The 72,089-nt window shown below is 43.6% G+C and overlaps 1 long non-coding RNA gene across 1 annotated transcript; it reads left to right on the plus strand.

Moving 5' to 3' along the window:
- The first annotated feature begins 23,841 nt into the window (after positions 1 to 23,841).
- LOC138746351 (uncharacterized) lies at positions 23,842 to 54,055 on the plus strand. The gene is made up of 3 exons (XR_011346889.1): positions 23,842 to 24,073; positions 24,779 to 24,877; positions 53,921 to 54,055. It is a non-coding gene; the product is annotated as an uncharacterized lncRNA (long non-coding RNA).
- The last annotated feature ends 18,034 nt before the right edge of the window (positions 54,056 to 72,089 follow it).

Raw genomic sequence — 72,089 nt, forward strand, 5'->3', positions numbered from 1 at the left:
TATCAACTAACTTCACATCTATCATCATATTAGTCACATAAACCGCCATCTTAAAACAAAATTCCAACCTCATTAAACATTGTACAATTCAAATTTGGTACTCTTCCACCATTTTTCCATTTTAACCTTGAATAATTATCCAATAAAAGCTCCAATACCACATTTAAATATCCCCAATCATTACGTTAAAATTCAGATATCCAAATAATAAAAACACATCTACAATGAAATCTATATCTTCAACAAATGGAGCATAAACCACAAACAAAATTCAAGCCTCATTAAGAATTGTACAATTCAATTTATAACTTTCACCATTATTCCCTTCGTTCTATAACTAAAATAGCAAAATAATATACACCAGAATTACCACTCCTTTCACCTTAAAGTTAAAAGAAAAAATATTAAAAAAAACTTATCCATCCCATTCACATTTAAATTTCAAATATTCCTTATCTACTGAATAAACTTTACAAAAAAAACCACATGAATTTTTAGTTTTTTAAACAATCAAATACTTTCTTATGCTTTTTTTTTTTAAACACAAAAGAAAACCCTTAACTCTTTAATCTAATAATACAAAAAAAGGAAAAAAAAACAGGTAGGAGGTTAAAAATACCCCCTGCCGTCTAAACCGCGCAATGCGGTAACTCCCAAAAAAAATGGGTGTGAGATAACTCACACGTAGCAGATGACTTTCAGGAAATAGTGCCCATCCAGTTCTCTCCCCCAATTCTCACTTCATCTTAAACTAACATCATCATTATTTAATATTCCTTTTTTAAAAAAAAACATTAAAAAAAAGAACAACTCTTCTTTTAATCAGCTCCAACTGCCGAGTCACCATTACAACCATTCCTTCTTGGAGCACGGCTCTTTTCTTCCATCTCTTGTCTCCTTAGAGTTCGCGGCGGACTACGTCTCTGTTGAAACCGAGTAATTGGCAGCTCTTGAGCAAATGCTATAGCTTCCTTTGGAGAATCAAAGAACTTTGGTTGGCAACCATCTTGAAAAACCTTCAAAACAGCTGGATATCTAAAGGTTGCCTTATAACCTTTCTTCCACAACAACACTTTAGCAGGATTGAATTCCCGTCATTGGAACATAACTTCTTGACTCAAATCCGCATTGAAGAAAACTCGATTATTTTGAATCATCAAGGGTGATTTTCTCTGTTGTGCATTTCTAATAGCCACTCGTAAAATTATTTCTCTGTCGTAATAATTCAAGCAACGAACCAAAACAGGTCTTGGACTTTGACCTGAAATAGGTCTTCTACGCAAGGCTCTGTGAGCATGTTCCAGTATTATACCTTCCAGGAAATGTTCTTGACCCAGCACCTGCGGAATCCATTCAGTAAAAAATTTTCTTGGGTCTGGTCCCTCCATTCCTTCCGGCAAACCAATAATCTTTATATTGTTCCGTCTGGATTGGTTTTCCAAATAATCAATCTTTTTCACCAAATTTTTATTTTGAGTTTGTAAGTCTTTGACCATTTTGGTCACATCTGAAACATGATCTCGTATTTCGTCTCTATCTTCTTCACACAAATTAAATTTATCTCTCACTTCAAGCTTAAAAGCTCCAAACTCATCCATCTGTTGAGAATGTATTTTCACCAGAGTATTAAACCTAGTACCAAGTTCAGTCATAATCTTGGATAATCCCTGCGTTGTATAAGATCATTTAGATTCAAGATTCACAAGAATCTTTTCAATTGGAAGAGATTCTGGCTCAATAGATCCCTGCTTCTTCTGCATAACCAAAGGTTCTTATGTTGCGTCCTTCATTCTGGTTGCCTTCCTTGTAGTATAGCTGCATGTGGAAACCCCAGCCACAGCCTCTCCAGCAATGACTGGAGGACGCTGGCCGGGGTTTTCCCCAGTCCAGAATGTATTAATTTCTCCCAGTACATCAAGTTGCATAGGTTCTTTTTATCTCAAAAGGTGCAGTTTGCAGCGCCACCGCTACAGTTGACAGATGCCTTTCCCCAGCCGGTGTTTCAGCTGGTAATACTTCAGCTGATGATACTACAAGCGGTTCATTCATAACATTGCCGTCAGATGCTACTACGCATGTGCAAACCTGAGTAACTTTGTTCTAAAGTCTGTTTGGCGCCCTCTTTAGGGGTATCTACCGATGTAACATAGAGCTCTGCATCCGAACACTGTACCTCTCTCCTCGGATCCATTTCACGCTGAGTCCCGGTGTCTTTTCTACAGGTAGGCTCCAAAACTTGAACTTTTGGAAAATGTAGTTTTCTGATGAGCTGTTGTCGTTTTTTTTGCTCTTTTTCACCAATTGTACCATCAGAAGTTAAATTAACAACACTGAAGTTATCTAAACTTTTAAAGAATTTTAACGGGCATTTCTAGACAAAACATTAAGATAGAGTCAGGAGAGAACTGGAAGGCACGTCTGATCCTTACGCCATCTTGCCACGCCCCCCGTGGCCCACATCATGCGGAGAAAGGTAAAGACATTACCTGGGAGAATGAGGATTTGGAGGCATTCCAGAAGGCCAAGGACGCACTGGCCAACACAACTATTGTGGTACACGCCAGGCCAGAGACACCCACCACTCTCTCAGTAGATGCTTCCAGCACAGCAGTAGGGGGTGCACTGGAGCAATTCATCAAAGGGGAATGGCAGCCTCTGTCCTTCTTTAGCAGATACCTCTGGCCTACTGAACTCAAATACAGCGTCTTTGACTGAGAGCAATTGGTGCTGTATCTGGCAGTCAGGCACTTAAGGTATTTTTGGAAGGTAGACAATTCAGTGTCTTCATGGACCAGAAGCCATTAACTTTTGCCTTCCATAAAGTGTTGGACCTGTGGTCGGCCAAGCAGCAGCGACTCCTCTCCTATGAGTCTGAGTTCACTACAGACATTCAACATATCATGGGTGACGCACTGCCCCATCCCCGCAATCAAATCTATCAAGGCCCTGTCCCAGTGAATAGACTACTTAGCCCTCGGCAGGGGATAGCAGGACGACCCTGAGATCCTTGCAAGCAGGACAGCAGTGTCCAGGCTCAGGCTGGTGGATGTTAACATCGACCCTGGTAAGTAGACGCTCCTCTGCGACATTCCAATGGCAAACCCCACCTCATCGTGCCGACAGCATGGAGATGGCAGTTTTATGATGAGGTGCACAACCTGACGCACCCGGCCATCAGTACTGTCAAAATGGTGGTCAATCGGTTGGTCTTGCTGAGCCTCCAGAAACAGGTTGTCAGTGGGCCAAGGCCTGCACACTCTGCCAGATGACCAAAATGCAGACATACGTGAAGGCACCACCCCAGACATTCGAGCCAGCACCACATAGGTTCAGCCACATCTACAATGACATTGTAGGGTCACTACTGGCCTCCCACGGGATGAGTTACCTTCTCACCATGATTGCCTGCTCCATGAGGTTCCCCGAGGCGGGGGGGAGGGGAGGGGAGGGGGGGAGGGGAGGGGAGGGGGGGAGGGGAGGGGAGGGTGGGGGAGGAGAGGGGGGGGAGGGGAGGGAGAGGGGGGGAGAGGGCGGGGGGAGGGAACCGCCTGTTTGCCCCAGGTACCCAAGTCCCCTCTCTGTGTGTGTTGGCTTCCACCTGCCCTCCACCCCCACAATTTAATGGTCCCATTTCTGACCTTCTCTTCCTCATCTTTCCTTGATGAAGGGAGAAACCCATAATGTGTTTGATGTCTCTTTCTCTTTGCTCTATGTCTGTTTGACCTGCTGACTCTCTCTAACGCGGTGGCTTTACCCCCTCATCTTTCGCTGGTTGAACCCAATGGAGCTGGAAGAGCTCAATTTGTGAAGGGTTGTATCTGGATTTGAGTCGTTTGACACCATGTCGATTTCTTTAAATTGTGGAAAAGCAACTGAAGGATTTCAAAACCTCGTCATCGGTCCTCTTTCAAACTCGTCTGAATTTCTTGGATGAAAAATCATTGCTTTGAAACTTACTCTGTGAGAGATTATTTTCCTCTCTTGCAGGGAGATTTCAGAATCTGTTCCACATGATAAATCTGTTTTCTTTTCAAAGAGACAGTGGAGTGGCTATTTTATTCCACCAAGATTTCATCAACTCAGTCAAGGGCTGAACTAAGTCTCCATTTAAAAATGGTTATGTTGCAAATGCAAGATTACTTTGGCTTTATTCATCAAAAGTGGCCATTTCCATGGTCACAACGAGGCTGCTCTCTTGATCTCAAAGAGACGGTTAGAAATGGTCTTCCTCCTTCAAAATCCACTTGTTACTCCTGGTGAAAGGAGAAGACGATGTAACTGTACCTTCTCTGACGACTGTATCTTCAATCCTCTCTTCCCCACAGCATGGACAACATCTTCTGCCTCTCATTTGTAATGTTTCTCCATAATGGCTCATCCCATGACACGTGCCATCATTTCTGCCTTTGAAGTCCATTCAACCTCTTCAAAAGTATGAATCATGAGCCAATGGACTCCAGCCTGTCTGTGCAGGTACTTGAATCAAGAACTCGCTTATTCGAACAGCTGCCATCTCTCAGCACTCTATTGACTTAGTTTCAATTTTAAGAACACAGATAATCAACAGATGGTCTCTCGATTTGATCAGCTGTCTTTCCTGACGACACAAATTCTTCCGTTTTTAATAAAGCAAACACTCCAGTATCTCAAGGACCATCATGAAGGTTTTCCTCTTTCGGTTTCAGATGCAGAATGAGCAGACGTTTCATCTCTGTACATGGCTTGCCTTCTGGCATCTCAAAGGATTGTGAGCGGACCCTGAATCCAACCCACAAAATAACTTGATAATATATATAAACTATTGTAACTTTAAAGATTAATATTTGCACAAAATGGTCCATGATAATTCACAGGACAATGGCATCTTCAAACAATAATTTTCATTGGTAAAGATTAATAACAACACTTTTTACTTCACTCTAACTCCACTCTGCACAAATATGTGTGTGTGTGTGTGTGTGTGTGTGTGTGTGTGTGTATTAAAACCAAAACCATTCCAATTCAGGCAATGTCCATCCTTTTTTCTTCCTACAGTCGACAATCATCTCCTTGGTTTTGGTGGCATTGAGTGCGAGGTTGTTGTTGGTCCATGATTGAACCCCGCTTTCAATCTCCCTCCTGAATGCTGACTCGTTGCCATTCCTCATGCAGCTCATGACTGTGCTATCGTCAGAGAATTTGTAGATGATGTCGTCATACCAAGCCATGCAGCTGTAGATGTAAAGCAAGTCGAGCAGGGGTGAAATATGCAACCCTCTGGAGTTTGGGAGCTAATGGAGATTTTGGAAGAGTTGTTCTTGCCAATCCACACTAATTGGGGTCTGGAGATGAAGAAATTCTGGATCCAATTGCACAGTATGTTATGGAGTCCCAGGACTTTGGAGTTTGCTCATCAGCTTTGATGGGAGAATGGTATAGAATGCCAGACTCTAGTCAATAAAGAGCATTCTGATGGATTCACCTTTGTCTTCTGGGTGTTTCAGGGTTTTGGCAGAGCCAGTGAAGATGGCATCTGCCATAGGTCTGGTAAATTGGAATCGATCCATGTCGCCCCTTGGACAGGAGTTGATGTACTTCAACACCATCCCCTCAATCCACCTCATCACTGGATGTGAGTGTCACTCATTAATCATCATTTAGGCAGGTTACCCCACTCTTTGGAACTGGTATGTTTGATGCCGATTTGAAACAGGTGGGTGCCACTCCCTGTCGGAGTGAGATGTTGAAGATATCCATGGCCAGTTGGTCAACACAGGTTATCAGTCCTCTGCTGGGTTCTCCATCCAGGCTTGATCCTTTCCTTTGATTCACTATCCTGATGGCAACCCATGTTGTCATCTTTGGTTACTGATAGCAGCAGATCATCAAGAGATGTAGTGGGGGAGGGGGGATTTGTGATGGTTCTTCCCTGTACTAGTGGTCATATCAGGTGTAGAAGGCATTGAGTTCATGTGGAGTGAGGCTTTGCCGCCTCCCACTGCACCAGATTTGTTTTTGCAGCACTTTATGACATTTAGGCCCCTGTCACAGCTGATGGGTATCCTTTGTTGTTTCCATTCTCATGCTGAATCTCCACCACCTGCGAGATGGCTTTCCATGGTTCGTATTGGCTCCTTGTGTATCTGTATCTCCAAACTCAAATGCCTGTGATCTGGCTCTCAGCAGTTTCCAGATATTGTTGTTCATCCAGGATTTCTGGTTGAGAAAATCCCCTGAACAATTTGGTGGGGACACCCTCGTCCACAGCTGTTTTGATAAAGTTTTCAATGGTCCTGGTGCAGCCATTCAGTTCCTCAGCTGAGTTCTTAAACACCATTCAATACACACGACTTGAGGCAGTCCTGAAGCTGTCTTCACCTCACGCGACCACCTTCTGGTTGTCCTGGTCTCGTAAGTGTTATGATCAATTTTAGGCCCCATTTCTAAGAGAGGATGTGATGGCCCAGAGGTGGTTTACAAGAATGATCCTGGGGATGAGAGGAATAATGTTTGAGAAGCATTTGATGGCTCTGGGCCTGAACTTGCTCGAGTTTAGAAGGATGAGGCAGGACCTCATTGAAATCTTACGAATAGTGAAAGGGCTTGATAGAGAGGATTTTGCCAGTAGTGGGAGAGTTTAGGACCAGTGGGCACAACCTCAGAATAAAAGGATGTCTGCTTAGAACGGAGATGGAGAAACCTTTTCATCGAGAGAAGTGATTTTCAAACTCCCCCCACCCCCCTTCCCCGCTCATATTTTACTTAATCCCTATGCCAGAAGTGCTCTGTTAGTAAAGGATTATTTAAAGTGGGATGTGAGTAGAAAGAAAGTTTGAAAACCACTTTTTTAATCGTATCTCATTGATTTGTTCTGTGCGTGGTTTCATAACTCCAGAGGAAATAGACCAATGACAATTTTTCTCAAGCAAAATATTTCCTTCACAATTGGGTCTCCAGCAGTCTTTCTCAGCCTTTTTTTCCATTCTTATTCCACTTTAAGCAATCTCTTACTCATTTTTCGACACTCCAAGGAATAAATTCCCAGCCTGTTCAACCTTTCCCATAGCTCAACTCCTGAAGACCTGGCAGCTTCCTAGTAAATCTTCTCTGCACTCTTTCAATCTTACTAATACCCTTCCTGTAGCTAGGCGACCAGAACTGCACACAATACTCCAAATGTGGCCTCACCAACATCTTATACAACCTCACCATAACTTCCCAACTCCTATTTTCAGTATGTTAATTAATAAAGGCCAAGATGACAAAAGATGTCTTTAGAACCCTGTCTTCCTTCCGAGCAGACGACGCCGCCGCCAACATCCCGCCTCCTCACAGCAAGAGCCAATCAGCCCATGAATTCGCCCATCAATCCAACCTGACTTCAGCGTCCAATCCAATAGCGGACACACCGAATCAACCCATTGGCTTGCGCAACTGAAGCAACCAATCAGCGAGCGAGCAAACACACAGGCGCACCCAATCAGCATCGCAATACAGAAAACAGAGGCAGTGGAGGGAGCAGGAGACCCTTCAGCCCTTCCACATCCAACTAGCCCAACAACTCAATCAAATCCTTGGGTTTCATAAGATCTCTTTGTCCTGGCTCCAGGATTCCTCTGATCTCAAGAAACACATTGTACCCCAACTGCAAGGGAGACTATTTATTATCAAACTTTCCTTCATATTTATTACCATTTTCAGGGAGTTATGTAACTCTGCTTTATCCCTTGCTGCCGATTTCTTTAACTTCACTGTTCAATTTCGTAATGTTGGCTTCTGAACTATTTTATTGTGCCCCTTGATCTAGAGAATTCTGACAGAGCAAAACGATTTTGTTTTCTTTTATCAGGTCAAATTTTGTCACATTGATCCAAAAACAAGTATTTTCACCATTCCTTCATTTCAGATTCTCTGCAGCTGTCGTATTGAACCTCACAGTGACGACATCGTGTTTGTCTTGTTTATCCTTTACCCCTCCATCCAGACAGATGTGCTGATCAACGAGTCGACTCCACTCATCCAGCACCACTGCCATTTCTGCAGCTTGGGCTTTTCATCCCACGTATTCAGTTTGTTATTTCCCCTCTTCTTTTTCTCAGCAAAGAGAATCAGGTTTATTTGATCATCTTTCTGAATCCCAGTGAAAGGTTATCGACCTGAAGGTTTTAACTCCAATTATTTTTCCAGTAGATGACCTGCTGAGTATTTCCAGCATTCAGTTTTTATTTTATTGCCTTTGTGTATTACTGAGTGCTTTGAATAGGAGAAGAAATGTGGGTTGGGTTAAGTGGAGATGTCTCGATCATGGAGTGGGTTGAGAAAAATAGACATAAAAGGGAAGGGTGCATGGAAATAGTTAATTCATCTTTTGAAATTGTTTTTTGAGCTATGATTGTTTTCTGATGTACGCGCAGTGTTCAGAATTAAAAATTTATTGTGATGAATATGTCACAATATTTGTCGTTTTGTAGCAGCAATATAGGGGCAAATATTGTTCTAAATTACATTTTAAAAAAAGAAATCCATTTGTGCAAAATGAAGAATAAGTGAGGGAGTATCTGTGGCTCCTTGTCCATTCAGAAATCTGATGGCAGAAGGGGAGAAGCTGCGTTTGTACCATTGGGTGTTCATCTTGAGGCTCCTGGACCTGTTTCCCTAGTGATAGCAGGGTGAAGAATGCCTGGCCTGGGTGGTGAGGGTCCTTGAGGATAGAGGTTGTTTTCTTGAGACTCCACCTCTTGGAGAAGTCCTTAATACATGGGCAAAGGATGAATGGGGAAAAGTTTAGGGGAAACAGGAGCGGGAACTTCTCCACGCAAGGTGGTGGGAGAGTGGAACAAGCTGCCAGCTGCATGAGGAAATGTGAGCTCAATGTTAGCATTGAAGAATTTGGGATACAAGGGGGATGGAGGGCGATGGACTGGATGCTTGTCAATGGGACGAGGCAGAATAAGAGTTTGGCACAGACTAGAAAAGCTTAAGGGCCTGTATCGGTGCTGTAATGTTCTGTGAATCTATGGAGTGATGCACTTGGTCGTACATCTGCAACCCGACAAAACTACCATGGTGCCTGCACAAAAACACACAATGTGCAGCATGTAATGACCACATGAATAATCTAAATAAATATATGTAGTGGGCCAAGAGGGCGCACAGCCCACATTGTGAACCGTCGCTGACACAGTTCTCCGACGTCGTGCAAAACCATAAAACAGACAGCTGGGTACTCACCCATTTAATGGATCACACGCACATGGTGCTGCATGCCGAGGAATGGCATGTTGATCTGTGGAGTTTCCTGCAGGTAGGTACAGGACATTCACAGGGCTTAATTTAAACCTGCTGGTCCCATGGATCGATAGCAAACTCTTAATGATGTCTCACCATGTCTCATGGAGCCAGGCACATTTAACCATTTAACAGTTTACAGCATGGAAACAGGCCATATCGGCCCTTTGAGTTCGCGCCGGTTCACTTGAACAACTCACTAGTTCCCCCCCACCACTCTCCGTCCATATCCCTCCAACCCTCTCGTATCCATGTACATATGGATGAAGGCCAGTTTGCCATGTGCCTTCTTAACCACCCTGTCTACCTGGGAATCCACCTTCAATGAACTCTGTACCATAACTCCAAGATCCCTCTGTTCCTCTGCATTCCTCAACGCCCTCCCCTAAACTGCATATGTCTTATTTTGGTTATTTTTTTCCGGAATGCAGCAGCTCACACTTGTCGACATTAAATTTCATCTGCCATCTTTCAGTCCACTTTTCCAAACAAACCAAATCCTGTAATCCAAGAAAACCTTCCTCACTATCCATCTCTCCCCCTATTTTTGTATCATCTGCATATTTGCTTACCCAATTAACCATCCCCTCATCCAAATCATGAATATAAATGATAAACAACGAGACCCAGCACCGATCCCTGAGGCACACCTCTCATCACAGGCTTCCATCCTGACTCTCTGCTGTCTATCTTACAGCCACCTCTCAACCCATCTCACTATCTCTGTATTAATCCCTAGTGACTGAACCTTTCTAACTAACCTTGCATGCGGAACTTTATCAAAAGCCTAACTAAGATCCAAAGAGATCACGTCAACCACCCTACCTTCATCCATTTTTCTTGTCACCTCTTCGAAAAACTCAAGGTTTGTCAAACGTGAATTTCCTTTCACAAACGCATGCTGGGTGCTATCCAGATATTTGTACATACTATCTCGAAGAAAACCCTTGAACTTTTGGTCTTGCCTTTCAGCCAGACTGGAACATAATGATCCTGTACTCTCAAAATCTCACCTTTTAATACCCTCCAATTTTCCTCTACATCCTTTCCGGCAAAAAGATCAGCCCACACAACTCTCTGCAAATCTCATTTCTTCAAATGCGGCCTTCCCCCACTCGAAGACCTTTGACTTTGAACCTGACCTATCCCCTTCTATAATTAAACTAAAGCTAATGGACCCATGATCTCTAAGCCATCCTGCCCTCCCACTGACTGTGTTTCCCAATCGATGTTAGGAAAATTGAAATCCCCAACCCACACCACCCTATTCCTACTGCAGATGTCAGCTAATTCCTTGCACATTTTCTCTTCAAGTTCTCCCTTCCCATTTGCCAGACTATAATGTACCCCTATAATAGTAACCTCACCCTTCTTATTTTTTAGTTTTGCCCACACTGCCTTCCTCGATGAGACCTCCAGTCTCTTGCCTGAGCACCGCGGTAATATCTTCCCTGACAAGTAATGCGGAATATAAAAGAAGTCTGTAAAGTTTGAATAAAGCAGTCTTGTGTTGATTAACGTGGGTATGTATATGACTTTAGTAGGTGTACTGAAGTTTCCGCCAGAAATGGTGACCCCCCGAATGCAAGATTCAGCCGAAGCTTGAATCTCCAGTGATCATGGACACAACGACTGCAGCAGCTGCCACCACGGCTGCAGTTAAACCAGGTTCTGCCTATTTCTCATGGAATTGACTAGACATGAGCTTTTAAATATGGAGGGCCTGAGTGACAGGGATCCATCTGATCTAATGAATGAGATGCTCATATTAGCAGATGGCCTTTCTTATTGTTTACTTTTTGAGATTCTATTCCTGTCCAAACTCCCGGGTCGTGTCGCAATACCAATCGTTAACATGGATTTCTGCCATCTCCATGATGTAGCGTGGGAGGCTGACAGGCTTGATCATACTGCAATGCAAGCATCTGCTCACAAACAGCCGCTTTGATCAGTAGATCCATCTCCTGTGTCCTACAAGCCTCCTATTTCTACAGTTCAGTTAAAGAAGGATGAATGCATGGACAGGCGGTGAGAATGGTGTTTTTACCATCGCCAATGGGGTAAAAAGCCCATAAATGTGTCCCGCCATTTATCTATTAGAGGAAAAAGGCAGGGAATTTAAAAAACGGCTGCCAGTTGGGGCCTTGGCAGCTGGCACAAGTACCGACTGGCCTATTGTATCTTCAAGACGACGCTGGTAAGTACAAATATCCTGCCAACCGGGGGGCGTGGCAAGATGGCGTTAGGAACAGACATGCCTTCCAGTCCTCTCCTGACTCTGATTTATTGTTTTGTTTCTAAGTGCCTGTTAAAATTCTTTAAAAAGTTTTAAAATAGTAAGAGATGTTGAATTAATATCTAATGGTACATTTGTTAAAAAAAAAGTAAAAGAAAACACCAACAGATTGTTAAAAAATTACATTTCCCAAAATTATCTGAGCCTACCTGTTTACAAGAAGCCATGACTCAGCGTGGAATGGATCCAGGAGAAGAAATGCAGGATTCAGCACTGGAGCTCCGCTCTGTACCGGTAGGGCTCTCTAAAGATGGCAATCGGCAGCCTTTAGAACAAAGGGCTGGCCGGGTGCGTGTATTTCAGACAACGGCCGCTGTGAGTGCTGTCACCGAGAAATTGACAGCTGAATCAGCTGGGGCGCTGCCAGCTGGAGAGTTAAAGAGCCGACCTCCGATTGATATAGCGGTGACGCTGCGAAATGCACCACCAGTCATGACATTTTCCCCAGGTATGGATATAATGGAGGCTTTTGATGACATATGGCTTAAGGATAAGGATAACCCTGATTATCAGCCTCCTGATATTGCTGAGGGGGCTGTGGCAGGAGTTTCTACACGGAGCCATACTGCAAGAAAGGCTGCTAAACCAAGGGAAGGGACAGAAGATCCTTTGGTTTCTCAGAAACAGCAGGATCCTACCATGTCTGAATCTACTTTTGCTGATATGATTGTTAAGAATCTTGAATTTAAGATGTATTCTTCAATGAAACAGCTCGGTAGCTCTATGACCCAGGTCTATTCTAAGCTTAATGAATTGGTGAATATCAATACTCAACTACGGAGCATTTAAACTTGAAACCACTGAAAGACTTGATATGTGTGATCAAGGTTTAGTTGATGTACAAGACCAACTGCAAGATGTAAACAAAACAATTGAAACATTGCAGATTCAGAATAAAAATCTAGCAAAAAAAGTTGATTATTTGGAGAACCAATCTAGACGGAACAATGTAAAAATTGTTGGTTTGCCAGAAGATATAGAAGGGCCAGATCTAAGAAAATTCTTTACCAAATGGATTCCATGAGAGTTAGGGCAAGATAAGTTCCCTTAAGGTTTAATATTGGAACGTGCTCACAGAGCTTTAAGAAGGAAACCTTTTTCAGGGCAGAATCTGAGACCTGTTCTGGTCCATTGTTTAAATTATTGTGATAGAGAGACAATTTTATGTGCGGCTATTAGAAACGCTCAGCAAAATAGATCTCCTTTGATGGTTCGGAATAATCGTGTTTTTTTTTATCCGGATGCGAGTCAAGAAATTATGTTTCAATGACATGAATTTAATTCTGTGAAAGAGTTGTTGTGGAAAAAAGGATACAAGGCAACTTTTAGGTACCCTGCGGCATTGAAGATTTTTCAGGATGGATATCAGCCAAAGTTTTTTGATAATCCTAAAGAAGCTATGGACTTTGCTCAATCTTTACCGATCACACAATTTCAAGAACGACGTAGTCCTCCTCGGTCTCCAAAGAGAGTGGAGATACAAGATGGGAATCAGATTCCAAGAAGAAATGGAAACAATGGTGGTCGAAGTGATAAAATTGATTAAAAAAATAATACACCTTTTTTTTAATTTTTTTTTAGATCTTAGTCATTAATGATAGTTTAATATGAAATGGGAGTTGGGAGAGGGAACAGGGTGGGCACTATTTTCCAGAAGTCATCAGCTACTTGTGAGTTATCTCACACCCAGTGCTTTGTGGGAGTTACCGCATTGTGCAGTTTAAACAGGAGGGGGTAGTAGTAACCTCCTGCCTGTTTTTTTTTTCTTAATTTTTGGGTTAAGGAGTGAAGTTTTTTTTATTACTTTTTTTAAATAATTTTTTTTCTTTTTTTTTATTTGTTTTTGATTGTAGTTTTACGAGGGAATAAGAGGAAGGGTTTTTTTTCTTTTGGGGGTTTCTTTTCTTCTTTTTTTTCTTTCTTTTCTTTTTGTTCTTTCTTTTATTGTCTTGTGTTGAGTTGTTGTAAGGAATGTCTAAATTGAAGTTTGCTTCTTTTAATGTCCTGGGTTTAAATAATCCCATTAAACGTAAGAAAGTACTTGCTTACTTAAGAAAATTAAAAGTTGATGTGGCTTTCTTACAGGAAACTCATTTGACAGATAAGGAACATTTGAAACTCAAACGTGAATGGGTTGGACAAGTTTTTTTATTCTTCATTTAATTCAAAAGCAAAAGGAGTGGCAATTTTGGTGCACAAGAATTTACCATTTCAGTTACAAAATGAAGAGAAAAATGGTGGAAGATTATTAAAATTAAACTGTACAATTTTTAATGAAACTTGGATTTTGCTTGATATTTATGCTCCAAATGTTGAGGATACAGCTTTTGTTGTCGATATGTCTTTATTACTTGGACAATCAAATTCTAATGTGATGAATGGGGGAGATTTGAATGTGGTATTGGAGCCTTTATTGGACAAGTATCCAAGAGTAATTAAGAAATCGAAGATGGCAGTTCAAGTAACTAATATGATGTCAGATTTGAATTTAGTTGATATTTGGCGAAGATTTAATCCTACAGAGAAAGATTTTTCTTTTTATTCGTCACGACATAATTCTTTTTCTAGAATTGATTATTTTTTAATTTCAGCACATTTGCAGGATAGGGTTACATCTGTGGATTATAAGGCAAGACTGGTTTCGGACCATTCATTATTATTAGAATATCAGAGTTCACAGGATGTTCAGAGAGCTCCAAGATGGAGATTCAATATGATGTTACTGCAAAAAACGGAATTTATTAGTTATTTAAAACAACAAATTGAGGTATTTATTAGTAATAATACTAATTCTGTTTCCAGTCAATTTGTTTTATGGGATGCAATGAAAGCTTTTTTTCCGAGGTCAAATTATTAGTTATGCTTCTAAAGTAAAGAAAGAGAGAATTTAAGAGATTGAAGATTTAGAGAAAAAGATAACTGTTACTGAAAAAGAATTTTTTAAAAATGCTACTGAAATGCAAAAGAATCAGTTAACTAATTTAACATTTAAATATAATGAATTACAAACTTATCAGTTTGAATGTTTAATGAACCGAACTAAAGATAAATTTTAAGAATGGGGTGAGAAAACTCATAAAGTTCTGTCATGGCAGTTAAAAAAGGAACAATTATCTAGAATTATAGCAGTAATTAGAAAGAAATCAGGTATTACTTTTAGTCAAAAGGAAATTAATGAGGAATTTTGTAATTTTTATAAAAAATTATATATTTCGGAATGTAAAGATGTAACTGAGGATGCTATAGATTCTTTTTTGAAAAATATTAAATTTCCACAATTGAATCAAGAAGATAGACAGGAGTTAGATAAATCCTTTACAGAAAAGGAAATAGAAACGGCGATAAGAGATATGCCAAATGGAAAGGCACTGGTGAAGATGGGTTTTCTATAGAGTTTTATAAAACTTTTTATGCTGATATATTTCCTATATATAAGAATGTTTTACAACAAATTTATGACACTTTTCGATTACCCGAGTCTTGTTCCAATGCAATAATTACAGTTATACCAAAAAAAGATAAAGTTCCTTTATAGGTTTCTTCTTATAGACCAATATTGTTGTTAAATGTAGATTATAAAATTGTAGCAAAACCTATGGCTAATCGATTAGCTCAATATTTGCCTAAAATAATACATAGTGATCAAACGGGATTTATAAAAAATAGATATGCATCAGATAATATTTTGCATTTAATAACTTTGATAAATAAATCTAAATCTCAGATGAATTATCCAATAGTGGTTTCGCTGGATGCAGAAAAGGCTTTTGATAGAGTGGAATGGAAGTTTTGTTTAAAGTACTTGAGAAATTTTGTTTTGGTTCTTCATTTATTGGATTGATAAAAGCTTTATATAATAGTCCGAAGGCCAGAATTGGTGTCAATGGGCAGATTTCAGAATCTTTTAATTTAATAATGTCTCCCAGACAAGGATGCCCATTGTCACCTGCTTTATTTGCTATAGTTATTGAGCCTTTGGCACAATTAATACGTCAAAATGAAAATGTTAAAGGCATGAGAGTTCTGAATGAGGAATATAAGATTAATCTATTTGCTGATGATGTTTTATTATATTTGGTGGATCCGGATATTTCTTTACCAGCAATTCAAGAAGGTTTAGAAATTTATGGTCAATTATCTGGTTATAAAGTAAATTGGACCAAAAGTGAAATTTTAACAATTTGTAAAAATGATTATTCAATGTATAAAAGTATTACAAATTTGAAGTGCGTTACACAAATTAAATATTTAGGAATTAATGTTAATACGGAATTTCAAGATTTATATTCAATTAATTATCTTCCTTTAATAAAAAGGATTAAATTAGATTTGACTAGGTGGAAGGATTTGCCTTTGAGTCTATTAGGGAGCATTAATACTATAAAAATGAATATTTTTCCCTGAATACAATATTTGTTTCAATCAATTCCTTATTTTTTAACGATCTATATAAAGCAATTAGAGACTTTTTATGGAAGGGAAAATTTCCGAGGGTAGCGATGAGAAAGCTGATGTGGGATTTTCAATTTGGAGGTTTAAGATTACCGAATTTTCAACATTATTATGAAGCAGCTCAATTTAAATTTCTTAGTGCATTAATGAATATGGATGATCCGCCCAGTTGGGCAAAGATAGAAATGGCGGTTAATTCAGAAAAATTTTCTCATGAGTTTTTGTTTCGATGGAATAAAAATTTATTACGAACTTATGATGTCCCAATATTGAAGCATTTATTACATTTATGGAGAAGTAAACTTAATAAATTGGGGCTCAAAAATAAATGGTCTGGACGATTGCCATTATATAACAATCAACTTGTTCCTTTTACAGTCTCCAATATTACTTTGAAACAATGGGAAAGGAAGGGAATAAAAAATTTATCCGATTGTTTTTCTGAGGGATTTTTTTGTTCTTTTGATGAATTACAAAGGAAATTCGGTATTAGTGGAAACTCTGTATTTGTGTATTATCAATTAAGATCTTTTGTAAAACAGAAATGTGGTCAACATATGATTTTATCGCCTGATTCTGATTTTGAGGAATATGTACTTTCAATACCACAAAAGGGATATATATCTGATTTGTATTGTATTTTACAAGAAATTGATAGTAAAAAAGATTGGGATAAGGATAAGTTGAAATGGGAAAAAGATTTAGGTTTCATAATAGCTGAAGAAGCTTGGATGGAAATTTGTCAGAATACTATTAGGAAATTTGTTAATGCTAGATTAGCAATGATTAATTACAATTTTATACATCAGTTATATTTAACACTGGAAAAACTCAAAAAGTTTGGTCTTAGTATGCAAAAAAGTATTAGCCATCTGGTCACAACGGAAACAGCAATCCGACTTACTAAGACCAAACTTTTTGAGTTTTTCCGGTGTTAAATATAACAGTGAGTAATAGCCAGGGCAGAGGTGTGTGGGATGGGCCACGCCTGCATCACATGCAGCAGTACCGAGAGCACCTTGCACCTGATGACCAGGTTCTTCCCCATCACTGAGAGGGAATGTCATTCCCACAGACCCAATTTCTGGTGAACCTTTACAATCGGCTCTGACCAATTCTTGTTGCAAGCCTCGGCCCCTCCAAGCCAGTTCCCCGACACATTCAGGTAGTCAGATCTGACTGTGAAGAGGACAGTGGACTGATTTACCAAAGTGTATTGCCTCGCGTTTGTTCCAGTTTACCCTGGAAAATAGCATTGTATACTTCTGGGCCCAGCCACTTCCAGACTTGTGTACAACTCAGCCGTTCTCCCAGAACTGGGGGTCTCTGTGCTAGTCCCTGTGTCCTGGAGTTGGGAGTCTCTGCAATGTTCCCCATCTCACAGAGCTGGGGGTCTCTACATTGCGCCCTGTCTCCTGATATTGGTGCTTTTTTCTCCACCAGTCCCACAACACAACCCTGACCCCTGGACGGAATGTTGAAGTACAGAGGGATCAGTGAAAATATGGATAGTTTTGCCAGGGTGGGGTCCATCCAGGAGCCTGATAACAGCAGGGAACCCGTGGAAGGGGGATGGAGGGCATTCGATGGTGCACCAACAGGACACTGCTGAGGGTGCGGATTCCCTCGGGCTCTCGAGGGTAGAAGGCGCTGGTTATTCCAATATTTTAGGTGAGGCAGTGTCCAAATTAGAGCTGGCACAGGTCATCAAGGGTCGACATAACAGGTGCCTGGAACTGTCATGAGGATACTAAGGACTGGTAGAGGTAGGTAAGGAGGGGGTAGTTGTGTACCGACCAGAGATAGCTGAGTGAGAGGTCACATGGATGGGACTTCGAGACAAGGAGCCTCTGATTGTCCAGGGATGGGGCCTGTAAATAGACCCGCAGACATCCAGCACACAGCATCTTTGACCCACTACCATCAGGAATGAGATATGGAGGAACAAAATCAGGCTATCAGATAGGGAAATAACTTCTTCCCACAGGCCGTGAGATTGACAATGTAATGTGAGTTGAATGGGTCTGTGGAATGAAAAGGTTGAGAGGGATATGGACTGTTTGCAAGCAGCTTGGCCATCAGAAAAGATGGGCTGAAAGGACTGTTTCGGAGTTGTCTATCTGGACCAGTCTTGAATTGAATCTTTAAAAAATTCATGACAGGATGGAGTATCATTTTAGATGGAAATTTTAGATTGACACATGCAGCCCGGGAACAGGCCCTTTCAGCCTATGAGCCACAACCACTCAATTACACCAATGACCTACAACCCCCGGTACGTTTTAAATGGTGGAAGGACCAGGAGCAACTGGTGGAAATGCACGCAGACACAGGAAGAATGTACAACTCCCCAGAGACAGTGTCAAATTTGAACCCGGCTCGCTGGCCCCTTAACAGCGTTGTTCTAACCGCGACGCTAACCTTGCCACTCTCAATGATTCCCAGGGTTCTTCCTCCTTCTTTCCATGAGCTGTGATTGCTTCCAAATCCAGTGCCCTTGTTTCCCTGAGGTTCTAACCCCTCCCCAGTGACTCTGTCCCCATTGCCTCTCACTGGCCGGATGATCATCACTCTCTTTCCTGGCTCTCACCCAAACTTTCTCATCCCAATTCCACCAACTACAACTCCCTTGTCATGTTCCACCCACTTACCCACAGGACCCAGTGTAATGAGGTGGGAGCAGGCCCAGGCTGTAGTCACATAGCTTATCGAAGGACAAGTGAGAGCAGGAGTCCTGAGGCAAGAGGTGAAGAGCAATGTGTACTGTAGCAGCCAGCTGTACAGGGGCACAGTCTCCAGGGTGTGGGGAGAGCGAGAGGACTGGCTCAGATGGGACAGATGTCCCAGTGCAAAGGGTCAGGGAACTCAGCAGCTCAGTGAAGGTCTGGGATGCTGCCACCGGCAAGGAGATTGGACCACTGCACTCTCCACATCTCCACCGTCTTGGGGTCCTAGGAGTAGCACAGGTTCCAAGGCCTGTCGGTGGGGGAAGGGGGATGTTCAGGAACTGGGGTGAGGCAGTTCTGATGCATGATCGATTTGAGATGGGCCAATTGAGAGTATCGGTGCAGTGGGAGGACAGACATGATGGGGAATGGGCCTTTTGGACAGGCCCAGGGGAGGGCTGCGGCTTCAGGACGAGTTTTGTGGGGAGGCGGGAGCTTTGGGGACCAGCCAGTGAGGGACAATGGCTTTGGGAATGGACCAGGCAGGGGTCAGGGGCTTTGGGGAGGGACAAGTGGGGAACAGCGTTTGTTGGAGGACCTGTTGAACAAAAGAATTAGTGACAGACCATGTTGGGAATGGTATTGTGGACAGACTCGACAGGAGATTGGATTTTGTATGTACCCGTTGGTGATGCGATTGGGAACGGATCCAATGGGGATGGTATTGGGGACTGATCCGGCGGTGGACAGAATTGGGGATGGAACCAGTGGGAGAAGAGATTAGGGATGGATGCAGTGGGGGAATGGATTGGGGACGGACTTGTCGGCTGAAGGGAATTTGGTGGACCCAGCAGGGACAGGATTGGGGATGGACCCGGCAGGGAACTGTATTTGGGACAGATCCGGCTGGGGACGGTATTGGGGTTGGACCCAGTGCAGACGTGATTGGGGATGGTCCTGGCGAGGGATAATATTGAGGATCGACCTGGTGGAGGAAAGTTTTGGAGATGGACCCGGTGGGGGATGGACCCGGCAGGGGACTGCATTGACTCCGTCTTCAATGCCTGACACAATCTTTACTGGATGATCACAGCCGGCTGATCACCACTCTCTTTCCCAGGTTTCAACCAAACTTTCTTATCCCAATTCCATGACCGACAACCCCCTCGTCATGCCACACACCCACAGGGCCAAGGGTAATGAGGAGGGGGAAGCTCCTGGCTGTGGTCACACAGCTCATTGAAGGACAAGTGGGAGCAGGAGTCCTGGGACAAGAGGTGAAGGGCAGTGTGTACTATAGCAGCCAACTGAACTGGGCCACATTCTCCAGGGTGGGGGGAGAGGACTGGCTCAGATGGGTCAATTGACCCAGTGCCAAGGGTCAGGGGATTCCCCAACTTGGTGAACGTATGGAATGCTGCCACCAGGAAGGAGATGGACCACTGCCCTCCCCACATCTCCACTGTCTGGGTGTCCCAGGAGCAGCTCATATTCCAAGGCCTGTGGGTGGGGAAGGGGGAGGTTCAAGAACTGGGGTGGGGTAGTTGTGATGGGTGATCGATTGGAGAGGGTCCCAGTGAGGGAACGGGTCTGGTGGGAGGACAGACCTGATGGGGAATGGGCCTTTGGTTGCAGGCCATTTGGGGTGGGGCTGCGGGGACGGGCTGGGCATGTTGGGGGACAGTGGCTTGTTTAAGCCACTGGTGGGAGACAGGGGCTCTGTGGACAGTCCAAGCAATGGGCGGAGCATTGGGGACGGGCCCAGTGGGGGACAGAGGCTTTGGGGACGGGACTGGTGGGGGATAGGGACTTTATTGACAGGCCCGGTGGTGAATAGGGTTTTGGGGACGATCTCAGCAGGGGGAGGGATTTGGGGACAATCTCAGCAGGGGGAGGGGTTTGGGGACGGGCCTGGTAGGAGATGGGGGATTTGGGGATGGGCCTGGTGGGTGACAGGGGACAGTATTGGGGATGGAGCCAGAGGAAGGAGACCACCCCTGGAGCTCCAGTTCGCCATCGGGTCACTCACCTTGGCCCATGGACCTGCTTTGATCTGCGGGAACCTGAATTCGATGCAGTTGAGGTTCATCTCCCGGATCTGCTCCCTGGCTGACAAATCACCTTCACCTCTGGCTCGGGGTGGGGGCAGCAGGAGGGTGACAAGGGGAGGGGATTCAGTGTATGCCTACCAGGTCAGGGACATAGGACGAGCCCAAGAACTGGGGTGGTGGTGAAGGCTGAAACCTTTGGGGCATTTAAGAGTCTCTGAGTCACATGGATGAAAGACGAATGGAGGGTTATGAGGGAGGAAGGGGTTAGTTATTTTTATTTTGGTTGGAATACATTGGTCGGCATAACATCGAGGGCCGAAGTGCTTGTACTGTACTCTCGTGTTCTATGTTAAACCTGTCGGTCTTTCAGCAAGAGGAGATGTTGGGGAGGGTACGCTGCCGACTGGCACATTCCAGGCTACAGAAGTACATGCTGAGGGATGGATGGAGGCTTGGCACAGCCAAAACGAAGGCACTATGGGGATGGATCATAACTCTCTCATTACCGGGTATTGAGAGGCTGAGACCAAGGGGAACTCCTCCAACAGCAGAGGGGGGCACTAACCACACGGTATCAAAGTGGTGGCAATGAAGGTAAACAGAGACGTATGCAGCAATGTGCAGTGAAGGGAATATCTGGATACAACAGGAGGAGGAGAAAAGACTTGGAACGGTCTTCCTCTTTGGAAATAATTTGTGAATAAAGTCAATTTTGCTGAGTGGTGGGGGGTGGGTGGTGGTAGTGGGATGAGAAAAGCCCTACTCAGTCAACTTTACTTCATGAGATACTTTCTCCGATCCAGGAAATCTCTTCTGCACCCACTCCAAAGTACAAGGTCAAATTTATTACCCTTAGATAGCACAAGAACGACCTGATGAAACAGCGTTCTTGGGATAAACACACGCAAACACACAACCAAGCCCTCATACAACAGACAAATGATACATGTGGAGCACGTCCAGAAAAATAACTCAATATTGTTGAATAAATAGCAGAGTTGAGGAGTATTTGTATGAGCAGCTCATCAATCATTCCACATTCTCCCTGCTTTGAGGAAGAGGCTGTTCCTGGGCCTGGTGTTACCGGCTCTGAAAGTCCTGGATCTCTTTCCCGACGGGAATAGCTGGATGATGCTGTTGGCCGGGTGAAGGGGTCCTCGATGATTTTGTCAATGATCGTAGTGGATCACATTGATATTTGGGGTGGTGGGGGGCAGGAGGGTGTCCCCAGTGTTGCTCTAGGCCACTTTACGTCCCGTGGAATGACCTCTGATAATTTAAAAAAATAATTTATAAATCCACAAAGAATTCACACAATTAATAATAATACAAATCAAATATAAATACATGTTAAAAGAAAGAATAAAGAAATTCCGCCCCGCCCCCCATAAACCACCCCATCCCCCCTCTATCCCCGTGCGAAAGGAAAAAAGAAGCAAAATGAGGACAAGGGACCCCCCAAACAGGAGCGCTGATTACTTTAATGTTCCTTTTCATAAACTGAGGCCTTAAGGAGAAAGGGAATGTCAGAGTTTCATTTAAATATTCATACCCACCCTTTGTAAATATGGGCTCCATATTCTTCCACAATATATGGTTGTTACGGCTCACAAACACGGTGACTGAGCAGATCCCTCGAGAACCATCAACCTTCATCCCAGGTGACATCCTGCACGGCGGGAAGCAATGAGCAATGGCAGGAACACCCACCAATCCGAGGCTGGCTCTGCCGTCTCAAAAGACCTGTCCTCAGCAGTGGGAGAGCATATAAGCAGAGCTGCCAGTTCAACAAACCAGTCTTCGACTTCGACTTCTTGGGTGTGTATCGTTCATTCCACACTTCACGGTAAGTGTGCTGGATATTGGTGCGAAGCAAGAGACTTTAACCATCGACCACCTCAAGCCAGCAAATTGGTCTCCACTCAGCCCCCACGACGCAGATATAGGCGACGAAAAGCAGCGAACAGAATCACTGGTTCTGGGGAGGTGGGGGATCATGCTAACTGGGATCCTCCCTGTACACAAGATGACTGACGAACCTGATGACCACGCAGAATCAACAGGGACCAACAATTTTCGACTTAGGGGACAACCCACACAACAGTAACCAACAAGGACAGGAATACTGACTAATTGGAGGCCGGCGCTGATATGACACAATTCCAGTCGACAGCAGCGGGGAGAGAATAGAAGTAGAGCTGTCAGTGTAATAAAGGAGTCTTTAACTTTGATTTCTTGAGTGTGTGTCCTTCTTTCCACCCTTCACAGTAGCGCGCACACTCCAATTTCACATCGAATGGTCTTGCTCATCTTACATCGGGAATCATGTGTCCAGTTTCCTTATCTGAAGAATGAGAAGTGCACAAATATTATCAGATTTGTTTCTGGGATGTTTTAACCGGGTGATAGAAGGAAAGTTTGAATATGGATCTCTTTCTCATTGGAAAAAAGGAAGATGGCATTACAACATTATGAGGGGACACAGCAGCACGGATCGAGAGAGGATCATGCAAAGGAGCCGAACACCAAGTGTCACAATTTCCCAATAACCGATCAGCTGCTTGGACTTTAATGTCTTCAATGAAAATGTAATATCCTTGGAATTCTCTACCCTGTTGAAGGTTCATTTAAAATTGGGATCCATGGGATGAGTTTACTGTCATACAAATTCATAGAGGGATCAGATCCATCGAACTGAGATGCAGATAGTTTGAAAAAAGTAACAGACATTAAATTGGAAGCGGTAATAAATTTGAAGGAAAGATTGAGAATAAATAGTCTCCCTTGTATTTCTTCAGATCAGAGGAATCCTGGAGCCAGGACAAAGTGATCTTATGAAATCTAAGGATTTGATTGTTGTTGGGGTAGTTGGAAATGGAAGGGCCGAAGGGGCTCCTGCTCCTTCGACTGCCTGTCTTCTGTCTTGCGAAGCTGATTGGGTGCACCTGTGTGTTCGCTCGCTCAGATGCACCTGTGTGTTCGCTTGCTTCAGATGCGCCATCCAATGGGATGATTCGGAGGGGCTGCTATTTGATTGGACGCTGAAGTCGGGTTGGATTGATGGGCAGGTTCGCGGGCTGATTGGCTCGTGCAGTGGGGAGGCGGGACGTTGGCGTCGTCGTCGTCAGCTCGGGATCCATCGCGTCGCCGCGGGCGCTAAAGAGAAGAAGTTGGCGACGGCGCCGGGATCATCGTCAGCCGCGCGGTCCAGGGAAAACGGGCGACCAGCAGCCCACTGGGCCCCACCTGGGAGTGGCCGGTACCGGCGAGGTGTTTGAGTGGAGCCGAGGAGTCGGTGCGAGGCCTGATGGCGTCGACAGGGCGAGGCCGGAGGCCGCGAGGTAACTTGCAGAGGGAGGGGGCGGGGGCAGGAGCTTGGCAAGTCTGGTTGGCGCATGCGTGGTGAGTTCGCGCATGTGCGACTGATTTGGATGTGCCGACAGGGCAACAAAGCGAACCCAACTGACGACTGGCGCATGCGCACAGATATTAAGATGGCTGCCCCCAGCCGAAGGACCCCGAGGCGCTGAGTCAATCCGCACATTTTCGGTTTTACGTGCCCTGTGTCTCTGTTCGCGTTTGTCAAATCATTTGATTTTAAAAATAGGCTCTAAGACTTCAGGTGTCCTCGCACGGGGGCAAAACTCCGACTTGCGTCCATTGTGGGATCTGACTCCATTACGGTCGCAAGTCGAGGAGGACCTGTCGGGGTCATTGGGTCGCTAAGGAAGGGATGGAAAACCAATCCATTTTTCTTTGCTTCCCAATGCTCATAGAATGTGTCTGATTCCATCCGTTTTTCCTGTTGTAGCATCACATTCTTCATCAAGTTAGATGTTATTTTTTAAAGTTGTGTCACTTGAACAATAATGCTCCAATCCTTCTGATCCTGACGTACCATTTGTCTAAAATGTAATGATTCACAGTTACTTGTCTGAATGCCTTGAAAAATATAGGGACTTTGGTGTTAACAATACAGAGTAAAGATTTCACCAATCCTTTTGAATTTATGATCTTTGGGATTTCTGGTCATGTTTTCTGCTTAGGTTGGTGTATCTTGCAGACCTGTTTGGTTGCAGCAAGTAAGAAGTTATCGATTTGCAGCGTCCGCTGCAGCAGCGCTACCAAATAAAGAGACACCCAAGGTGAGTGTAAAACAAAGACTGGCTTTACTGTTTTAAATTCCCCACCTCTGCTCGCTTGCCCGACTACTTCTGGTGATGTACCCCTGACTTCCAGCAGTGACATTGTTGCATCACTCTCTGGCCGGCTGGCAGCTACGCAGAAGTGTAGGGCTCCTAAGCCCATACCTGGTGCTAGGCGTGGGCTCCTTCTTGGTAGTGAAGGGGAGTCCGTGCCATCTTGGACTCTCCAAGTGTTGATGTGATTTGGCTTTTTTTCCTCACTTGGTACGCTACAATCTCAATGTTTTAAAGGGGGAAATTCTTTCAATGTTTCATTCACCTTTATTACAGAATTCTTCCTAGATTATATGTGTAACATTGAATGTTATGGGTTTTCATCAACAGGGATCATGATTTTACTCATAATTTTTTTACTAATGCCCCATGGGAATCGAAATAAAAATGAAGTAATATAATTAGGAAGGTTTGTTGACTCTTTTTTAAGCAGTATGTCAGGATGATTTTCATCTTGCTTGCTTAATTAAAAAGTGATTCGTCAGTTCTTAATGGCAACTGCCATATTGGCATTGCAAGGAGAGATGGGAAATGGATCAGGTCCTTGGTGGTCCCAGGAAGACAATGCAGAAAGATGTCACTGGGCTGAATGTGGTTTAGGGAGAGAGAGGGTATTCATTTTTAGGAAACGTATGTGGCCAGCCACCTATCAATATTTTCCACAAATAGAAACTCCTGCTGGTAGAAGCCATTTCCTACTTTAAACAGGCCCAATGTCATTATCCAAGCAGATATTGTTATGAGCCCAAAGGATCCCAAAACCCAGCAGCAAGAGACATTCAGCAAGACAAGTGGTTTTTAAAACCAAATTTATTTTAATCAAATTTAAACCTGAAAATAGAATGAAAATTTAACTTAACTCTATTCTTAACTAACCCAAATTAACCCCTTTCTAATTCTAAGCGAACATGTTTGTAATGTGTATAAATTTAAGAAAAGTTCTTTGGTTCACAGTTCAATCTCACTTCTCCTTCTTCCAAGTTTTCTGGTGCAGGTAATTCTTCTGCTGTGCACAGAATTGAATGTGTCTAAATTTCACAAGGTTTTGGTGCTCGAAAGGTAAATGTTTACTGCTCAGGATTGTTCTTGTAGGGTTTTTAGAGAGAGATTTGTTGTTCCAGGATTTCCACAACTGAAGAACCACCATTAGTCACCTCAATGTCTCACTGATGAACCTTGCCCCGTGAGGGTTTTCCAGATGGTAACTTCTTTCTCAAAGCTACTACAGAGTTCCATTTCTCTTATTCGAAACAACAGGAGTTCTTTCTTCTGCTCAAGTTGCTGTTAGATAAACAAAACCTAGGAAGAACTTTCCTGTAAGCACCCTGCAGAAATGTACTTGTAGTCATCGTGGCTCCATTTCCAAACAATGGTCATTCATTTTATGACATCAGTTTGATTAACAGCTACTTGTGAATGTGAATAACATTCTCCAGAGATCTTCAATATTTCTTCAGTCTTTCAAATAAGATGTTTTAAAATGTATGTGTGTATGTGTATGCAACCTACTCGAAATCTTACCAAAATTCCAAATATTACCAAATTCTCCAAATATATTTATCTATTACAATATCACGAAAGGAGCATTTAAGAGACCCTGAGACAGGCATACAGGGAAAGAAAAACAGGGTTGTAGCGGACGCATAGCACGGTATTACGAACCACCACCATCAGGTCCCAGACTTACCTGACACATCACGGGCTAACAGCGCTGGGCACCAAAGTACAGTGAGTGGATAAGATGAAGCCCCTGCTGAAAGGCATGGGGCGCTATTGGCTCGTAGCGTTAACCAGCTGATCTTGTGGACCAGAATGTTTTCACTAATATTCTCATTGACAGGCAGGGAATAAAAGGTCTGTGTATGTCTGCAATAAACCAGTCTTGAGTTGACTACCTTTGTGTGTGTTTGCCTTTATTGAATAGCATCTACCGCAGTAGCTGCTACAGGGTATTATTTTTTTATTAGAAATATCAAGATCAACACATCGTGGGCCAAAGGGCTTGTACCGTGCTGTAATATTCTGTTATTTCTGTTATTGCTTGACTTTGAATATCTGTTGTAAGCTCTGTGAGACTTCAATAATGTAGCAAATGTGCACAGCAACATTGCAGTCTGGAGTTTGTATATCCTGGTTGACTTGAGCTTTTCTCTTTTTTACACAATGCTTTATAGTTCTGGTCAGTAAGAAAAGAAATATTGTGCATGTTGAATATGTCATTATGTCTGCAAGTAACACTGGAAAAGAGTCAGTAACACCAAGGTAAATAGCACCCTGTAGTGGTTGGTGCAATTTTCTGATGGGCACAACTTATCAATCAGTGGCTACAGTGATGTGAAAATGTTTGTAAATTATTTTGTATATGAACCAAGCCATGAAAGACCCCAACAATGAAGACGCTGTTTACATCCGGTACCGCACGGATGGCAGTCTCTTCAATCTGAGGCGCCTGCAAGCTCACACCAAGACACAAGAGAAACTTGTCCGTGAACTACTCTTTGCAGATGATGCCGCTTTAGTTGCCCATTCAGAGCCAGCTCTTCAGCGCTTGACGTCCTGCTTTGCGGAAACTGCCAAAATGTTTGGCCTGGAAGTCAGCCTGAAGAAAACTGAGGTCCTCCATCAGCCAGCTCCCCACCATGACTACCAGCCCCCCCACATCTCCATCGGGCACACAAAACTCAAAACGGTCAACCAGTTTACCTATCTCGGCTGCACCATTTCATCAGATGCAAGGATCGACAATGAGATAGACAACAGACTCGCCAAGGCAAATAGCGCCTTTGGAAGACTACACAAAAGAGTCTGGAAAAACAACCAACTGAAAAACCTCACAAAGATAAGCGTATACAGAGCCGTTGTCATACCCACACTCCTGTTCGGCTCCGAATCATGGGTCCTCTACCGGCACCACCTACGGCTCCTAGAACGCTTCCACCAGCGTTGTCTCCGCTCCATCCTCAACATCCATTGGAGCGCTCACACCCCTAACGTCGAGGTACTCGAGATGGCAGAGGTCGACAGCATCGAGTCCACGCTGCTGAAGATCCAGCTGCGCTGGATGGGTCACGTCTCCAGAATGGAGGACCATCGCCTTCCCAAGATCGTATTATATGGCGAGCTCTCCACTGGCCACCAAGACAGAGGTGCACCAAAGAAAAGGTACAAGGACTGCCTAAAGAAATCTCTTGGTGCCTGCCACATTGACCACCGCCAGTGGGCTGATAACGCCTCAAACCGTGCATCTTGGCGCCTCACAGTTTGGCGGGCAGCAGCCTCCTTTGAAGAAGACCGCAGAGCCCACCTCACTGAAAAAAGGCAAAGGAGGAAAAACCCAACACCCAACCCCAACCAACCAATTTTCCCTTGCAACCGCTGCAATCGTGTCTGCCTGTCCCGCATCGGACTGGTCAGCCACAAACGAGCCTGCAGCTGACGTGGACTTTTTTACCCCCTCCATAAATCTTCGTCCGCGAAGCCAAGCCAAAGAAGATTTATACGTGGAAAAATTAGCTGTTGTTTGTCCCAATTTCAGGTAGGTGTAGTTGCAAAGTGGGTAAGGATAGAAAATAGTTGGGGATCAACAACTGAGGCTTGCATTTGATGGTGTGAAAGTAGAAATGGAAACTCAGAATAAGACTAATCTGATTAAGCAAGCCACTGGCTCTTATATTTCCACCAGAAGTGAATCTCAAATTGAATTTTGAGTCATTTACACTGGTTAACTTCAAAGTCTGTTGATTGTAAGACTAAATTAAGAGCCCTTTTGCCTCTGGCTGTACTGAAAGATTGTTTTGTTTATTACATAAATCTTTCTGAGAGGGAGAATAGACTGAAGCTGCTTTCCTCCTCGTTGGTGATGAATCTTGCAGTAAGATCTTTCAAATAATTACAGACTCCTAATTCCTCCCCATCCTCGGGCATTTTCTCCTGCAATCTACATCAGTTAACACCATCCAGGGATTCTCATGCAGGGTAAAGTTTCGAAGCAACCTACTCCAACCATGTCCGTGCCCTCTGTGGCAGGAAACCCAATGCAGAGTAAATGACAGATTGGCTGAGCACCTCCACTTTGATCACAATGGCCATCTTGGCTCATGGTCACAAGCTGTATTAAGTTCCATTCCATTCCCATACTGACCTTTGTCTTCTGCCTCCTCCATTGTCTGGGTGAGGTCAAATACAGAGGAACCATCTCTTATTGCATTTGTGAATCGATGGTATGAATATGGAATTTTCCAAGTTCATGTAACCTGCCCACCCACCCCCCCCCCCATGTTTTTCTCTCTGACCTGTTGATCCACCCAGTTCCCCTCATATTATCCCTTCCAAACCAGATGACTTATTAATGTGGGCAGAGAAATGGCAGATGGAGTTTAATCTGGACAAGTGTCTTGCACTTTGAGAGGACTTGTAGTAGTGTTGCAATGAGGGATCTTGGGGTGCAAGCGCGAGCTCCTTGAAAGTGGCAATGTGGATAGTTTTCTCTGGAGCTTTGGAGGCTGAGAGATGACCTGGTTGAAATGTATCTAATTATTATAGTCCTGGAGAAGGTCGATGTCTTCTCCCCCCCCCCCCTGTAGGAAATGTAAAAATACTACGATGCTTATATTGAACATGAGAGGGGAAAAGGAGAGAAGCGAGGCAGGTTTTTGCACAGTGTGCTGGGGGTCTGGCCCACGCTGCCAGGATAGTGGTGAAATCGCCACGATTTAAGAGGCATTTGGTTGGGCACATGAACAAGAGGGAATGGGTGATGTGTTTGGACCATGTGCTGACAGATGGGATTAATTTAATGAGTATCATGGTCACCACAGACATTGTTCACCAAATGGCCTATTCCTGGGCTGCTCTGTTGGGTGATGATTCATCTCTTTTCAAGGATTGTTGCCAATGGGCAGTAAACTTTTCACAGAGGTCTATCTCCAGTGAATGTATTTAGAACATTTCCATGAGTTAATTCCCTGTAGAAACACCAGTTTATCATTCAAGCTGTGTAGCCATAGCAATAATGCAAAATTTGAAGGCCATCGTTACTGAATCCACTTTAATCAGCCTTCACCTTGTACAATGTTCAGTTGAGACAAGAAAATCAAAATGCAACTTTTAACCTTTAGGAAAGATGAGTAATCCTCTGTACCACAGAATTATTGCTGAAAAAATATTTGGAAAATTTTGTGAATTCAACTTGCAAAGAGGTGATGAAGAGGAACCACAACAAGATTTAAAAATATTAAACCCAGAACATTTATTGGAAGATGTTCATCACAATAAATATGTTCAGGTTCAGTAATGATCGATTCTGGAATGGCATGTGGCAGTAATAAAAGGAATGCAGGATAGATATATTCCAAGTAAAAAGAAATTAATGATTTGGATTGTGGTTTAAATGGTTTTGTGGCCAAATTTGCGGAGGTCACCAAGATAGGGGACAGAGTAGGAAGTGTAGAAACCGTAAAGTTGCAGAAGGATATAAACAGATTAGGAAACTGGGCAAAATGATGGCAGATGAGATTTAACACCGAGAAATGTACAGTTGTACATTTTGGCAGTGGAAATAAACAGGAAGCATACTATTTGGATGGGATGAAAATTCAGACCTTGGATGTGCAAAGAGACCTGGGTGTCCTTGAGCAAGGAAACCTAAAAGTTAATGACCAGGTGAAATTGGTAGTGAAGAATTCAGTGGAGTACAGGAAATTAAAGAAGTTATCTCATGGAGGCATTTTGTATATTGAAAGGTTTAGATAGGGTGGATGCGGGTAAGATGGTTCCCTTGTTGGGTGAATCGAGGACAAGAAAATTAGAGGTTATCTATATAAAACAGAGATCAGGAAGAACTTCTTTAGCCAGAGGGTCATGGATCTGAGGAACCGCTGCCTCATACAGCAGTGGAAGCCAGATCACTGGGCATATTTAAAACAAGAAATAGACAAGTATCTCGTTGGTAAGGGCATTAAGGGATATGGGAAAAGTCCAGAAATTGGAAGGAGTGCAGAGTGGTTTCGTGTCGGTTTATGGAGCAGACTCGATGGGACTTGTGGCCTGGTTCTGTCCTTTGCCTTGAGATCTTGTTCTCATTTGAGAGAGTTTATTGAAGGCAACTGAGAAAAATGGAATAATTCTTGGCAGTTGTTAGAGTAGGTTATTAGTTTGACATCTCTATGTAAAACTCCAAAACTATCTGTCACTTTGGAGTGGTGCCTGTCCCTCCAACCCATGAGGAATATAGACTTTCTAATATGTCATGTGTTCTTTCAGTGACAAATGATTCTCTTATTCAAACATGGCCAGAGGTCACTCGCATTTCATTTCAGCTTCACAATCGTTTTGGGCGGATTTTCAGTTGTAAATGTGGCAAATTCCTTTTTGGGAGTGGATTTCTTGTCACATTTTTCAGTGATGTATTTGGAAAAAAAATGCTGTTGTGTGGACTGCAGCTCTTGAATGCAAGTGAGCTGCATTTGTTGTCCTTCCAATGCCATCTGCTGTTTGACAAGCCTTCAATCTGGCTCCTGCCCTTTCCAAGCCTTGCTCAAGTGTTTTCCTCGCCTCGTGACCCCATCGTAATGGTGTGCAGACATGCAATAAGCCATGGTATAAAGGCAGGGTCTATGTGAATGCCACAGCACCTACTGCTGAATGACTCAAAGGCTCTGATGTATGCTTCAAAAAGACATTATCTTTGGGAGACCATGCTGTTTATGCTTTCCATGATGTGAACACTGTTCTTACAAATGTCACTAAGGTTGTACATCAAATGCGCAAGACCTTGCTCTCTTATCACAGATGCATCTGTCAGTGCTGTGGGGAGCAGTGTTCGAACAACGAGTCTGTGGGCAATTAGAACCCCTGGCATTTTTTTTTTCAGCCAAGCGGTCACCAGCTCAGGCAAAGTATCGTACAATTGGGCAAGAACTCTTAGCTATCTATCTGGCAGTGAAACATTTCAGCATTTAAAAAAATATTTATAGTTTGTATGCAGTTCAATATAATAATAGAATCATATCCAAATGATACTTACAATTATCAAAATAGAATAAAAAATAAATTTTGTACTGCACATAAAAGTGAGAAGAGATAAAAGTATAAAAGAAAAAAATGCAGATCTAGGTGCGAAGCTCCTGTGATAACTATTCCTTCCCAAAAGGAAAGGCAGGATATTAATAAAATATTAGAATTAGACCAACATGATAAGGTTCAACCATTAAGATTAATGAAAAGTGGTGGTGGGGTGGAGAAGTGAATACATTAGATATATAAACCTATTTTTAAATATGGTTTCCATATTTTGAATTATGTAACATACCCAGTTCTAATATTATTAGTCACCTTTGCTAAGGGAATACAATTTTGCATTTCCCCATGATCAATTTTAAGATGGGATTCAGATTTCCATGGAATTGTTATACATCTCCAGGCCATTTCCAATGCAATTTATAAAAATAATTAATGTTTTTTTTTAAGAACTTGAATTCAGCTTCCAAATCATATACATTTCCCAAAAGTAAAAGCTCAGGTGTTAATGATAAACATTATTATAATTTGTTCCAAAAACTTGGCCACATCTTTCCAAAATGATGTCACCTTGAGACATCTCCAGAGACAATGTATAAATGTACCAATTTCTGTGCCACATCTAAAACATTAATTTGAAAAATTAGGAATAAATTAATTGATGTTGCATTAAATATAATTGATGAATAAATTTGTAATTAACTAATCTATCGAAAACATTAATTACTGTCCCAACAAATGTCAGACAAGCAAAAAGGGTCAATTTCAGTTCCCAAATCCAATTCCCATCTTTCTTTTGATTTATTCAAGTCTGGGTTTGGAGATTCCTCTTGAAATAGAAGATACAATTTTGAAATAAATTTCTTTGTCGTTCTCTCATGAATCCCAATTTCCAATTCGATATTTCAGCTTTTTATTGGAAGGTCATTCTTTGACCATTTGTACAGACCACCAGCCTCTTCTGCATACTGCAAGTAGAAGCACACATCTCTACTTGCCCAGAGAGATTCAGCACTCGGACTTCATCCTACAATTTTCATCAGACACACAGCATATCTGATGAAAAGTGAATGCTGTGGCTGGTGCTCTATTCAGGCACGACATTACATACAACTACTGCCATCGATTTCAGTGCCATGGCTCATGCACGGCACATTGATCCTGATTTCATCCGGTGAAACCAGATCAACTCTGGTCTCCATCTTCAAGATGTGACGCTGGATGAATCGGGTGAAAAGTTGGTCTGTGATGTTTTTCCCCCAACAGGAAGGACTCGGCCGTTTGTGTGGTGGCTATGAGGCAGGAGATTTTCTCTTCACAATCTATCTCTTCCTGGTAGAAGAACATCAATCAAACTGGTTAAGGAACATTTTACCTGGCTTTATGTTAAACAGAATGTTGGATTATCGGCAAGGACTCGCTTGCTGGGTCAACACCCTAAAGTCTCCAGGCACATGAAATTCAAGCTGAGGGATTTTGTTGTTTTGGATTCCCATTTCCAGCACGTGCACCTTGTGGCTTGCAAGGTCCACTTCCGCCATCTCGGCAATGTACAAATCTGCTCACGTGTGAGGACTGGACTACCAGGTGGCAGGATGAAATTCCTAACATTGGCATCTCTGCAGAGACAAATGCCTGTGCTTTTGTGGATTCCATCTTTTGGTGTTCTGGGCACTATTACAACAGATTGAGGGTCACAGTTCGAGTTGGTATTGGTCCGAGCTCTCACTGATCCTCTTGGCACAACCTGAATTACTGCTGAGCATTTCAGGCGAACAGCTTCTTTGAGCGTTTCCATTGACAATCGAAAGCAGGTGGTGATGCATCTCCATGGAGCGAACGTTTGGCCATGGTTCTCCTTTGCGTGCCTACTGCTGTTAGGGCAGATCATGGATGTTTAGTGGTAGAGCTTGTCTATGGGTGTATGCTGACCTTGCCAGATGAGTTTGTGAATCTGAGTCCAGGCACAGTGCTCCATGAACAGGTCAGTTATCTTGATTGTCTTCGAGAAAATGATGTGGCAGAGAATGATTCCAACTGAAACGGTATCTTCTTACGAACCAAAGTATCAACACCTCGAGCTTTCGAATTAAATGGAGATGAAAAACATGTCCGACCCAATCTCTTTTCAATTTCATATGTTCTTTCTCAGACAAATGAGTTTGTTGCAAAAAAGCAAGATCAACCTTCATTTTCTTTAATATTTCCTTCCTTTCAATCGGATTATTAAGTCATTTAACATTAAAGATCACAAAATTTAAATGAGCCATAACTTAATTTCCTCCTGAGACTGACACTTCTAACAGCAATTACAACTATATATATAAAAAAATACCAACACCCCCCCCCCACCTTTGAAACAATAAGAAAACACTATAAAAACATAAGAGTTCAAGAGTCAGACCCCCCCTCTGTGAACCAGGTGCAGTTAATTCCACAAGTGGCAGATGACTTTAGAAGTAGCAGAGATGACCATCAGCCCCCAACCGAACATTAAAACCCATCAGTCATCCCAGTGATAACACCCACATTGAGCTTGAGCTTCATCTTCAACATAACATAACATAACAATTACAGCATGGAAACAGGCCATTAGGCCCTTCTAGTCCGCACCGAACCAAACACCCCTTTCTAATCCCACCTCCCTGCACAATGCCCATAACCCTCCATCTTCCTCTCATCCATATACCTGTCCAACCTTTTCTTAAATAATACAATTGACTCCGCCGCCACTATTTCTCCCGGAAGATCATTCCACACAGCTACCACTCTCTGAGTAAAGAAGTTCCCCCTCATGTTACCTCTAAACCTCTGTCCCTTAATTCTTAACTCATGTCCTCTTGTTTTAATCTTTCCTCCTCTTAACGGAAATAGTCTATCCACATCCATTCTGTCTATCCCTTTCATAATCTTAAATACTTCTATCAAATCCCCTCTCAACCTTCTATGCTCCAAAGAATAAAGACCCAATCTCTCCCCATACTCCAGATGCTTAAACCCAGGCAACATTGTTGTAAACCTTCTCTGCACTCTCTCCACTCTGTTTATATCCTTCCTATAATTAGGCGACCAGAACTGCACACAGAACTCCAAATTAGGCCGCACCAACGTCTTATACAATCTCAACATCACCTCCCAACTCCTATATTCCATGCAATGATTGATAAAGGCCAGCATACTAAAAGCCTTCTTCACCACCCTATTCACGTGAGTTTCTACCTTCAGGGAACGATGTACTGTCACTCCTAAATCTTTCTGCTCTTCTGTATTCCTCAATGCTCTCCCATTTACCACATATGTCCTATTCTGATTCTTCTTACCAAAATGAAGCACCTCACACTTATCAGGATTAAATTCCATCTGCCATTTTTCAGCCCACTTTTCTAAGCAGCCCAAATCCCTCTGCACTCCTTGAAAACCTTCTTCATTATCCACTATTCCACCTATCTTAGTATCGTCTGCATATTTACTAATCCAATTCACCACCCCATCATCTAGATCATTAATGTATATAACGAACAACAATGGGCCCAATACAGATCCTTGAGGCACACCACTGGTCACCGGCCTCCAACCTGACAGACAATTATCCACTACCACTCTCTGGCCTCTCCCTTTCAGCCAATGTTCAATCCATTTGACTATCTCAAAATTTATACCTAAAGACTGCACCTTCCTAACTAACCTTCCATGTGGTACCTTATCGAAGGCCTTACTGAAGTCCATATAGACAACATCCACTGCGCTACCCTCATCCACATTCCTAGTCACCTCTTCAAAAAATTCAATCAGATTGGTCAAACATGACCTTCCTCCCACAAATCCATGTTGAGTGCTCCTGATGAGACCCTGTCTATCCAGATGTTTATAAGTATTATCTCTAAGAATTTTCTCCATTAATTTACCTACCACAGACGTCAAACTTACAGGCCGATAGTTGCCAGGCTTCCTCCTTGAACCCTTTTTAAATAACGGAACCACATGCGCAATGCGCCAATCCTCCGGCACTATCGCCATATCTAATGACATTTGAAAAATTACCGCCAGAGCCTCTGCTATTTCCTCCTTCACTTCTCTCAATGTCCTGGGGAAGATCCCATCTGGTCCCGGAGACTTATCCACCTTTATATTCTTCAAAAGCCTTAAAACTACACCTTTTGTAATCTCTATATTCCCCATATTTACCCAATTTGCTTTTTTTATCCCACATCTCCCAATATCCTTCTCCTTAGTGAATACCGAAGAAAAGAAACTGTTCAATATCTCCCCCATTTCTCTAGGTTCCACACACAGTTTTCCACTCTGATTTTCTAAGGGACCAACTTTGTCTCTAGCTTTCCTCTTACCATTAACATATTTGTAGAACTCTTTTGGATTAGTTTTCACCCTGCTTGCCATAGTTTTCTCGTACCTTCTTTTAGCTTTCCTAATTCCTCTCTTAAGATTCCTCTTACATTCAATGTATCTTTCAAACATCACTCACCGATTCTGATTCCAATTCTTTTCCCCGTTCCCTTCCCAATCTTAACCTCAGGCATTTTCCCCATCGATTCCTTCAAATCAGGGAAGGAATTCACAAAAGTTAATGCACCATAAGGACTCTCAAAACATTGAGACTGATCTGGCCCATAAATCACCTTAAATACCGATGGATACCGAAAGTAAACTTATACCCTTTCTTCCACAGCTCTGCTTTGACCAGATTAAACTCTTTCCATCACTTAATAATCTCCTGACTTAAATCAGCATAAAATAAAACTCTATTTCCTTGATACATCGTAGGGCTTTGATCAAGGCGAGCTTTCTGAACCACAAGCCGCAAATTCATTTCTCTATCCTGATATTGCAAACATCTTAAAAGAACCGCTCTTGATATTTAACCTGGAAAAGGTTTTCTCCTTAAAGGCCTCTGAGCCCGATCTAAAAAAATTCAACTCCCAATATCTCTGGAATCCTTTTCCAAAAATAATTTTACAAGATCTGAACCTTCAATATCTTCCGGCAGACCAACTCTCTTAATGTTATTACGACAACTTTGATTTTCCAACGAATCAATGTTTATAACAAATCTCTCTTCTGGACATCCCAGCCTGGAAATAAATCCTCAATATGATCCATTCTCTCCGCATAATGGTCCTCACAGTCAATAAAAACTTCTATTCTCTTAAATTGAACTTGTCCAGTGTCTACTGCTGTTAAGCTCTTATTAATATCAACTTGAATAAATGTAATTTCTTCACACATACCAGCCATTTATTTCCTCCATAACAGCAAATTGATCATTTAAAGTTTCAAAACCTTAGTTCACAGAAGACATCATCTTTTCATTTGGTTGGATCAGTTCTATAGGCATGAGGTTGACTTCCATCCCTGTTACAGGGGCCTTGAAGTCTGGGGAAGGTGTCTGTGGTGAAACAACAGCTTTCATTGGAGAAGGAGATGTTCTTCAAGCCTTAGGCCTCCCTTCATTGAGTCCAACTGCAGCAAGTAGTCATTCTTGCTCTTCTTCTTCTTGAACCTCTGAGTTGTCCTCCTCCACCTCTTCCCTTCCACCTCATACCTGGCAGTCGGACTGTGGATCGGATCCAGAATTTCCTGCAAGTGAGAGCATCTCCAGATGTGCCGCTGCATACAGGCAGACCCCTTCCCGGAAACGTGCTTGCATTCGGGCACTCACCCCCCCCCCCACACTCTCCTTCGTCAAGCCCGGCTGGTGTCGAATTCCATGCTTGCACTCCTCCTGGCCCAGCCAAAGATCTTGGCGCTATCTTGCATCTCCGGATGTGCAGAGAATGCAGACGTTTATTCCAGCTGGTCCTGACTTACATGTTGAGGCTTCGGATCCATGTCTAACTGATCCCGAGGTCCCTTCTGGGAGGTTGGCCTTGCTTCTTCTGCACTTTTCACAGGTTGAAAAACTAGGTTTTTTCTAAGTTGCTTGTTTTGATATGGTGTTGTATGTACTGACCAGTACAGGCATGGGCTGATCCACCCCCACCCCCTGATGTCATCCTCTCCTGGACTCCTCCCCTGTGACCCAGGCCATGAAGGTCGACCCACATCTTCCATCCCTTCACTTCCCTCACTTGGACCCAGGTGCCTGCACTGTTGTGTTTAATAAAGCCTATCGTTCCCCTCAGTCTTTGTCTCTGTGATTATTGGGCCTTTGTCTCTGTGATTATTGGGCCACCTGGTCGTGCCCAACACTGTTTTTTCCCTTTCTTCATTTCCAGAATCCTACTGTAGTAAATTACTGTTCAAAACATTGATAAAGTCAAAGAAGTCACTACAGTTCGAGTATTGAACAGTTCAGTCAGGGAAAGATGTCTTCTCATGTCTTTTTCCTACGCCATCTTGCCACAACCACACTCCCTCCCCCCTCTCAGTTGACTCCTTGAACACCATCCAGTCCACGGACTCTAGGCAGTCCTGCAGCTGTCTTCCCTCACGTGACCACCTTCTGGTTGTCCTGATCTCGTAAGTGTTGTGAGCAATTTTAGGCCCCATTTCTAAGAGAGGATGTGATGGCCCAGAGGTGGTTTACAAGAATGATTCTGGGGATGAGAAGAATAATGTTTGAGGAGCATTTGATGGTTCTGGGCCTGGACTCACCCGAGTTTAGAAGAATGAGGCAGGACCTCATTGAAATCCGATGAATAGTGAAAGGGCTGGATAGAAAGAATTTTGCCAGTAGTGGGAGAGTTTAGGACCAGTGGGCACAACCTCAGAATAAAAGGATATCTGCTCAAAATGGAGATGGAGAAACCTTTTCATCTCAAGTAGTGATTTTCAAACTCCTCCTCCACACCCCCACCCCCACCCCCCGGATCATATTCCACTTAATCCCTGTGCCAGAAGTGCTCTGTTAGTAAGGGATTACTTAATGTGGTATATGATTGGAAAGAAAAAGTTTGAAAACCACTGTTTTAATCGTACATCATTGACTTGTTCTGTGCGTGGTTTCATAACTCCAGAGGAAATGGGCCAATGACAATTTTTCTCAAGGAAAATTTTTCCGACACAATTGGGTCGACAGCAAACTTTCTCAGCCTTTTTTCTCATTCATGTGCCATTTTAAGCAATCTCTTACTCTTTTTCGACATTCCAATTAATAAAGTCCCAAACTGTTCAACCTTTCCCTCAGCTCAACTCCTGAAGACCTGGCAGTGTCTAAGTAAATCTTCTCTGCACTCTTTCAATCTTACTAATACCCTTCCTGTAGCTAGGTGACCAGAACTGCACACAATACTCCAAATTTGACCTCACCATCATCTTATACAACCTCACCATAACTTCCCAACTCCTATTTTCTTTTTGTTAATTAATGAAGGCCAAGATGACAAAAGCTGGCTTTAGATCCCTGTCATCCTGTGACACCACTTTCATGGAATTATGCAACTGTGTTTTATCTCTTGCTGCCGATTTCCATAACTTGGCTGTTCAATTTCATAATGTTGGCTTCTGGACTATTTTATTGTGCCCCTTGATCTAGAGCGTTCTGGCAGAACAAAGCAATTTTGTTTTCTTTTGTCAGGTCAAATTTTGTCACATTGATCCAAAAACAAATATTTTCACCGTTCCTTCATTTCAGATTCTCTGCAGCTGTCGTATTGAACCTCACAGTGTTGGCATCATGTTTGTCTTGTTTATCCTTTCCCCCTCCATCCAGACAGATGTGGTGATCAATGAGTCGACTCCACTCATCCAGCACCACTGCCATTTCTGCTGCTCGGGCTTTTCATCCCACGTATTCAGTTTGTTATTTCTCCTCTTCTTTTTCTCAGCAAAGAGAATCAAGTTTGTTTGAATATCTTTCAGAATCCCAGTGAAAGGTTATCGACCTGAATGTTTTAACTCCGATTATTTTTCCAGTAGATGACCTGCTGAGTATTTCCAGCATTGAGATTTTATTTTACTTTCTTGGTGTATTACTGAGTGCTTTGAATGGGAGAAGAAATGTGGGTTGGGTTAAGTTGAGATGTCTCAATCATGGAGTGAATTTAGAAAAATAGATGTAAAAGTGGAGGGGGCATGGAAATTGTTCATTAATCTTTTCAAATTGATTTTGGAGCTATGATTGTTTTCTGATGTATGCACAGTGTTCAGAATTAAATTTTTTTGTGATGAACATGTCTCAAAATTTGTCATATTGTGGCAACAAAACAGGTGCAAATATTGTTCTAAATTACATTTTAAAAAAAGAAATTCATTTGTGCAAAATGAAGAGTAAGTGAGAGTGACTGTGTTTCCTTGTCCATTCGGAAATCTGATGGCAGTGGGGGAGAAGCTATGTTTGTACCTTTGGGTGTTCATCTTCAGGCTCCTGGACCTGTTTTCCTGGTGATCACAGTGTGAAGAAGGCCTGGTCTGGGTGGTGAGGGTCCCTGAGGATAGAGGTTGTTTTCTTGAGACTCCGCCTCTCGGAGAAGTCCTTGATACATGGGCCAGAAAGCGCGGGATACTCACATGGCTTAATTTAAACCTGCTGGCAGCAAACTCTTAATGATGTCCCACCTTGTCCCGTGGAGCCCGGCACACTATACCCATATGACAGTTTACAGCACGGTAGCAGGCCATATCGGCCCTTCGAGTCCGTGCCAGTTCACATGAACAACTCCACTAGTTTCCCCCTCCCACACTCTGCCCATATCCCTCCAACCCCTTCATATACATGTACACATCCAACCTTCTCTTAAGTCACAGAATGGACACTGCTGCAATTATCTCTTCTGGAAGATCATTCCATTCTGCCACCACTCTCTGAGTGAAGAAGCATCCTCCAACATTTCTCCTAAAGCTTTACCCCTTACCCTTAACTCATGCCCTCTTGTTCCAACCTCCCCTGCCCTCAGGGGAAAGACTCTACTCATATCTAGTCTATCTATTCCCTTCAAAATTTTAAATACCTCTATCATAACCCCCTTCAACCATCTACATTCTAATGAATAAAGTCGCAATCTCCTTAATCCTTCTCTGTGCTCTTGATGTTGTTAGTCAGGCAACATTTTTGTAAATCTTCTCTGCACCCTTTCCACCTTATCTATATCCTTCCAATAAATGGAGATCAGAACTGAACACAATTCTCCAAACTTGGCCTCACCAATGCCTTAAACAGCTATACTCTAGACTATGCTAGGATTTATGAAGGCCAGCATGCCCTGTCTACATGGGAATCCAACCTCAGTGAACCATGTACCATAACTCCAAGATCCCCCTGTTCCTCTTCATTCCCCTTAACTGTATTTGTCAACATTAAAATCCATCTGGCATCTTTCAGTCTACTATTCCAAACAAACCAAGAAAACCTTCCTCACTATTTTCGTATCTTCTGCATATTTTCTCACCCAATTAACCACCCCCGCATCCAAATCATGAATATAAATGATAAACAACAGGGGACTCAGCACCGATCCCTGAGGCACACTGCTCGTCACAGGCTTCCATCCTGACAGACAGTTGTCCACCATGACTTTCTGCTGTCTGTTTCACAGCCACCTCTGAACCCATCTCACTATCTATTAATCCCTAGTGACTGAACCTTCCTAACTAACTTTACATGCGGAACATTATCAAAAGCCTTACTAAAATTCAAATAGATCTCATCACCTGATCTACTTTTCTCATCAAAAAATTCAACAAGATTCATCGAACATGATTTTCCCTTCACAAACCCATGCTGGGTGCCCCTGATCCCTCCCTGCCTATCCAGATATTTGTACATACTATCTCGAAGAATACCCTCCATAACTTTTGCCACCACCAAACTCAAACTTATTGGCCGATAATTATTTGGCCTACACCTTGAGCTCTTTTTTAAAACAGCGGAACTACATTTGCAACCCTCCAATCCCGCAACACCACACCCACTTCCAGTGATCTTTGTAAAATCACCATCAGAGCCCCGGCTGTTTGCTCCCTGACCTCCTTTAACGTCCTGAGAAAAGTACCATTAGGACCAGGAGACTTATCCACCTCCATTGACCCTGGAAGATCCAAAACCCTCTCTTTAATAATCCTTATCCTTTCCATAACTAAAGCATTCATCTCATTTATCTCACATAGTCCAGTGTTCCTTTCCCTCGTGAATAGAGAAGAGAAAAAAAATTGTTCAATATCTTCCCCATCTCATACAGCTCTTGACATACACATCGCCCACCGTTATCATTTTCCAGTGGACCTACTCTATCCTTCAACCTCCTTTTACTGTTCATGTATCTGTAAAAACCCTCATGATTCACGTTCACCTTATTAGCTATTGACACCTTATACCATCTTTTTGCCTTTCTAATTTCCCTTTTGAGGTTCTTTCTGCAATCTAAGTAAGGATCAATCTTTTGTTTCTTATATTTAGCATGGGCCTCCCTCTTATCCTGAACCGTTCCTAATTTTTCTAGAAAACCACGGCTTCCTTGGAGTCTTGCCTTTCGGCCGATCTGGAACATGAAGATCCCTTACTCTCAAAATCTCACTTTTAAATACCCTCCAATTTTCTTCTAGATCATTTTCGACTAAAAGATCAGCCCACACAACTCTCTGCAAATCTCTTCTCATTTCTTCAAATCTGGCCTACCCCCACTCGAAGATCTTCAACTTTGAACCCGACCTATCCCCTTCCATAATTAAGCTAAATCTAAAGGACCCATGATCACTGGATCTGAAGTTCTCCCTAACACTCACCTCCGCCACCTGCCCCATTTCATTCTCTTCCCACAGATCGAACACTGACCCCATCTCGTGGACATCTCCACATGCTGCTGCAAAATGCAGTCCTGAACACGTTATCTAAACTCTAAGCCATCCTGACCTCTCACTGACTCTGTTTCCCAATCGATGTTAGGACTTCACTTGCCTCCTTTCTGGACCCATCAACCTTGCGTATAACTTAATCAGGCTGAAACCTAGTTTTGTGTTGTGGCATAATGGCAGAGGACATGACATTCTGGTACATAGTAGGTGCATTGGACGCTGCTACAGGATCTCAAGTAAGAGAATTTGTTGCCAATCCCCTGGTGGAAAACCAGTACACCAGGTTTAGCCAATTTCTCCTGGACACACTGGAATTGATTAGACATGAGCGCAGCTTGCGGCTTTTAAATATGGAGGGCTCGGGTGAGAGGAATCTATCCGACCTAATGAATGAGATGGTTGCATTAGCAGATGGTCATTCTCATTGTATACTTTTTGAGACTCAATTCCTGTCCAAACTCCTAGGTCGTGTCGCAATACCAATCATTAACATGGATTTCCATGTAGCGCGGGAGGCTGATAGGCTCCATTATACTCCAATGCAAGAGTCTGCTCACGTCCAGACTGTTTTTGCAGCAGATCTATATCCCATTTCCTATGAGCCTCCTGTATCTACAGTTCAGTCAAAGAAGGATGAACACACTGATGGGCGGCGAGAATGCTGTTTTTACCATCGCCAATGGGGATAAAAGCCCATAAATGTGTCCTGCATGTACCTATTACAGAAAAAAGGTAGGAAATGAAAAACCCGGCTACCATTAATGGCCTCGGCATCTGGCACAAGTACGGGCCCATTGTGTCTTCAAGACGACACTGGTAAGCACAAGTTTCGTGTAGACACGAGTGCTGAGGTCCGTTAGCTCCCACCCAACCTATTTTGAAATAAAAAACCACATAAATAACAACACCTGGCTCTTCAAACAGCAAATGGGATGAAAATTGCCTGCTTTGGCACACGACGAGTCACGATTTGGATAGGAGGTGTGACATTCCATTGGAATTGTGTATTGGCTTCCATTACACAGCCCATTATGGGTGCAGATTTTTTAAGGTCCCGTGACTTTCTAGTAGATGTGAGGTGGAGGAAATTGGTTCATGTACGACTTTTCAAACATACCCACTGGTCTGCAGCAAAGGGAGTGTTTCCCATCTCGGGGTCCAGACCCTGCACAAAGATGCACATGCTGCTCTCCTCAATGAATTTCCCTGTACTCTCTCACCAAATTCCAATCCCTCCTAAATGGCCCAGGGTGTATCCCATTACAGAGACACTTCAGGCCTGCCGACTTACACCAGGACTCGTTCTCTTCCATCTGATAAACTGCGCAGGCTTTTTGAATTTCATAGGATGCCACTTGGGTTGAAGAATGCCGTTCAAACCTGCCAGCAGCTGATAGGCACTTTGGGCAGAGATTTAGAGTTCCCTTACATCTACTTGGATAATGTCCTCATAGCCAGTCAGGATATCACCAACTGCATTTACTCCGCCTGTTCCAAGGGCTGGGGGAATTTGGTCTTCCCATCAACCCTAGCAAATGTCAATTTGGCAAATCCACCATCAGCTTCCTGGGACACAAGATCACAGCCAACGGTGTCTTTCCCTTATCCAGCAAGGTAAAGGCAGTCCCTGCTTTTCCAACACCTACCACGGATCAGGGCCTGCAGAAATTCTTGGGCAGGAAAAACTTCCATCACCGGTTCATTCCAACAGCTGCTGACATTCTTTGTCCACAGTTTCCGATCCTCACCACAAAGCACAGGGACGTTCCCTGGACAACAGAGGTTGAATTTGTGATGCTCAAGATGCTTTAGTCAATGCAGCAATGCTCCCCCATCCTAACCCCGACACTTCCTTGACATTTAGTTCTGATGCCTCGAGTACGGCCCTGGGTGTGGTTGTTGAGCAGTACGTTGATGGCCATTGCCAACCCCTCGCATTCTTTAGCTGACATCTATAGCCATTGGAGATGAAATACAGTGCATTGTATCAAGCGACACGGCACTTCCGATTTGTTTTGGAGGGTCAGTATTTCACTGTGTTCACAGACCACCAGCCACTCGTTTTTGCCTTCATCAAAATAACGGATCCATGGTCGGCAAGACAGCAGGGTCACTGTCATACAATTCAGAATTTACCATGGATGTGCACTATATTTCTGGTAAAAACAATGGCGTCACGAATATGCTGATCAGACTGACTATATCATATTCAGGGTGACATTGATATTCCGGAATTAGCCAGTGTCCAGGCAATGGACCCCGATGTTCAGGCATACAGTACGGCCATGACCAACCTGGACATACAGCAGGTGGCAGCACAACTGGGCTGCCAACCTTACTTTGTGACATGTCTTTGGGCTACACTAGACCAGTGATTCCGCCATCTTGGAGGCAATGCCTTTTTGACCAGATACACAGCTTGTCTCATCTGTCCATCAGAACATCTGTCAAGCTCACGTCAAATAAATATGTATGGCATGGTCTGAAAAAAGGCATTGCGCAATGTGTCTGCACATGTTCCTCCTGCCAGACTGCCAAAATTCAGTGCCACACTAAGGCACCTCTTCAACCTTTCCTGGCGGTACACAGGTTGTTGTAACACGTGCAAGTGAACCTGCTCGGACCATTGCCAGTATCTCAAAACATGAGATAGATTCTAACAGTCATAGAACGTTTCACGCGCTGGCCAGAGGCCATCCCATTGCCATCCAGTGACACTGAGACAAGGGCCAGAACATTCATCATCAATTGGATGGCTAGGTTTGGTTTCCCGACCCACAATTACTTCAGTCCGTGGAACACAATTCACCCACAGTCCAACGGCCTTGTGGAACGTTTCCACCGGCAACTGAAGGCCCGATTCTCCGGTCTCAATTAGGTCGAAGAGTTGCCCTGGGTTCTATTGGGAGTGCACCCGGCTCCAAAGGAAGACATGTCTGCATTGTCTGAAGAGTTGGTTTATGGTATGGTCCTTACAGTTTCTTGGGACATTCATTTCACAACCAACTCTGATCTGAACGTTCTTCAGCAGCTTCAACGTGGTGTTGTGATCACCTTTTCATACCCACTGGCATGGAACCTCTAAAAAGAATGTGCCCCCATCACTCCTGGACACTGATTTTGTTTTTGTGTGCAGACAGGTTCCACGAGTGCCGTTACGACCGTATGAGGGCCATTGTTGTGTGGTGAAGAAGGATGGGGTTGTGTATGCTTTGGACATTGGGGGACATTGTAGCTGTTTCATGTGGACAGACTCAAGCCTGCCCATGTGGATCCCACTTCATCCATTCAGTGCCCCCTGCGCAGATGGCGAGGGCATCCACCTAAGGTGCATGCAGCTGGTGCTTTAGTTTCTGGTGACGGTTCGGGGGGGGGGTCGGGTAGCAGCTGTGTAATGGGCTGAGTGGGCATGGTTCTTTGGCGGGCACGTGAAATCATAAGACAAACAGGTGTCCATTTAATTGACCATACTCGCGTGGTGCTGTGTGCCGAGGAACAACACGTTGATCTGTGGACTCTCCTGACAGAAGGCTCGGGACACTCACAGGGTTTAATATAAACCTGCGGTCCCGTGGATTGGCAGCAAACACATAATGATATCCCATGGAGCCCGGGACACGCTGTAAATAAAATAAGTCTGTAAAGTCTGAATAAAGCAGTCTTGTGTTGACTAACCTGGTGTGTGTGTGTGTGTGTGTGTGTGTTGCTTTAGTAGCTCTATCGAAGTAGTGTGCATTGGATGGAAATGGTCTTTTTACAATTCCTTGAGCCCTATTTGAACAACACTCCCAGTAAATGTCACCTACAGGAGAAAGGGAGACCTCAGTGATACTCACAACTCTTTGCATCATTCCTGTCTGATGCTTACCAACTACTAGACCATCGAATGATGCAGCCAGACAGGAGACTCAACTGCACTCCTGTAAAATCTCAGGAATAGAGCTGTTGGCCTTGACCTCCTCAGTCTCCTTGGGAAGTGTAGGCACTTCCTGACCAATAAGGAGGTGTGATTGTTTTGTGTATTAATACGTGTGCTGTATGGATGGAAATTTTATGTGATTGTATTGTCTATTCTTGCTCTTTAACAATCTTTAGTGGATAGAAGTAGTCATTGTACTTTAGGATGTACAATCATGTACAGATTGACCTTAAATAGCCACTTGGCCCAGATGTCTATTCAGTCCAAGAATACTTTCGATCACAGGCAGATTTTGAACAATAACACCATTCATTTCGCAACAAATGCCACTTAATTTTGCCAGTTGTTCAATGGCAAGATATATGGGGAAAACAGCACTGTCAACTTTTCGACCTTAAAGGACTAATTATATTCAAATGGGCAGTAGATCAATAGAATGAAACAATGAAATCAGACAGAGGTGAGTGGCTGCTTTAATTAGAAACATTCGTGTTCATGCTATAGAGTTTAAGGCTGCCCAGGAGGAATATAACGTGTTTTCTTTCAGTTTGTGTGCCCTCAACCTGGCGAAGGATGGGGCCAATAGACATGTTGCTGGAAGGGTTAGAGAATTGATATGGTAGGTCACAGGAAGCTCAAGTTTAGATCCACAGAGCACATGTATTTAGCAAAATGGCCACCCAGTCTGTATTGGTCTTGCTGATAATGAGATCAACTGAGTCTACCAAATGTGGGAGATTAAATTGGATGGGGTGCATGTGAAACACTGCCTCACCTGGAAGGTCTGATTGTAGCCTTGGATAGAGGTGCCAGGAGATGTAGGGACAAGTTTGGCAATTTCTGCAGTTCCAATGGGGACTACATGAGGTGGTGATGGGTGGAGAGGGAAGTGCCGTCGAGGGAGTCACAGAAAGACATGCCCCTGTGAAAAGAGGATATGAGTGGAGCGGGTTAGATGTAACAGGTTAGAGGATGGTGCTGAAGTTGGAAGTATTCAAGGATAATGTGTCAGATGTGGCAGCTGATGGGTGGTAAGTGAGAAACCTGAGGGATTCTGTTCTTGTTCTGCCAGAGAGGAGGTGGGGGAAGGGCAGAAAAAGAATTGGAGATAAGAGTGTAGGCTTTATCAAAGACAGTATGGGGGATCTGCATTTATTGAAGAAATAAGTCATTTTGGGTGTCCTGGAGTAGAAGACCTCATCCTGGGACTGTTACAGTCCCTGAGGACCCCAAACCTTAGCAGCAATAGTAAATCATCAAGACAAATGGTTATTTAAACAAACGTTGTTTTTAAATTTCTTTAAACAAAAAAATAGATTCAAACTTTAACTTATCACTATTAACTTAACAGCCTTACATTGCCCCCTTCCAATTCTAAGCGCAGGTGTATTTAATATGTATAAAGTTCTTTGACACAACTCCCCAGTTCACCGGTGTCTATCAATTCTTATACTATGCACAGATTTAACATTTATGAATTTTTACCAAGCTCTGGTGCTTAAAAGTAAATGTTTACCCTCCAGGAAGGCGCTTGTTGATTTCAGAGAGGGATTTCTTGCTCATTGGACACACAAAATCTGATTCCCTCTGATCGTTCACTTTGGGGTCTTGCCAAAGAAACTAGCCCCATCAGGGTTTTCCAAATGATAACCTCTTCTGCAGGTCACCATTGAGTTCCTTTCTTTCCCTCATTTCAGGTGAAACACCATTTCTAGCCAGTCATCTCCTCTTGTATGGGCAACAAGGTTTTTCAACAGGCTGAACTGAGAACTCACAACCCGTCTTCAAAATGGGGTTTCAACAAGATGTCAACTTGCCATCTCTCTCTCTCTCTCTTTCAGAAAAAAAGCCTATTTGGCCTCTCCTCTCTGCTTGCAAAACCACATGACCTTCTTAGAACAGCAAACTGGAACCAGCCAGATGACTGCACCTGACCCAAACTTCTGAGTCCATTCATCTGTTGCTTTAAAAACAATCATCCATTTACACCTAATTTTGAATTTATAGCAAAGCAGTCTCCTTGTTTTGTCTTTGCAAAGGCTCTTGGCGCCTGCATGACTCACTCTCAGCAAAGCTCTTGCAATTTAAATAAGAGCTGTTTTGTGAAGTGTTTGTGTTTTTTGTGACCTCCACGACTCCAACAATCCATCTCTTTCAAAAACATATCTATATACAATGTAAAATATATAATCTGTCACAGGACAGATGAAGCAGAGGAGTTGTGATCAAATCAATGGTGTCCTTGCAAAAGAAAAAGTGGGAAGAGGTATAATCCAGGTAGCTCTGGTGAGTGGAATTTGTAATAGTTTGAAACTTGAACCTCTCTATTTCAGGAGACAATTTACTGTCATGTAATTTAAAAGTGTTATATCACACAAAATTGTTTTTATCCTGCTTTAAGGCAGACATTCGCCATTGGTAGAAATTGCCTGAAATACCTCTTGCAGTGAGAGAAAGAAGCAAAAGAGAGTCGTGCTCTCTCTCTCTCTCCCCCCACCCCACCCCACTGCCCAACCCCACCATCCCAAGCCCTGGGCCAAGTCACTGAGGGTCTGTGGATTCTCTATCAATGGTCACAGACGAATGCAAGTCATTGACAATGCAAGATCCAGTTTTGAACCTCTGACACAATTAGGAACCATTTAGCACCCACTCGTATCCCAAGTCTGATACCTGATACCCTTTTAGCCAGTTTTGAACCTGTCTCTAGCAATCCACAGCCTAGTGTGAGTTCCTTGACTGCTTTCTCCAGAAGCCCATAGCCTGCGTGGGTTTCTCTCCTCAAATTACCAACAGCCTGTCAGATATGTGGGTCCTACAGATGCAGGACCCCTCACTGTTCTGCTTCCATGGTCACTGACCTGTGGAATGAATCCTCCGCTTCTCAGATGTTGATGGTGTGTGGTCTTCCTGTTTTCTGGTCCCCTGTGTTAGTCCTCCGCTTCACCAGAGTTCTTGGTGGCGAGGAAATCTAACACATTTAAATAAAAATTTTACAACTTAGAGTAGAATCTAGCATGTCTAGAGGGATGGAAAGGGCATTTTTACAAATTGAAGCCTAATATTTGAATATGCAGGTGCCAAATTTGCAAAAGCATAGAGTATACATTTCTCAAGCTTGAAGTATTTTTTTCTAAAGGAAGACAACTTTGAATTTTTGCATGTCATCTTGACATCCCTAAAATTATATGTGATATCCAATAAGTGCAATACATTTCCTCATCACCGCTAACATTAATTAAACAAATTTCAATTGATACTTTAATAGTTTTAATTTGGGCCTTGTTCCTTCAATATTTCCTAATAAAATTAAGGTTGGATTTTGTGGAAAAACAGCTCCTATAACTTGTTCCAAAAAAATTTGTTATTCTCCCCAAAAAGATCTTGCATTAAGACAAAGCTAAGTTGTATGCAAGAAAGTTTCTACATCTTCACCACACCTCAAACATTGATCTGATAATTCTGATTTTATTCTATTCAATTTCTCTGGTGTAAGAAGTAACTGCAGAAGAAAAACTAGTTATGAATTCCTTCCTCACTGCTGCAGTGTGGAACTCTGGTCAATCGATCCAAAATGCTGAGTTGAAGTGAATTAATACAACTCCTCTGGATCACGTGATCTCTATTCCCAAATCAGCTTCATGTTGAGCTTTTTAAATCCAACTGCCTGAGTCACCTGACTCCAAGTGCAGCTTTCAGTTAAAATCCTTTCTGACATATGCTACATTACGGATGTAAAAAGAATTAAACTGAACTAATTTTTATCTTACATTGAGATCCTTATATGGACCTGCCCTAATTTGCCAATCAATTAAAATATTCAGATCCATTTCCCACCTTTGTCTCGACTTATGAACTCCTCGTTTAAAAGTTCCTACTTGTAATAAAGAGGACATAATCGAAGTAAATTTTTTAACAATTCCTCTTTATAAGGAATTTCTATTTCAGTACCACATGGTTGATCCTAACTTAGCTTTCAAATATGCTCTTAGTTGGAAATAGCAAAAAAGATTGCGATGAGTTATACGATATTTATTTTTCAGTTGCTCAAATGACATTAATTGACCACTTTCACAACAATCTTCAACATTTATAATTCCCTTATGAAACCAGCTGTCCAGAAATTGATGATCCTTGGAAAAAGATACGAGGATTTTGAATCAAAGCCATCCTGGGTGATGTACATCCACTTACACCAATTTCATTCCATATATTAATCATATGTTTTATTCCATATATTAATTATATGTTTCAACAATGGTGTATTTTTATCACCGACCTTTAATTTTGAATCCCACTGTCTTGGGTAAACTTATACCTCTCATTTTGTTCATTTTAGATTGGTCACAGTGTTTGAGCTACCGAAAGAAAATAGACACACACACCAAGAGCAGTTCAGTTTATACTAATGTTTATTACTAATTCAAAAGCTGATTTCACACTACAATATGCAAGCCCTTCCCAACTATACTTATCAATGCCTGGGCTGGTCCCAACTGCCGAAGCGAGGCAACGACTGTACACTTGTAGTAGGTTGTCAGGGCGCTTGGAGAGTCTAAACTTCAGCAGCAGGACCACAGGCTTATATACCCCAAAAACAATTAATCATGCGCCTACTCCTTCTAATATTTGTCAGTCAAAATCAAAACTGAACATTATATTCTACAATTTAGAAGATTAATTATTATGGAACCAGGATGTTATGATTTCCTGGTTTATCTCGTAGATACAAAGACTTATTAAAACTTCTCGAGCAAGACAGGTTGTGACCAATTCGTCAATTTCAGAGTGTTGCATTTGACAACTGCTTTCCCTGGGCCTCACAGTGGAATTCCATTTCAAAGTGTATCTTCAGATAAGTCCCCATGGCTGAGTTTAATTACATCTGCTAATTCTGAAAGTAAGGTGACCTGCGTGTGGATCCAGTGTCGTCAGTTCCACATAAGCAAAAAGCATCTGGGTACATGGTTTTAATCCTCCATTACACCCACATATAGAATTCATCTGCTTTCTCTCTCCTATTTTATTTGATGGCAATTTTTCCCTTTCAAAAAAAGAACCAAGAAATCTCATTTGAGCTGCTCAATAACAATTTTAAAAATGAGGAAGCTGTAGTCCTCTCAATGCAGAAGTTGTATTGGGTCACTTGTAACATGGGATTCAATAGGAAATGGGTTCACATGACATAAGCTCATGATGCAGACTGTTTTCTGATAATGGAATACAAGAGGAGGGTTGTCTTGGTCTTCCGCAGGATATAGATCACAAGATACAGGGGCAGAAGTAGGCCCATTGAGTCTGTTCAACCATTCTTCCACTCATCCCCACTGCCCAGCTCTCTCCCCTTAACCCTTGATTCCTTGACTAATCAAATACCCGTCATTCTCTGCCTGAAATACACCCAATGACCTCAGTTCCACAGATCCATGAACCACTGACAAAATCAATTTTTCCACATCTGTTTTAAATTGACACCCTTTTATCCTGAAATTATGTCCCTTGTTCTAGAATCTCCTACCATGGGAATCATCTTTGCCATATGTACTCTGTCCAAGCCTTCCAGCATTTGAAATGCCGCTGAGGTCTCTCTTCTCCTTCTGTACTCCAACTAGTACAGTCGAGGAGTCGACAATTGTTCCTCATACACTAACCCTTTCATTCCTGATATCATTCCAGTAAATCATCGCTGACCTTCTCCAACACCAGCACATCTTTTCTCAAATACGGCACCCAAAACTCTAATTCTGATTGAATGGAAAGGGAATTGTCCAACGACACAAACACAACAGTGAAATGATATTATGTCTTGTTAATATTTACAATAATTATTGAAGAGTCAATTAATAATTTTCAAAAGATGCCGGGTCCCTTTTTTGGACTATTATCATTACCTGAAGCTTGGTGCTGTGTTACGAGACCAGAGGATCCCAAAACACAGCAGCAATAGATATTCACCAAGACAAATGGTGACTTAAACAAAAGCTGATTTTAATTATCTTTCAACATGAACACGGATTTACATGTTAACTTATCACTATTTTACTACTTTAACTTAATTTACTTAACTTACCCACCTTCTAATTTAAGTGCACGTGTGTGTAATGTGTGTGTAAGTTCAGAAAAGTTCTTTGGTTCACAGTCCAATCTCACTTCTCATTCCTCCAACTTCACTGGTTTCAGGCCATTCATACTGTGTACAGAATTTAACATGTAACATAACATATAACATAACAATTACAGCACGGAAACAGGCCATTAGGCCCTTCTAGTCCGCACCGAACCAAACACCCCTTTCTAGTCCCACCTCCCTGCACAATGCCCATAACCCTCAATCTTCTTCTCATCCATGTACCTGTCCAACCTTTTCTTAAATAATACAATTGACTCCGCCACCACTATTTCTCCCGGAAGATCATTCTACACGGCTACCACTCTCTGAGTAAAGAAGTTCCCCCTCATGTTACCTCTAAACCTCTGCCCCTTAATTCTTAACTCATGTCCTCTTGTTTTAATCTTTCCTCCTCTTAACGGAAATAGTCTATCCACATCCATTCTGTCTATCCCTTTCATAATCTTAAATACTTCTATCAAATCCCCTCTCAACCTTCTACGCTCCAAAGAATAAAGACCTATATATATATAGATATAAATAAAAATATATGTATAAAGTTCACCAGGATTTGGTGCTTGAAAGGTAAATGAGCACTGCTCAGGAAGGTTCTTGTTGTTTTTCAGAGAGAGGTGTGTTGTTCAGGGAAACATTAGGGTGTTTTTGACTCAATGTACCAGGATCTGAAGTCCGTTATCTCTTCAGAAAAGCTCTGATAGCTTTAGCATGGAGCAGAACTGAGCCAGGACTTTGCAGGTATTTAAGGGAATGTGTGGGCAGGGTTTTTTCTGGACCAACAATCTCACCAACTGACTCTGCTTGAAATCAAGATTCAAACCATTTTGAGGAATACAACAGGAATTGTTCAACAAGAGTCTGGTGTTCCCTGAGGAGTTTTCTTTCAATAATGTACATGATTTTTTTTAAAACCCTGTTAATATTCCTGATACAGATCTTTGTATTTAACTTTCAGGTTGCTATCTGTTGTTAACTTGGAGGCCTTTAATGGGGTGACTGGGTGGAATCTTTGCTTTAACCAAGCAGTTTTCTTGCAATTTTCCAGCTGTAAGATGTGGTGTAGTTGCTTGCAAGTTTAGCAAGTGGGATTATGATGTGAAACTGCAAGTCACAGCGTGATTTTTGCTTTTGAAAATGCAGATGTGAAAATTTTAACTTTAGTCATCTTGGTTTGCTTAAGTTTACAGAGGAGATGTTGGGTCAAGATGAGAAGACAGAGTTGGATGCTCATTTGGTAAATCAGCTGGGCAAAGCAGAAAGCACAAAACGAGGGGCTGAAAAAATAATGAAAGAGACTGAATTGCCATTGAACCAAACCCAGGTAAAGAATTTAATTTTGTGCAGCGTACTTAAGAGACCAAATGATTTGGGATTTTTGTGGTGACCTATTTAAATGAACAAAATCTGATTAGAATTGAAGTTTATGGAATGTTTGGAAGTTGCCACAAAAAAAAATGGAGATATAAATTAGATGTTGTAATTAAGAAAAATGAACAATACAATGAGCCTTGTGTCACAGTATCTGCCTCCCTCTACCGTACATCACCATTAAACCTTCTCCCCAATATGAACCTGATGTCAAAGTATCTGACACAGTTAATCGTACATCACTGTTAAACCTCACGAATGTGAATCCTGTCTCATAGTTTCTGCCTCAGTCTATAGTACATCAGCGTTAAACCTTCTCCCCACTGTGAACTTGATGTAATAGTATTTGCTTCAGTCTACCGTCCAGCACCGTTTAACATTCTCCCCACTGTAAACCTAGTGTCACAGTATCTACCTCAGTCTCCCATACATCACCCTTAAATCTCCTCCCTACTGTGAACCCACTGTCAATGTATCTGCAATAGTGTAATGTGGATCACTTTTAAACATTCTTCCCCCTGTGAACCTGGTTTCACAATATCTGCCACATTTTATTGTACATCACTTTTAAACATTCCCTGTACTGTAAACCCAGGGTCACAGTATCTGCCTCAGTCTACTGTACATCACCATTAAACTTTCTACGCACTGTGAACCTGGTGTAACAGTACCTGCCACAGTTTATTGTACATCACTGTTAAACCTTCTCACTAATGTGAACTCGGTGTCACAGTATCTTCCACAGTTTAGCGTACACCACTGATAAACTTTCTCCCCTTTGTGAATCCAGTGTCACAGTATCTGCCTCAGTCTTCGTACATCACTGTTAAATATTCTCCCCACTGTGATCCTGGTGTTACAGTACCTGCCACAGTTTATTGTACATTCTTTGGCTTGGCTTCGCAGATGAAGATTTATGGAGGGGTATGTCCACATCAGCTGCAGGCTCGTTTATGACTGACAAGTCCGAAGCAGGATAGGCAGACACGATTGCAGCGGTTGCAAGAAAAAATTGGTTGGTTGGGGTTGGGTGTTGGGTTTTTCCTCCTTTGTCTTTTGTCAGTGAGGTAGGCTCTGTGGTCTTCTTCAACGGAGCTTGCTGCCCGCCGAACTGTGAAGCGCCAAGATGCACGGTTTGAGGCGATATCAGCCCACTGGCAGTGGTCAATGTGGCAGGCACCAAAAGATTTCTTTAGGCAGTCCTTGTACCTCTTCTTTGGTGCACCTCTGTCTCGGTGGCCAGTGGAGTGCTCACCATATAACACGATCTTCGGAAGGCGATGGTCCTCCATTCTGGAGACGTGACCTACCCAGCGCAGTTGGATCTTCAGCAGTGTGGATTCGATGCTTTTGGACTCTGCCAGCTCGAGTACTTCGATGTAGGTGATGAAGTCTCTCCAATGAATGTTGAGGATGGAGTGGAGACAATGATTATTGAAGCGTTCTAGGAGCCATACGTGATGCCGGTAGAGGACCCATGATTTGGAGCCGAACAGGAGTGTGGGTATGACAATGGCTCTGTATACGCTAATCTTTGTGAGGTTTTTCAGTTGGTTGTTTTTCCAGACTCTTTTGTGTAGTCTTCCAAACGCGCTATTTGCCTTGGCGAATCTGTTGTCTATCTCGTTGTCAATCCTTGCATCAGATGAAATGCTGCAGCCGAGATAGGTAAACTGGTTGTCCGTTTTGAGTTCTGTGTACCCAATGGAGATGTGGGGGGTGGGGGGGGCTGGTAGTCATGGTGGGGAGCTGGGTGATGGAGGACCTCAGTTTTCTTCAGGCTGACTTCCAGGCCAAACATTTTGGCAGTTTCCGCAAAACAGGACGTCATGCGCTGGAGAGCTGGCTCTGAATGTGCAACTAAAGCAGCATCGTCTGCAAAGAGTAGTTCACGGACAAGTTGCTCTTGTGTCTTGGTGTGAGCTTGCAGGCGCCTCAGATTGAAGAGACTGCCATCCGTGCGGTACCGGATGTAATCAGCGTCTTCGTTGTTGAGGTCTTTCATGGCTTGTTTCAGCATCAGGTTGAAAAAGATGGTAACGAGGGTTGGTGCGAGGATGCAGCCTTGCTTCATGCCGATGTCAACGGAGAAGGGTTCGGAGAGCTCATTGCTGTATCTGACCCGACCTTGTTGGTTTTCGTGCAGTTGGATAACCATCCGAGGCGCTCTAGTATTTGCCAAAGCCCTTTTCTACTCACGGTAAGGAAGGCTTTGGTGAGGTCAACGAAGGTGATGTAGAGTCCTTTGTTTTGTTCTCTCTGCACTTTTCTTGGAGCTGTCTGAGGGCAAAGACCATGTCAGTGGTTCCTCTGTTTGCGCGAAAGCCGCACTGTGATTCTGGGAGAATATTCTCGGCGACACTAGGTATTATTCTATTAAGGAGTATCCTAGCGAAGATTTTGCCTGCAATGGAGAGCAGAGTGATTCCCCTGTAGTTTGAGCAGTCTGATTTCTCACCTTTGTTTTTGTACAGGGTGATGATGATGGCATCACGAAGGTCCTGGGGAAGCTTTCCTTGATCCTAGCAGAGCTTGAAAAACTCATGCAGTTTGGCATGCAGGGTTTTGCCGCCAGCCTTCCAGACCTCTGGGGGGATTCCGTCCATACCTGCTCCTTTGCCACTTTTCGGTTGTTCAATTGCCTTACATGTCTCTTCCCGGGTAGGGACCTCATCCAGCTCTAGCCTTAAGGGCTGTTGAGGGAGCTGGAGCAGGGCAGATTCTTGGACTGAGCGGTTGGCACTGAAATGAGATTGGAAATGTTCTAACCTTCGGTTGAGGATGGAGATCTTTTTCCTGAGGAGGACTTTGCCGTCTGAATTGCACAGTGGGCTTTGGACTTGGGGTGAGGGGCCGTACACAGCCTTTAGAGCCTCATAAAAACCCCTGACGTTGCCAATGTCAGCGCTAAGCTGGGTTTGTTTGGCGAGGCTAGTCCACCACTCATTTTGGATCTCCCGGAGTTTGCGCTGAAGATGGCTGCATGTGAGACAGAAGGCTCGTTTTTTCTCTGGCCAGGACGGCTTTGCAAGGTGAGCCTGGTGGGCAGCTCGCTTCTTTGCCAGCAGCTCCAGGATTTCCTGGTTGTTTTCGTCAAACCAGTCCTTGTTTTTCCTGGAGGAGAAGCCCAGTACCTCTTCAGTGGATTGCAGTATGGCCGTTTTCAGCTGATCCCAGAGGGTTTCAGGGGACGTGTCCGTGAGGCAGTTTGGACCCTCGAGCTTTGCTTGGGGGTTTGCCTGGAAGTTTCCTCTCACCTCGTCTGACTGCAGGTTTCCAACACTGAACCTCTTTCTGGGGGCTCTACTCTTCCTGAACTTTGGCTTGAAGCGAAGGTTGAGCTTGCAGCGGACAAGCCGGTGGTCAGTGTGGCATTCCGTGCTGGGCATGACCCTGATGTGGAGCACATCTTGTTTGTCTCTTTCTCGCACCAGGACGTAGTCCAGGAGGTGCCAGTGTTTGGATCGGGGATGCATCCAGGTAGACTTCAGGCTTTCCCTCTGCTGGAAAAGGGTGTTCGTAATGACAAGCCACTGTTCTGCGCAGAGCTGCAACAGGAAGCGCTCGTTGTCATTGCACTTGCCGACACCATGCTTGCCCAGGATTCCTGGCCTGGTTTCTGAGTCTTTGCCGACTCGAGCGTTGTCAGCTGTTGGGGTGTGTTGGATGAGGTTGCGCAGATCAGTGTAGAACTTGTCCTTTTCTGCTGGCTCCGCCTGGAGTGTTGGGGTATAGACCCCGATGAGGGTGATGTGTCGCTTGTTTTGAAGGGGGAGTCGCATGGACCTGATCCAGTCAGATTGGCCTGTCAGGAGGTTTTCGAGTTTGGAGACAATGGAGTTCTTGACCATGAAGCCTACACCGGATAGGCGTTATTCAGCCATAGGCTTGTAGCCCGCGCCACGTTCTTGGAGGCTGCCTGCATCTGCAAGGTGGACTTCGCTGAGAGGGGCTATGTCAATGCCAAGTCTGAGGAGTTCTTGAGCAATGAGGGCAGACCGACGTTCAGGTCGGTAGCTGTCATCCTTGTTTAGCATGGTTCTGATGTTCCAGCATGCTAGCTTGAGCTTGTGTGCATCTTTTGAAGGGTAGGACATGGAAGGGGAGGACGTGGATATGTCCTTGGGCTTGCGCAAAGGAGCTTTTAGGTAGAGTACAGTGTGCGCAGTACTGGCCCCACCCTTTACACCCATGGTTCGATGGCGGCGCCCGTGCGGCCGTCCGTGCAGGTAAAGCAGTTTGTTTGGCCTTAAAACCTTCCCTGTACCGGGAAGGAGGCGACGGCCCCGGTCCGGGCAAAGAGTAGGAGGCGGCGGCCCCAGTCCGGGCACAGGGAAGTCGGTGACCCCAGTCAGGGAAGAGGGGAGGAGGAAGTGGCGGCCCTGGCCTCGGCAGAGGGAAAGCTGGCAGAGGCCCCGGTTCAGGCAGAAGTAAAGAGGCGGCATCCTCGGTCAGGGCAGAGAAACGGCGGCGGCCCCAGTCCGGGATGAGGGAAGGCGGCGGCCCCGGTCCGGGAAGAGGGGAGGAGGAGGTAACGGCCCCGGCCTCGGCAGAGAGGAAACAGGCGGAGGCCCTGGTCCGGGTGCAGTGAAAGGCGGCGGCCCTGGTCCAGGAACAGGGAAAGACGGCGGCCCTGGTCCGGGCAGAGGGAAGGTGGCGGCCCCGGTCCAGGCAGAGGGAAGGTGGAGGCGGTGGCCCCGGCCTCGGCAGAGAGAAGCAGGCGGAGTCCCCGGTCCGGGCAGAGGGGAGGAGGAGGCGACGACCCCGGCCTCGGCAGAGAGGAAACAGGCGGCGGCCCTGTTCCGGGTGCAGTGTAACGCGGCGGCTCTGGGCCAGGGGCAGGGACAGGCGGTGGCCCCGGTCCGGGCAGAGGGAAGGCGGCGGCCCTGGTCCAGGCAGAGGGGAGGTGGAGGCAGTGGACCCGGCCTCGGCAGAGAGAAGCAAGCGGAGGCCCCGGTCTGGGCCATTTAATTAATGCCTGGAACACAAAGCAGAACCAATATAGATTGGAAGCATAGAGCAATCAGGCCGAGCCCAGGGCGCTCCACCCCATGACTGAGGACAGCGGCCATGGATCTCCAGGTATGGTTCAGCCGAAGAGGGGAGGCAGGCCTCTCCAGCCCGGTTAAGCAACCTGGATAGGAGAAGTATACTCCGATATAAAACCTACGACCCAAGGATTGTACATTACTGTTAAACCTTCTCAGTGCTGTGTACCCAGTGTCACAGTATCTTCCACAGTTTATTGTACATTACTGTTAAACCTTCTCACTGTTGTGAAGCCATAATCTTAGTATCTGCCTCAGTCTACCATACATCATTGTTAAACCTTCTCCCCCTTTAAACCACTAGACCTGGTGTCACAGTATCAAACAGTTTATTGTATATTACTGTTCAAATGTCACAATATCTGACACAGTTTATCGTTCATCACTGTTAAACCTCATCCCCACTGTGAAATTGGGGTCACAGTATCTGCCTCATTCTTCCATACATCACTTTTAAACCTCTCCCCACTGTGAACCTGGTGTCACTTTATCTACCACAGTTCATTTCACATCATCGTTAAACCTTCTTCCTACCGTGGTGAACATGGTGTCACAGTATCTGTCACAGCTTATCGTAAATCACTGTTAAACCTTCTCACTAGTGTGAACTCAGTGTCACATTATCTGCCAAAGTCTAACATACATTACTGTTAAACATTCTCCCCACTGTGACATTATCTGCCTCAGTCAACTGTACATCACTGTTAATTCTTCTCCTCATTGTGAACCTGGTGTCACAGTATCTGACACAGTTCATCACTGTTAAACCTTCTGCCCACTGTGAACCAGGTGTCACAGTATCTGACACAGTTCATCACTGTTAAACCTTCTGCCCACTGTGAACCTGGTGTCACAGTATCTGACACAGTTCATCACTGTTAAACCTTCTGCCCACTGTGAACCTGGTGTCACAGTATCTGACACAGTTCATCACTGTTAAAGCTTCTGCCCACTGTGAACCTGGTGTCACAGTATCTGACACAGTTCATCACTGTTAAACCTTCTCCCCTCTGTGAACCTGGTGTAACAGTATCTGACACAGTTCATCACTGTTAAACCTTCTCCCCACTGTGAACCTGGTGTCACAGTATCTGACACAGTTCATCACTGTTAAACCTTCTCCCCTCTGTGAACCTGGTGTCACAGTATCTGACACAGTTCATCACTGTTAAACATTCTCCCCACTGTGAACCTGGTGTAACAGTATCTGACACAGTTCATCACTGTTAAACCTTCTGCCCACTGTGAACCCGGTGAAATAATATCTGCCTCAATCTCCCGAAATTCACCATTAAAATTTCTCTCCACTGTGAACTCTGTGTCACTGTACCTGCAACAACGTATTGCGTGACACCATTAAACCCCCACCGCACTGTGAACCTGGTGTCACAGTATCTGCCACAGTTCATTGAACCTCACTGTCAAACCTTCTCACACATGTAAACCGGTGTCACAGTATCCTTCTCAGACATCCGTATATTACAGTTAAAGCTTCAACCCACTGTGAACCTTGTGTCAAAGTATCTACCACAACTTATTGTACATCAGTGACAAACCTCCCACTGTGAACGCGGTGTCACAGTATATGTCTCAGTCTACCGAACATCACCATTAAACCTTCTCTCAACTGAGAAACTGGTGTCACCCTATCTGCCACAAATTTTCTTACATAAATGTTAAACATTCTCCCCACTTTGTACCAGGTCTCACAGTATCTGCCTCAGTCTCCCGTACATCACACTGAAACCTTCTCCCCACTGTGAATTCAGTATAACTGTACATGCCAGAGTTTATTATCTTTCTTCTTCTTCTTCTTCTTCTTCTTTGGCTTGGCTTCGCGGACAAAGATTTATGGAGGGATAATGTCCACGTTAGCCGCAGGCTCGTTTGTGGCTGACAAGTCCGATGCGGGACAGGCAGACACGGTTGCAGCAGTTGCAAGGGAAAATTTGTTGGTTGCGGTTGGGTGTTGGGTTTTTCCTCCTTTGTATTTTGTCAGTGAGGTGGGCTCTGCGGTCTTCTTCAAAGGAGGTTGCTGCCCGCCAAACTGTGAGGCACCAAGATGCACAGTATGAGGCGATATCAGCCCACTGGCGGTGGTCAATGTGGCAGGCACCAAGAGATTTCTTTAGGCAGTCCTTGTACCTCTTCTTTGGTGCTCCTCGGTCATGATGGCCAGTGGAGAACTCGCCATAACACGATCTTCGGAAGGCGATGGACCTCCATTCTGGAGACGTGACCTACCCAGCGCAGTTGGATCTTCAGCAGCATGGATTCGATGCTGTCGGCCTCTGCCATCTCGAGTACTTCAATGTTAGGGATGAAGTCGCTCCAATGAATGTTGAATATGGAACGGAGACAACATTGGTGGAAGCATTCTAGGAGCCGTAGGTGATACCAGTAGAGGACCCATGATTCGGAGCTGAACAGGAGTGTGGGTATGACAACGGCTCTGTATACGCTAATCTTTGTGAGGTTTTTCAGTTGGTTGTTTTTCCAGACTCTTTTGTGTAGTCTTCCAAAGGCACTATTTGCCTTGGCGAGTCTGTTGTCTATCTCGTTGTCAATCCTTGCATCCGATGAAATGGTGCAGCCGAGATAGGTAAACTGGTTGACTGTTTTGAATTTTGTGTGCCCGATGGAGATGTGGGGGTGCTTGTAGTCATGGTGGGGAGCTGGCTGAGGGAGGACCTCAGTTTTCTTCAGGCTGACTTCCAGGCCAAACATTTTGGCAGTTTCTGCAAAACAGGACGTCATGCGCTGGAAAGCTGGCTCTGAATGGGCAACTAAAGCGGCATCGTATGCAAACAGTAGTTCACGGACAAGTTGCTCTTGTGTCTTGGTGTGAGCTTGCAGGTGCCTCAAATTGAAGAGACTGCCATCCGTGCGGTACCGGATGTAAACAACATCTTCATTGTTGAGGTCTTTCATGGCTTGGTTCAGCATCATGCTGAAGAAGATTGAAAAGAGGGTTGGTGCGAGAACACAGCCTTGCTTCACGCCATTGTTAATGGAGAAGGGTTCGGAGAGCTCATTGCTGTATCTGACCCAACCTTGTTGGTTTTCGTGCAGTTGGATATCCATCTGTGAACACGGTGTCATAATATCTGTTTCACTGCACCATACATCACCATTAAAGCTTCTCTCCACCATGAACCTAGTCACACAGTATATGCCAGAATTTTTTATACATCGCTGTTAAATCTTTTCACTGCTCTGAACCCGGTGTCACAGTATCTGTCTCAGTTCACCGTACATCTCAGTTAAACATTCTCCTCACTGTGAACATGGTGTCAATTTATCTGCCACAATTTATTGTATACCACTGTTAAACGTTCTCACTACTGTGAAGTCGGTGTCACAGTATCTGCCACAGTTTATTGTACATCATGTAAACAAACTCCCCACTGTGAACTCTGTATATCAGTATGCACCAGAGTTTATTATTCATCACTGATAAAGATTCTTCCCACTGTGAACCTGATGTCACAGTATCTGACACAGTTTATTGTACATTACTGATAAACCTTCACCCCATTGTGAACCCGGTGCCACAGTATCTGCCTCATTCTTCCATACATCAGCATTAAACCTCTCTCCACTGTGAATCTGGTGTCACTTTATCTGCCACAGTTAATTTACATCACCTTTAAACATTATTGCCATTGTGAACCTGGTGTCACAATATCTGACATAGTTTATTGTACATCACTGTTAAACCTTCTCACTACTGTGAACTTGGTGTTACCATATTTGCCAAAGTCATCCGTACATCACATTAAACATTCTTCCCACTGTGAACCCAGTGTCACGGTATCTGCCTCAGTTTCCCATACATAACCAGTAATCCTTCTCCCCACTGTTTTACTATATCTGCACAGTTTATTTTACATCACCGTTAAACCTCCTCCCACTGTTAATCTGGTGTCACAGTATCTGACACAGTTTATAGAACATCACTGTCAAACCTTCTCATGAATGTAAATCCTGTCTCACAGTAGGTCACAGCTCACTGTACAATGTTAAACCTTCTCCCCACTGTTAACCTGGAGTAACAATATCTGCCTCAATATACCTTACATCACCCATAGACCTTCTCCACACTGTGAACCCGATGTAACAGTATCTTCCTCAGTCTCCTGTATATCACCATTAAACCTACTCCCCACTGTGATCCTGGTGTCACAGTATATGCCAGAGTTTTTTGGACATCACTGTTAAACTTTCTCCCAACTGTGAACAAAGTGTCATAGTATCAGCCTCAGTCTCCCGTACATCACTTTTAAAACGAATCAAACTGTGCACCTGGAGTCACGGTATCTACCTCAATTTCATACATCACCGTAAAACCTTCTCCTCACTGTGAACATGGTGTCACAGTATCTGCATTAGTCTACTGTATATCTCCCATATATCTCAATTAAACCTCCTCCCCATTTTGATCCTGGTTTTACAGTATCTTATACTATTTATCATACACTGTAAAACATTCTCAAACTGTGAACCTGATGTCACAGAATCTGTCTTACTCCACCAAACATCACTGTTAAAACTTCTGCCCACTACGAACCCGGTATCACTGAATCTGCATCAGTCAACAGTACATCACCATTAAAACTTCTCTACACTGTTAACCAAGTGCCACAGATTCTGCTATATTGTACATCACTGTTAAACCTTCTTCCTACTTGTGTGAATCCTGTGTCACAGTATCTGCCTCAGTCTGCTGGACCTCAACGTTGATCTATTTCTCAACTGTGAGTCCAGTGTCACAGTATTTGCCACATTATATCGTACATCACCATTAAACCTTCTCCCCACTGAGAGCCCGGTGTAACTGTATCTGCCTCATTCTGCCGTACATCACATTAAACCTTCTCCGAACTCTGAACCTGGTGTCACAGTATCAGCCACAGTTAATCGTACATCACTATTAAACCTTCTTACTTCTGTGAACTCATTTTCATGGTATCTGCCAACATTTACCGTACATTACTGTTAAACCTTCTCACTAGTGTAAATCCTGTGTCATAGTATCAGTCTCAATCTACCGAAAATCACCGTTAAACCTTCTCCCTAATTTGAACTCACTGTCACAGAATCTGCCTAAGTCTACCGTACATTAATGTTAAACCTTCTCCCTACTGTGAACCCAGTGTCTCAGTATCTGTCTCAGTCTTCCATGTATCACCGTTAAACCTCCTTCCCACTGTGAACCTGTTGTCACAGTATCTACCCCTGTTTATCTTACATCACTGATAAACCTTCTCCCGAACACGGTGTCACAATATCTACCTCAGTCTACTGTATATCACTGCTAAATCCTCTCCCCACTGTTTACCCAATTTCACAGTATCTGCCTCATTCAACCGTACATCACCATTAAACCTTCTCCCTACTGTGAACCCGGTTAAATAATATCTGCCTCAGTCTCCCAAAAATCACCATTAAAATTTATCCTCACTGTTAAATCTCTGTATCTGTATCTGCAACAATGTATCGTGTGTCACCTTTAAACCTCCTCCACACTGTGAACCTGGTGTCACAGTACCTGCCACAGTTCATTGAACCTCACTGTTAAACCATCTCACTAATGTGTACCTGGTTTCACAGTATCCGTCACAGTCCACCGTACATCACCATTAAAGCTTCTACCCACTGTGAGCCCGGTATAAGTGTATATGCCAGAGAGTATTTTGTATCACTGATAAACCTTCTCCCCAGTGTTAAATTGGTTTCACAGTATCTGCCACAGTTTATTGTACATCACTGTTAAACCTTTTCATTGCACTGAACCCAGTGTCACAGTTTCTGTCTCAGTCCACCGGACTTCACCGTTAAAACTCCTCCCCACTGTGAAACCGGTACATCAGTATATACCAGAGTTTATTATACATCACTGATAAACCTTCTTCCCACTGTGAACCTGCAGTCATTGTATCTGACAAAGTTTATTGTACATCACTTTTAATCCATTTCTTTTTTTTGAACCCGGTGTCACAGTGTATGTCTAAGCACACAACATTAAATCTTCCCACTGTGAACCCGATGTAACAGTATCTGTTTCAGTCTCCCGTGTATCAACAATAAACCTACTCCCCACTGTGATCCTGGTGTCATAGTATATACCAGAGTTTATTATACATCACTGTTAAACCCTCTCCCCACTGTGAGCCCCATGTAACTGTATCTGCCTCAGTCTTCCGTGTACAACATTAAACTTTGTCCCCACAGAGATCCTTGTGTAACAGTGTATGCCAAAGTTTTATGTCCATCACTGCTTAACTTTCGTACTGCTCTGAACCCGGTTTCACAGTTTCTCTCTCACTCTGCTGTACATCACCATTAAACCTTCTCCCCAATGTGAACACGGTGTCACAGTGTCTGCATCAGTCTACCGTACATCACCATTAATCCTTCTCTCAACTGAGAAACTGGTGTCACCCGATCTGCCACAATTTATCCTATATCAATGTTAAACATTCTCCCCACTTTGTACCTGGTGTCACAGTATCTACCTCAGTCTCCTGTACATCACACTTAAAACTTCTCCCCACTGTGAATTCGGTCTAACAGTGTATGCCAGTGGTTATTATACATCACCGATAAACCTCCCCAGTGTGACCCCTCTGTCATAATATCTGTCTCAGTGCACCGTACATCACCGTTAAACGTTCTCCCTGCTGTGAACCTGGTGTCACATTATCTGACACAGTTTATCATACAACAATGTTAAAGCTCTCACTGCTGTAAACCCAGTGTCACAGTATATGTCTCAGCCCACTGTACATCATTAAACCTTCTCCCCACTGTGAACCTGGAGTCACAATATCCGCCTCAATATACCTTACATCACCCATAGACTTTCTCCCCAATGTGAACCCAATGTAACAGTGTCTGCCTCAGTCTCCCATATATTTCCCAAAGATTGGTGAAATCCAGAGTAGGTCCCTTGCAGTCGGAATCAGGGGAATATATAATGGGGAATAAGGAAATGGCAGACCAATTAAATTCTTACTTTAGTTCTGTTTTCAAAAGAGAGGATACAAATAACCTCCCAAGGATGTTGGGAAACATAGAGACTAATGCAAGGGAGGAACTGAAAGAAATCAGTATCTCTAAGGACATGGTCTTGGGGAAATTGAAGGGATTGAAGGCAGATAAATCCCAAGGGCCTGATAATCTACATCCTAGGGTACTTAAGGAAGTGGACATTCAGATAGCAGATGCTTTAAGAATTATTTTCCAGAACTTGATAGACTCAGGATCAGTACCCATGGATTGGAGGGTAGCTAATGTTACACCACTATTAAAAAGGGATTAGAGAAAAAGCGGGGATTATAGGCCAGTGAGGCTTACATCAGTAGTGGGCAAAATGATGGAATCCATTATTAAGGATGTAATAGCGGAGCATATGACTAGCAGAGAAGGGATCGGACAGAGTCAACATGGATTTACAAAAGGTAAATCATGCTTGACCAATCTATTGGAATTCTTTGAGATGGTGACAGGTAAAATAGATGGGGGAGAGCCAGTGGATGTGGTGTACCTGGACTTCCAAAAGGCCTTCGATAAGGTCCTGCATAAACCACTGGCTTCCAAAATCAAGGCTCATGGGTTTGGGGGCAAAGTATTGATGTGGATTGAGAACTGGCTGACAGGTAGAAGACAGAGAGTTGGGATAAATGGCTCATTTACTGAGTGGCAGTCGGTGACCAGTGGGGTGCCACAGGGATCTGTACTGGGACCCCAGCTGTTCACACTTCACATTAATGATCTGGATGAAGGGATTGGATGTAATATCTCCAAATTTGACACGAAGCTAGGAGGGGTTGTGTGCATGGATGAGGGGGTCAGGAAGCTCCAGTGTGATTTGGATAAATTGAGGGACTGGTCAGATACATGGCAAATGCACCACAATGTGGATAAATGTGAGGTTATCCACTTTGGTAATGCAAACCGGAGGGCAGATTACTGTTTTAATGGCAATAGATTAAGTGATGGGGAAGTGCAGAGAGACCTCGGGGTACTTGTACACCAGTCTCTGAAGGCGAGCATGCAGGTACAGAAGGTGGTTAAAAAGGCAAAAGGTATGTTGGCCTTCATATCAAGAGGGTTTGAGTATAGGAACAAGGATACCTTACTGCAGCTGTACAGGGCCTTGGTGAGATCCCACCTGGAGTATTGTGTGCAGTTTTGGTCACCTTATCTAAGGAAAGATGTTCTTGCAATGGAGGGAGTGCAGAGGCGATTCACCAGGCTGAATCCTGGAATGGCAGGAATGACTTATGAGGAAAGATTGCGCAAATTGGGATTGTACTCGCTGGAGTTTAGAAGATTGAGAGGGGATCTCATAGAGACATATAAAATTCTGGCAGGACTGGACAGAATGGATGCAGATGGGATGTTTCCAATGGTGGGAAAATCCAGAACCCGGGGCCATGGTTTGAGGATAATAGGCAAACCATTTAGGACCGAGATGAGGAGGAATTTCTTTACCCAGAGGGTGGTGAATTTGTGGAATTCATTGCCACAGAGGGCAGTAGAGGCAGGTTCATTAAATCTATCTAAGAGGGAATTAGATCTATTTCTTCAGTATAAGGGTATTAAAGGTTACGGAGAGAAGGCGGGGACGGGGTACTGAACTTTAAGATCAGCCATGATCTCGTTGAATGGCGGAGCGGGCTCGAAGGGTCGAATGACCTACTCCTGTTCCTATCTTCTATGTTTCTATGTTTCTATCCCCATTATACCTACACCTCACTGTGATCCTGTATATACATCACTGTTAAATCTTCTCACTGCTCTGAACCCAGTGTCACAGTTTCTGTCCCAGTCTACCGTACATCACCATTAAACGTTCTCCACACTGTGAACACAGTATAACTGAATCTGCAACAGTGTGACGTGAATCATCGTTAAACTTCTTCCCCACTGTGAATCTGTTGTCACAGTATCTGCCACAGTTTATTGTACATCACTCTTAAACCTTCTCACTACTGTGAACACGGTGTCACATTACCTGCCTCTGTCTACTGTATATCACTGTTAAACTTTCTCCCCACTGTGTAACTGGTGTCACAGTATCTGGCTCAGTCTACCGTACATCACCGTTGATCTATCTCTCAACTGTTAATCCAGTGACACTGTATTTGCCACATTATATCGTACATCACCATTAAACCTTTTCCCCATTGTTGACCTGATGCCACAGCATCTGCTGTCGTTTATTTTACATCACTGTTAACCTTTCTCATGGCTGTGAACCCAGTGTTACAGTATCTGCCACAGTATATCGTACATCACTGATGAACCACCTCTCCACTGTGAACACTGCGTCACAGTATCTGCCTCAGTCTACCGTATATCATCGTTGATTTATCTCTCAACTGTGAATCCACATTATATTTGCCACATTATATCGTATATCACTGTTAAACCTTTTCACCACTGTTGACCTGATGCCACAGCATCTGTTGTAGTTTATTGTCTTCTTCTTCGGCTTGGCTTCGCGGATGAAGATTTATGAAGGGGTAATGTCCACATCAGCTGCAGGCTCATTTGTGGCTGACAAGTCCGATGCGGGACAGGCAGACATGGTTGCAGCGGTTGCAAGGTAAAATAGCTTGGTTGGGGTTGGGTGTTGGGTTTTTCCTCCTTTGTCTTTTGTCAGTGAGGTGGGCTCTGCAGTCTTCTTCAAAGGAGGTTGCTGCCCGCCGAACTGTGAGGCACCAAGATGCACGGTTTGAGGCGATATCAGCTCACTGGCGGTGGTCAATGTGGCAGGCACCAACAGATTTCTTTGGGCAGTCCTTGTACCTCTTCTTTGCTGCACCTCTGTCTTGGTGGCCAGTGGAGAGCTCGCCATATAACACGATCTTGGAAAGGCGATGGTCCTCCATTCTGGAGACGTGACCTACCCAGCGCACTTTGATCTTCAGCAGCGTGGATTTGATGATGTCGGCCTCTGCCATCTCGAGTACTTCGATGTTGGAGATGAATTTGCTCCAATGAATGTTGAGGATGGAGCGGAGACAACGCTGGTGGAAGCGTTCTAGGAGTTGTAGGTGACGCCGGTAGAAGACCCATGATTCAGAGCCAAACAGGAGTGTGGGTATGACCACGACTCTGTATACACTAATCTTTGTGAGGTTTTTCAGTTGGTTGTTTTTCCAGATTCTTTTGTGTAGTCTTCCAAAGGCACTATTTGCCTTGGCGAGTCTGTTGTCTATCTCGTTGTCGATCCTTGCATCCGATGAAATGGTGCAGCCTTGTGAACCCGGTGTATCAGTATCTTCCTCAGTCTGCCGTACATCACCGTTAAACCTTCTCACTACTGTAAGCCCGGAGTCTGAGTACCTGCCTAAGTCAATCATACATCACCATTAAACATTCTCACCTCTGTTAACCTGGTGTCTCAGGATATGCCACACTTTATCTCACATCACCGTTAAACCTTATCTCCACCGGAAACTTGTTTTCAGAGTTTCTGCCACAGTTTATCATTCATCACTGATAAACCTTCACCCCACTGAGATCCCAATGTAACTGTTTCTGCCTCAGTCTGCCATACATCACCATTAAACCTTCTCCCAACTCTGAACCTGGTGTCACAGTATCAGCCACAGTTAATCATACATCACTATTAAACCTTCTCACTTCTGTGAACTCATTTTCATGGTATCTGCCAACATTTACTGTACATCACTGTTAAACCTTCTCCCTACTGTGAACCCAGTGTCTCAGTATCTGCCTCAGTCTCCTGTGTATCACTGTTAAACCCTTCCCACTGTGAACCTGTTGTCACAGTATCTGCCACTGTTTATCTTACATTACTGATAAACCTTCTCCCGAACAAGGTGTCACAATATCTACCTCAGTCTACTGTATATCACCGCTAAATCCTCTCCCCACTGTTTACCCAGTTTCACAGTATCTGCCTCTTTCTACCGCACATCACCGTTAAACCTTCACCCGACTGTGAACCTGGTGTCACAGTATCTACCTCAGTCAACCATACACCACGTTAAAACTTCTCCCTACTGTGAACCCAGTGAAATAATATCTGCCTCAATCTCCCGAAAATCACCATTAAAATATCTCCCCACTGTTAAGTCTGTGTCTCTGTATCTGCAACAATGTATCACGTGTCACCTTGAAACCTCCTCTGCACTGTGAACCCGGTGTCACAGTACCTGCTACAGTTCATTGAACCTCACTGTTAAACCGTCTCACTCATGTGTACCTGGTTTCACAGTATCCATCACAGTCCACCGTACATCACTGTTAAAGCTTCTACTCACTGTGAACCGTGTATAAGTGTATATGCCAGAGTTTATTTTGTATCACTGATAAACCTTCTCCCCATTTTAAACTGGATTCACAGTATCTGCCACAGTTTATCGTACATCACTGTTAAACCTTTTCTTTGCACTGAACCCGGTGTCACAGTATTTGTCTCAGCACACAACGTTAAACCCTCTCCGCACTGTGAACCCGATGTAAACTCTTTCAGCCTCAGTCTCCTGTGTATCACCATTAAACTTAGTCCCCACTTTGATCCTGGTGTCACAGTATATGCCAAAGTTTTATGTTCATCACCTTTGTATTGCTCTGAACCCGGTGTCACAGTTTCTGTCTCACTCCACTGCACATCACTGATAAACCTTCTCCCCACTGTGAACACAGTGTAACAGTATCTGCCTCAGTCTGCTGTACATCACCATTTAACCATCTCCCCACCATGAACCTGGGTGTATAGTATCTGACACTGTTTTTCGTCAATTACTATTAAACCTTTCATTACTGTGAACCCAGGGTCACATTACCTGTCTCAATCTACCGTATATCACCATTAAACCTTCTCTCCACTGTGTACCTGTTTTCACAATATCTGATATAGTGTCTCAAACAGCAATGTTATACCTTCTCACTTCTGTGAACCCGATGTCACACTATTTGCCTCAATCGACTGTCACATCAAAAATAAAACTTCTACCCTCTACAAACCCGGTGTTACAGTATATGTCACAGTTTATTGTCTTTCGCTTGGCTTCGCAGACGAAGATTTATGGAGGGGGTAAATGTCCACGTCAGCTGCAGGCTCGTTTGTGGCTGACAAGTCCGATGCGGGACAGGCAGACACGGTTGCACCGGTTGCAGGGGAAAATTGGTTGGTTGGGGTTGGGTGTTCGGTTTACAGTTTATTGTATATCACTGTTAAACCTTCACACTACTGTGAATCTTGTCTCACAGTATCTGCCTCAGTCTCCTGTGTATCACCGTTAAAACTCCTTCCCACTGTGAACCTGTTGTCACAGTATCTGCCCCTGTTTATCTTACATCACTGATAAACCTTCTCCCGAACACGGTGTCACAATATCTACCTCAGTCTACTGTATATCACTGGTAAATCCTCTCCCCACTGTTTACCCGGTTTCACAGTGTCTGCCTCATTCTACCATTCATCACCGTGAATCTTTCTCCGCACTGTGAACCCGGTGAAATAATATCTGCCTCAATCTCCCGAAATTCACCATTAAAATTTCTCCCCACTGTTAACTCCGTGTCTCCGTTTCTGCACAACGTATCGTGTGTCACCTTAAATCTCCTCCGCACTGTGAACCTGGTGTCACAGTACCTGCCACAGTTCATTGAACCTCACTGTGAAACCGTCTCACTAATGTGTACCTGGTCTCACAGTATCCGTCTCAGTCTACCATACATCACGGTTAAAACTTCTCCCCACTGTAAAACCGGTGTCGCTGGTTCTGCAACAGTGTATCCTGTATCACCGTTAAACCTTCTTCCCACTGCGATCCTGGTATCACAGTTTCTGCTGCAGTTTATCGTACATCACTGTTAAACCTTCTCACTACTGTCAAACCGGTGTCACTGGTTTTGCAAAAATGTATCGTGTAACACCTTTAAACC

The sequence above is a fragment of the Narcine bancroftii genome, chromosome 11 (genome assembly GCF_036971445.1).
Source record: "Narcine bancroftii isolate sNarBan1 chromosome 11, sNarBan1.hap1, whole genome shotgun sequence".
In the NCBI taxonomy this organism is placed as follows: domain Eukaryota; kingdom Metazoa; phylum Chordata; class Chondrichthyes; order Torpediniformes; family Narcinidae; genus Narcine; species Narcine bancroftii.